The 70,000-nt window shown below is 44.8% G+C and overlaps 1 protein-coding gene and 1 long non-coding RNA gene across 2 annotated transcripts; both read left to right on the top strand.

The window, feature by feature from the left end:
• Nucleotides 1-12,298: 12,298 nt before the first annotated feature.
• LOC127924709 (uncharacterized) lies at nucleotides 12,299-13,892 on the top strand. The gene is made up of 3 exons (XR_008118678.1): nucleotides 12,299-12,495; nucleotides 13,218-13,364; nucleotides 13,509-13,892. It is a non-coding gene; the product is annotated as an uncharacterized LOC127924709 (long non-coding RNA).
• A 27,450-nt stretch (nucleotides 13,893-41,342) lies between these two features.
• LOC127924704 (mothers against decapentaplegic homolog 3-like) lies at nucleotides 41,343-67,769 on the top strand (the record flags this gene model as incomplete). Its single annotated transcript, XM_052509409.1, has 2 exons — nucleotides 41,343-41,772; nucleotides 67,537-67,769. Coding segments are annotated over exons 1-2 (436 nt in total), but the record flags the coding sequence as incomplete, so codon positions are not given.
• Nucleotides 67,770-70,000: the final 2,231 nt, after the last annotated feature.

Below are 70,000 nucleotides of genomic sequence, written 5' to 3'. Positions count from 1 at the left end.
TGCTGCCTTGGCAGGAACTAATGGGGATCCATAATAAACACCAGGAAGAGTAGCTGCTGCCTTGGCAGGAACTAATGGGGATCCATAATAAACACCAGGAAGAGTAGCTGCTGCCTTGGCAGGAACTAATGGGGATCTATAATAAACCCCAGGAACAGTAGCTGCGGCCTTGGCAGGAACTAATGGGGATCCATAATAAACACCAGGAAGAGTAGCTGCTGCCTTGGCAGGAACTAATGGGGACCCATAATAAACACCAGGAAGAGTAGCTGCTGCCTTGGCAGGAACTAATGAGGATCCATAATAAACTCCAGGAAGAGTAGTTGCTGCCTTGGCAGGAACTAATTGGGATCCATAATAAACTCCAGGAAAAGTAGCTGCTGCCTTGGCAGGAACTAATGCGAATCCATAATAAACTCCAGGAAGAGTAGCTGCTGCCTTGGCAGGAACTAATGGGGATCCATAATAAACTCCAGGCAGAGTAGATGCTGCCTTGGCAGGAACTAATGGGGATCCATAATAAACTCCAGGAAGAGTAGCTGCTGCCTTGGCAGGAACTAATGGGGATCCATAATAAACTCCAGGAAGAGTAGCTGCTGCCTTGGCAGGAACTAATGGGGATCCATAATAAACTCCAGGAAGAGTAGCTGCTGCCTTGGCAGGAACTAATGGGGATCCATAATAAACTCCAGGAAGAGTAGCTGCTGCCTTGGCAGGAACTAATGGGGATCCATAATAAACTCCAGGAAGAGTAGCTGCTGCCTTGGCAGGAACTAATGGGGATCCATAATGAACTCCAGGAAGAGTAGCTGCTGCCTTGGCAGGAACTAATGGGGATCCATAATAAACTCCAGGAAGAGTAGCTGCTGCCTTGGCAGGAACTAATGGGGATCCATAATGAACTCCAGGAAGAGTAGCTGCTGCCTTGGCAGGAACTAATGGGGATCCATAATGAACTCCAGGAAGAGTAGCTGCTGCCTTGGCAGGAACCAATGGGGATCCATAATGAACTCCAGGAAGAGTAGCTGCTGCCTTGGCAGGAACTAATGGGGATCCATAATAAACTCCAGGAAGAGTAGCTGCTGCCTTGGCAGGAACCAATGGGGATCCATAATGAACTCCAGGAAGAGAAGTTGCTGCCTTGGCAGGAACCAATGGGGATCCATAATAAACACCAGGAAGAGTAGCTGCTGCCTTGGCAGGAACCAATGGGGATCCATAATAAACTCCAGGAAGAGTAGTTGCTGCCTTGGCAGGAACTAATGGGGATCCATTTTAAACACCAGGAAGAGTAGCTGCTGCCTTGGCAGGAACTAATGGGGATCCATAATAAACTCCAGGAAGAGTAGCTGCTGCCTTGGCAGGAACCAATGGGGATCCATAATGAACTCCAGGAAGAGTAGCTGCTGCCTTGGCAGGAACCAATGGGGATCCATAATGAACTCCAGGAAGAGTAGCTGCTGCCTTGGCAGGAACCAATGGGGATCCATAATAAATACAAATAACATGCGGCCAACAAGTGCTGTATTTATGTAATGTTTCACATTGCATGTCAGATAGTAGTGAAATTGTGTCTAAAACAACGTTGCTAGGTTGTGTATTTGTAACAATATCCAAGTAGACACGATTGTCTGTTGACAGGGTATTGAAAGAATCTGTGGAATTTCTGTGGAATCTCAACGGAATGTTGTGACACTGATATAAAAGAGTAGTGTGTTCCTCCTGTGTTTCTCCTTGTGTCCCCCGGTTTCCAGTATATACTACCTCTGTGGTCTAGCCATTGGTAGGCCTAGTTATTATACAGGTCACTATTGCATAGAAATCACATGGTAAATTGGTAAATTTCATAATAATAATTCATCCACTGAATAAACACCCATTGATCTTTGGACAATAAAGTAAAATGCTCATAGATGTTACAGTCACCTACTTTGGAGCTTAAACGGATAGTTTGAGATTTGATCAATTAAACCCTTTTCTACTTCCCCAAAGTCAGATGAACCCATGGTTACCATTTGTGTGTCTCTGCATCCAGTATGTAGGAAGTTAGAGGTAGTTTTGGGAGCCACAGTTAACTAGCGTTAGCACACTGACTGTAGAAAAACAGCTTAATTTCCAGAATTTCAGACTGTCCCTTTAAGTGACGGACTCAGATTGATCTTGAAAACATGAAGCAATTTTGACTGTGACAAATGTCTGGGACTAATTGGTTTCTTATGAGTGAGTTATCATTTGTTTGTCTCTGTAAATTCACCCACGTGCTTCTGTTTGTCACGTATCAAACAGGAAAGAAGCTCACACATACACACACACACAGACTGACACACACACACTGACACAGATACTGATACACACACACACACACACACACACACACACACACACACACACACACACACACACACACACACACACACACACACACACACACACACTGACACACACACACTGACACACACACTGACACTGACACACTGACACACACACACTGACACACACACACTGACACAGATACTGACACAGATACTGACACAGATACTGACACAGATACTGACACAGATACTGACACCGATACTGACACAGATACTGACACAGATACTGACACCGATACTGACATACACACACACACACACACTGACACACACACACTGACACAGATACTGACACAGATACTGACACAGATACTGACACAGATACTGACACAGATACTGACACCGATACTGACACAGATACTGACACAGATACTGACACCGATACTGACATACACACACACACACACTGACACACACACACTGACACAGATACTGACACAGATACTGACACAGATATTGATACAGATACTGACACAGATACTGGCACAGATACTGACACAGATACTGACACAGATACTGACACAGATACTGACATACACACTGACACAGATACTGACACAGATACTGACATACACACTGACACAGATACTGACACAGATACTGACACAGATACTGACACACACACTGACATACACACTGACACAGATACTGACACAGATACTGACACAGATACTGACACAGATACTGACACAGATACTGATACAGATACTGATACACACTGACACAGATACTGACACAGATACTGACACAGATACTGACATACACACTGACACAGACACTGACACAGATACTGACACAGATACTGACATACACACTGACACAGACACTGACACAGATACTGACATACACACTGACACAGATACTGACACAGATACTGACACAGATACTGACACAGATACTGACATACACACTGACACAGATACTGACACAGATACTGACACAGATACTGGCACAGATACTGACACAGATACTGACACAGATACTGACATACACACTGACACAGATACTGACACAGATACTGACATACACACTGACACAGATACTGATAGACACACTGACACAGATACTGACACAGATACTGACATACACACTGACACAGATACTGACACAGATACTGACACAGATACTGATACAGATACTGACATACACACTGACACAGATACTGACACAGATACTGACATACACACTGACACAGATACTGACATACACACTGACACAGATACTGACACAGATACTGACATACACACTGACACAGATACTGACACAGATACTGACACAGATACTGACATACACACTGACACAGATACTGACACAGATACTGACGCAGATACTGATACAGATACTGACATACACACTGACACAGATACTGACACAGATACTGACATACACACTGACACAGATACTGACACAGATACTGACGCAGATACTGACACAGATACTGACATACACACTGACACAGATACTGACACAGATACTGACGCAGATACTGACACAGATACTGACATACACACTGACACAGATACTGACACAGATACTGACACAGATACTGATACAGATACTGACACAGATACTGATACAGATACTGACATACACACTGACACAGATACTGACACAGATACTGACATACACACTGACACAGATACTGACACAGATACTGACACAGATACTGATACAGATACTGACACAGATACTGACACAGATACTGATACAGATACTGATACAGATACTGACACCGATACTGACACAGATACTGACACAGATACTGACACCGATACTGACACAGATACTGACACCGATACTGACACAGATACTGACACAGATACTGACACCGATACTGACACAGATACTGACACAGATACTGACACCGATACTGACACAGATACTGACACAGATACTGACACAGATACTGACACAGATACTGACACCGATACTGACACAGATACTGACACAGATACTGACACCGATACTGACACAGATACTGACACAGATACTGACACAGATACTGACACAGATACTGACACAGATACTGACACAGATACTGACACCGATACTGACACAGATACTGACACCGATACTGACACAGATACTGACACAGATACTGACACCGATACTGACACAGATACTGACACAGATACTGACACAGATACTGACACAGATACTGACACCGATACTGATACAGATACTGACACAGATACTGACACAGATACTGACACCGATACTGACACAGATACTGACACCGATACTGATACAGATACTGACACAGATACTGACACCGATACTGACACAGATACTGACACAGATACTGACACCGATACTGACACAGATACTGACACCGATACTGATACAGATACTGGCACAGATACTGACACCGATACTGACACAGATACTGATACAGATACTGACACCGATACTGACACAGATACTGACACCGATACTGATACAGATACTGACACAGACACTGACACCGATACTGACACAGATACTGACACCGATACTGACACAGATACTGACACAGATACTGACACAGATACTGACACAGATACTGACACAGATACTGACACCGATACTGACACAGATACTGACACAGATACTGACACCGATACTGACACAGATACTGACACCGATACTGATACAGATACTGACACAGATACTGACACCGATACTGACACAGATACTGATACAGACACTGACACAGATACTGACACCGATACTGACACAGATACTGACACAGATACTGATACAGATACTTACACAGACACTGACACAGATACTGACACCGATACTGACACAGATACTGATACAGACACTGACACAGATACTGACACCGATACTGACACAGATACTGACACAGATACTGATACAGATACTGACACAGACACTGACACAGATACTGACACCGATACTGACACAGATACTGATACAGACACTGACACAGATACTGACACATACACTGATACAGATACTGACACAGATACTGATACAGATACTGACACTGATACTGATACAGACACTGACACAGATACTGACACAGATACTGATACAGACACTGACACAGATACTGACACAGATACTGACACCGATACTGACACAGATACTGATACAGACACTGACACAGATACTGACACAGACACTGACACAGATACTGACACCGATACTGACACAGATACTGACACCGATACTGATACAGATACTGACACAGATACTGACACCGATACTGACACAGATACTGACACAGATACTGACACCGATACTGACACAGATACTGACACAGATACTGACACAGATACTGACACAGATACTGACACCGATACTGACACAGATACTGACACAGATACTGACACAGATACTGACACCGATACTGACACAGATACTGACACAGATACTGACACAGATACTGACACAGATACTGACACCGATACTGACACAGATACTGACACAGATACTGACACAGATACTGACACCGATACTGACACAGATACTGACACCGATACTGACACAGATACTGACACAGATACTGACACCGATACTGACACAGATACTGACACAGATACTGACACCGATACTGACACAGATACTGACACCGATACTGATACAGATACTGACACAGATACTGACACAGATACTGACACCGATACTGACACAGATACTGACACCGATACTGACACAGATACTGACACAGATACTGACACCGATACTGACACAGATACTGACACAGATACTGACACCGATACTGACACAGATACTGACACCGATACTGATACAGATACTGGCACAGATACTGACACCGATACTGACACAGATACTGATACAGACACTGACACAGATACTGACACCGATACTGACACAGATACTGACACAGATACTGATACAGATACTGACACAGACACTGACACCGATACTGACACAGATACTGACACCGATACTGACACAGATACTGACACAGATACTGACACCGATACTGACACAGATACTGACACAGATACTGACACCGATACTGACACAGATACTGATACACACTGACACAGATACTGACACAGATACTGACACCGATACTGATACAGATACTGACACAGATACTGACACCGATACTGACACAGATACTGATACACACTGACACAGATACTGACACCGATACTGACACAGATACTGACACAGATACTGATACAGATACTTACACAGACACTGACACAGATACTGACACCGATACTGACACAGATACTGATACAGACACTGACACAGATACTGACACCGATACTGACACAGATACTGACACAGATACTGATACAGATACTGACACAGACACTGACACAGATACTGACACCGATACTGACACAGATACTGATACAGACACTGACACAGATACTGACACATACACTGATACAGATACTGACACAGATACTGATACAGATACTGACACAGATACTGATACAGACACTGACACAGATACTGACACAGATACTGATACAGACACTGACACAGATACTGACACAGATACTGACACCGATACTGACACAGATACTGATACAGACACTGACACAGATACTGACACAGACACTGACACAGATACTGACACAGATACTGACACAGATACTGACACAGATACTGACACAGATACTGACACAGATACTGATACAGACACTGACACAGATACTGATACAGACACTGACACAGATACTGACACAGATACTGACACAGATACTGATACACACACTGATACAGATACTGATACAGACACTGACACAGATACTGATACAGACACTGACACAGATACTGATACAGACACTGACACAGATACTGACACAGATACTGACACAGATACTGACACAGATACTGACACAGATACTGACACACATACTGACACAGATACTGATACAGATACTGACATACTGACACTGACACAGATACTGACACAAACACTGATACAGATACTGATACAGACACTGACACAGATACTGATACAGACACTGACACAGATACTGATACAGACACTGACACAGATACTGACACAGATACTGACACAGATACTGACACAGACACTGACACAGATACACAGATGACACAGATACTGACACAGATACTGACACAGATACTGACACCGATACTGACACAGATACTGACACAAACACCGTCCTTGAGGATAAAAACATAGAGACAGAAAACCTGCAGGAAAAGAAGGAACAGCACATCAGAAATCAGCTCAATGTAATTGAAGAATCCATAGACTCTAACCACTTCTGGGGAAATTGGAAAACACTAAACAAACAATAACACAAATAATGACCTATCCAAAATGGAGATGTATGGGTAAACCACTTCTCCAATCTTTTTGGCTCTATAATAAAAAACTAACAGCAAAAACATATACATGATCAAATACAAAATCTTAGAATCAACTATTAAAGACTCCCAGAACCCACTGGATTCTCCAATTACCTTGAATGAACTACAGGACAAAATAAAAACCCTCCAACCCAAAAAGGCCTGGGGGTTGATGGTATCCTCAATGAAATGATCAAATATACAGACAACAAATTCCAATTGGCTACACATAAACTCTTTAACATCCTCAGCTCTGGCATCTTCCCCGATATTTACAACTGAGGACTGATCACCCCAATCCACAAAACTGGAGACAAATTTGACCCCAATAACTACCGTGGGATATGCGTCAACAGTAACCTTGGAGAAATCCTCTGCATTTTCATTAACAGCAGACTCGTACATTTCCTCAGTGAAAACATTGTACTGAGCAAATGTCATATTGGCTTTTTACCAAATTATTGTATGACAGACCACGTATTCACCCTGCACACCCTAATTGACAAACAAACAAAACAAAACAAAAGCAAAGTCTTCTCGGACTTTGTTAACTTCAAAAACCCCTTCAACTCAATTTGGCAAGAGGGTCTGCTATACAAATAGTTGGAAAGTGGTGTTGGGGGTAAAACATACGACATTATAAAATCCATGTACACAAACAACAATTGTGCAGTTAAAATAGGTAAAAACACACACACTTTTCTTCCCACAGGGCTGTGGGGTGAGACATGGATGCAGCTTAAGCCCCACCCTCTTCAACATCAACGAATTGGCGCGGGCACTAGAAAAGTCTGCAGCACCCGGCCTCCCCCCACTAGAATCTGATGTCAAATGTCTACTGTTTTCTGATGATCTGGTGCTTCTGTCAACAACCAACGGGGGCCTACAGCAGCACCTAGATCTTCTGCACAGATTCTGCCATTCACACCATAATTTGCAAATAAATTCATTAAAAATCCTACAATGTGATTTTCTGGATTGTTTTTCCTAATTTTGTCTGTCATAGTTGAAGTGTACCTATGATGAAAATTACAGGCCTCTCTCATCTTTTTAAGTGGGAGAACTTGCACAATTGGTGGCTGACTAAATATTTTTTTGCCCCACTGTACATATTTCCCTCAGATTACACAGATCCACAAAAAAATTGAAAACAAACCCAATTTTGATCAACTCCCATATCTACTGGGTGAAATACCACAGTGTGTCATCACAGCAGCAAGATGTGTGACCTGTCACAAGAAAAGGGTAATCAGTGAAGAACAAACACCATTGTAAATACAATCCATATTTATTTTCCCTTGTGTACCCTTAACCATTTGTACATCGTTACAACACTGTGTATATACATAACATGACATTTGTAATGTCTTTATTCTTTTGGAACTTCTGTGAGTGTAATGTTTACTGTTCATTTTTATTGTTTATTCCACTTTTGTACATTATCTACTTCACTTGCTTTTGCAAGTGAGAGAGAGAGAGAGAGAGAGAGAGAGACAGACAGACAGACAGACAGACAGACAGACACAGAGAGACAGAGACAGAGATAAGGTGCAGTGCGCCCCTCCCCCTCTCTCTCTCCCTCTCTCCTTTCCTCCCTCTCTACTTTTCCCTCCCTCCCTCTCTCTCTTTCCCTCCCTCACTCTCTTCCTCTCTCCCTCCCTCTCTCTCTTTCCCTCCCTCATTCTCTCTCTTTCCCTCTCCCTCCTCTCCTCCCCTAGGGGATGGGATGTTCTCAGCAGTTGTAAAGCAGGCTGGCGACTAGCAGACGGTCTGGCTCCTCTGGCTGGCTGGGCATAGACACACAGCCAGACATTCTGTCATGGGCTTCACTTTCACTGGGCTCAGCTAAACAAGCTCCCCCAGCACCATACACACACACACACACACGCCTATACACACAGGCAGGCAGACAGGGAGGCATGAACACACAGACACACACACACAAACGCAAACACACAAACGCCTATACACACAGGCAGGAAGACAGTGAGGCATGAACACACAGAGACACACACACACGCACAAAAACACACACACACATACAAACACTTCCTTCCCTGATGCCTGAACATGATACTGAACACAGGAGCTGTTTACTCTGTCCTACTTGTCCAAACACACATTGATTTACGAGGAGAGAGACACAGATAGGGCCTGACGGATGACAATGTATTTACTGTCAGAGCCTACAGCAGATGTGTGTATTCTGACAGATGCTCATGCTGTGAGACTGCTTGGTGTGTATTACAGTAGCCTCCTTCCCTGCCTCCTTCCCTGCCTCCTATCCTTGTCACCTATCCTTGCCTCCTATCCTTGCCTCCTATCCTTGCCTCCTATCCTTGCCTCCTTCCCTGCCTCCTTCCCTGCCTCCTATCCTTGTCACCTATCCCTGCCTCCTATCCTTGCCTCCTATCCCTGCCTCCTATCCTTGCCTCCTATCCTTGCCTCCAATCCCTGCCTCCTTCCCTGCCTCCTATCCTTGCCTCCTATCCTTGCCTCCTATCCTTGCCTCCAATCCCTGCCTCCTTCCCTGCCTCCTATCCTTGCCTCCTATCCTTGCCTCCTATCCCTGCCTCCTTCCCTGCCTCCTATCCTTGCCTCCTATCCTTGCCTCCTATCCTTGCCTCCTATCCCTGCCTCCTTCCCTGCCTCCTATCCTTGCCTCCTATCCTTGCCTCCTATCCTTGCCTCCTATCCTTGCCTCCTATCCTTGCCTCCTATCCTTGCCTCCTATCCCTGCCTCCTTCCCTGCCTCCTATCCTTGCCTCCTATCTTTGCCTCCTATCCTTGCCTCCTATCTTTGCCTCCTATCCTTGCCTCCTATCCTTGCCTCCTATCCCTGCCTCCTTCCCTGCCTCCTATCCTTGCCTCCTATCCTTGCCTCCTATCCTTGCCTCCTATCCCTGCCTCCTTCCCTGCCTCCTATCCTAGCCTCCTATCCTTGCCTCCTATCCCTGCCTCCTATCCTTGCCTCCTATCTTTGCCTCCTATCCTTGCCTCCTATCTTTGCCTCCTATCCTTGCCTCCTATCCCTGCCTCCTTCCCTGCCTCCTATCCTTGCCTCCTATCTTTGCCTCCTATCCTTGCCTCCTGTCTTTGCCTCCTATCCTTGCCTCCTATCCTTGCCTCCTATCCCTGCCTCCTTCCCTGCCTCCTATCCTTGCCTCCTATCCTTGCCTCCTATCCTTGCCTCCTATCCTTGCCTCCTATCCTTGCCTCCTATCCTTGCCTCCTATCCTGCCTCCTATCCTTGCCTCCTATCCTTGCCTCCTATCCTTGCCTCCTATCCTTGCCTCCTATCCTTGCCTCCTATCCTTGCCTCCTATCCTTGCCTCCAATCCTTGCCTCCTATCCTTGCCTCCTATCCTTGCCTCCAATCCTTGCCTCCTATCCTTGCCTCCTATCCTTGCCTCCTATCCTTGCCTCCTATCCTTGCCTCCAATCCTTGCCTCCTATCCTTGCCTCCAATCCTTGCCTCCTATCCTTGCCTCCAATCCTTGCCTCCTATCCTTGCCTCCAATCCTTGCCTCCTATCCTTGCCTCCTATCCTTGCCTCCTATCCTTGCCTCCTATCCCTGCCTCCTATCCTTGCCTCCTATCCTTGCCTCCAATCCTTGCAATAGACACCTGAGACCAAACACACAAACACACTATGCCATATTGTTTCAATTCCCACAGAGCGATTCGTCTTTTTCTGGAAATAAGTCTTAGAAGATATACAGGTCTGTAATATAGTTAAGATGAATCAATCGATGGATCAATATAGATACAGTGGTGTCATTGATTTCTCTCTCTTTCTTACTCTCTTTCTCTCTCTCTCTCTTTCTCTTCTCACTCTCTTTCTCACTCTCTCTCTCTCTTTCTCACTCTCTTTCTCTTCTCACTCTCTTTCTCTTTCTCACTCTCTCTCTCTCTTTCTCTCTCTCTTCTCTCTCTCTCTCTCTCTCTCTTTCTCCCTCTCTCATCCTCTCTTCCCCTGTCACTGCTTGTAACTCTTCCTTCCCCTCAGCTCTCTCTCTCTCTTCTCTCTCTCTCTCTCTCTCTCTCTCTCTCTCTCTCTCTCTCTCTCTCTCTCCCCCTCTCTCTCATCTCCCCCTCTCTTTCTCCCTCTCTCATCCTGGTCTCTCCCCTGTCACTGCTATAGACAGTGGGGTGGTGTAACAGGAGAATGTGGCATTCCTTCCCTAAACAGCTCCCTCTCCATCTTCAGTTCTCCCTCACTAGGTAGAATTAGGTTAGTACCACTAGTTCAACCCTGTCATTCTCCCATGACCATGATGGGTAGCTGTAGAAGTAGGTACAGGATATCTGGTTCTCAGCTCTTCTACAGACAGTTTACTGTGATAACCACTCACCACCACAGTATTACAATATACTAGAAGTCAATACAGGATATGTCTGTAGGGCTTGTGGTACCGAATGTATATCTGTCTGCCTAGTTTATATCCATGGTTCTATAGACAGAGCTACCGGGTGGTGCAGGACTTTGTTTCATTAGACAGAGCTACCAGGGTGGTGCAGGACTTTGTTTCATCCATGGTTCTATAGACAGAGCTACCGGGTGGTGCAGGTTTGTTTCATCCATGGTTCTATAGACAGAGCTACCGGGTGGTGCAGGACTTTGTTTCATCCATGGTTCTATAGACAGAGCTACCGGGTGGTGCAGGACTTTGTTTCATCCATGGTTCTATAGACAGAGCTACCGGGTGGTGCAGGACTTTGTTTCATCCATGGTTCTATAGACAGAGCTACCGGGTGGTGCAGGACTTTGTTTCATCCATGGTTCTATAGACAGAGCTACCGGGTGGTGCAGGACTTTGTTTCATCCATGGTTCTATAGACAGAGCTATCCATGGTTCTATGACAGTGCAGGACTTTGTTTCATCCATGGTTCTATAGACAGAGCTACCGGGTGGTGCAGGACTTTGTTTCATCCATGGTTCTATAGACAGAGCTACCGGATGCAGGACTTTGTTTCATCCATGGTTCTATAGACAGAGCTTGGTGCAGGACTTTGTTTCATCCATGGTTCTATAGACAGAGCTACCGGGTGGTGCAGGACTTTGTTTCATCCATGGTTCTATAGACAGAGCTACCGGTGGTGCAGGACTTTGTTTCATCCATGGTTCTATAGACAGAGCTACCGGGGTGGTGTTTCATCCATGGTTCTATACAGAGCTTTGTTTGTTTCATCCATGGTTCTATAGACAGAGCTACCGGGTGGTGCAGGACTTTGTTTCATCCATGGTTCTATAGACAGAGCTACCTGGTGGTGCAGGACTTTGTTTCATCCATGGTTCTATAGACAGAGCTACCTGGTGGTGCAGGACTTTGTTTCATCCATGGTTCTATAGACAGAGCTACCTGGTGGTGCAGGTTCTATACTTTGTTTCATCCATGGTTCTATAGACAGAGCTACCGGGTGGTGCAGGACTTTGTTTCATCCATGGTTCTATAGACAGAGCTACCTGGTGGTGCAGGTTCTGTACTTTGTTTCATCCATGGTTCTATAGACAGAGCTACCAGGTGGTGCAGGACTTTGTTTCATCCATGGTTCTATAGACAGAGCTACCGGGTGGTGCAGGACTTTGTTTCATCCATGGTTCTATAGACAGAGCTACCGGGTGGTGCAGGACTTTGTTTCATCCATGGTTCTATAGACAGAGCTACCGGGTGGTGCAGGACTTTGTTTCATCCATGGTTCTATAGACAGAGCTACCGGTGGTGCAGGACTTTGTTTCATCCATGGTTCTATAGACAGAGCTACCGGGTGGTGCAGGACTTTGTTTCATCCATGGTTCTAGACAGAGCTACCAGGTGGTGCAGGACTTTGTTTCATCCATGGTTCTATAGACAGAGCTACCGGGTGGTGCAGGACTTTGTTTCATCCATGGTTCTATAGACAGAGCTACCGGGTGGTGCAGGACTTTGTTTCATCCATGGTTCTATAGACAGAGCTACCGGGTGGTGCAGGACTTTGTTTCATCCATGGTTCTATAGACAGAGCTACCGGGTGGTGCAGGACTTTGTTTCATCCATGGTTCTATAGACAGAGCTACCGGGTGGTGCAGGACTTTGTTTCATCCATGGTTCTATAGACAGAGCTACCGGGTGGTGCAGGACTTTGTTTCATCCATGGTTCTGTAGACAGAGCTACCGGGTGGTGCAGGACTTTGTTTCATCCATGGTTCTATAGACAGAGCTACCATCCATGGGTGGTGCAGGACTTTGTTTCATCCATGGTTCTATAGACAGAGCTACCGGTTCTATAGTGGTGCAGGACTTTGTTTCATCCATGGTTCTCCATAGACAGAGCTACCGGGTGGTGCAGGACTTTGTTTCATCCATGGTTCTATAGACAGAGCTACCAGGTGGTGCAGGACTTTGATTCAGCCCAACACTACCACTCCTTTGAATTAGTTGAAGGTTAATCTAGCAGGTTCAGGACACCCATAACCCCTAATACAATATGGATTTACAATTGAAAATGTCAGAAAAGGACCACTGTAGTCCAGACCAAGATATGGAACCTAGGCCGGGATTCACTCCGATCCACGTTAGATCTGCGTTACAGCGCTAAACAAGTAAAGGTCATTTCCGATTGAGCCGACTGTACAGAGCGCTGCGCCGTGAGCTGGTCATGGGTGCACCTCAGCCACGCTCAAGGTCCTAAACGACATCATAACCGCCATCTATAAGAGACATTACTATGCAGCCGTATTCATCGACCTGGCAAAGGATTTCGACTCTGTCAATCACCACATTCTTATTGGCAGACTCGACAGCCTTGGTTTCTCAAATGACTGCCTCACCTGGTTCACCAATTACTTATGTGATTGAGTTCAGTGTGACAAATCGGAAGGCCTGTTGTCCGGACCTCTGGCAGTCTCTATGGGGGTGCCACAGGGTTCAGTACTCGGGCCGACTCTCTTCTCTGTATACATCAATGATGTTGTTCTTGCTGCTGGTGATTCTCTGATCCACCTCTATGCAGACGACACCATTCTGTATACTTCTGGCCCTTCTTTGGACACTGTGTTAACGAACCTCAAGACGAACTTCAATGCCCTACAACTCTCCTTCCGGGGCCCCCAACTGCCCTTATATGCAAGTAAAACTAAATGCATGCTTTTCACCCGATCACTGCCCGCACCTGCCTGCCCGTCCAGCATCACTACTCTGGACGGTTCTGACTTAGAATACGTGGACAACTACAAATACCTAGGTGTCTGGTTAGACTGTAAACTCTCCTTCCAGACTCACATTAAACATCTCCAAACCAAAATGAAATCTACAATCGGCTTCCTATATCGCAAACAAAGCCTCCTTCACTCATGCTGCCAATCATACCCTCGTAAAATTTACCATCCTACCGATCCTCGACTTCGGTGATGTCATCTATAAAATAGCATCCAACACTCTACTCAACAAATTGGATGCAGTCTATCACAGCGGCATTCATTTTATCACCAAAGCCCCATATATCACCCACCACTGCGACCTGTACGCTCTCGTTGGTTGGCCCTCTCGTCATACTCGTCGCCAAACCCACTGGCTACAGGTCATCTACAAGTCTCTGCTAGGTAAAGCCCTGCCTTATCTCAGCTCACTGGTCACCATAGCATCACCCACTCGTAGCACGCGCTCCAGCAGGTATATCTCACTGGTCACCCCCAAAGCCAATTCGCCTTTCCTTCCAGTTCTCTGCTGCCAATGACTGGAACGAACTGCAAAAATCACTGAAGCTGGAGACTCATATCTCCCTCACCAACTTTAAGCACCAGCTGTCAGAGCAGCTCACAGATCACTGCACCTGTACATAGCCCATCTGTAAACAGCCCATCCAACTACCTCATCCCCATACTGTATTTATTTATCTTGCTCCTTTGCACCCCAGTATCTCTACTTGCACATTAATCTTCTGCACATCTACCATTCCAGTGTTTAATTGCCATATTGTAATTACTTCGCCAACATGGCCTATTTATTGCCTTAACTCCCTTATCTTACCTCATTTGCACTCACTGTATGTAGACTTTCTGTTTTATTTTGTTTTACTGTATTATTGACTGTATGTTTTGTTTATTCCATGTGTAACTCTGTGTTGTTGTATGTGTCGAACTGCTATGCTTTATCTTGGCCAGGTCGCAGTTGCAAATGACAACTTGTTCTCAACTAGCCTACCTGGTTAAATAAAGGTGAAATCATTTATTTATTTATTATTAATTTAATCCAGGTCCTGTTTTCAGGGCAACTATCACTCCCTGCTGCCATCTTGTGGTTGAAGCAATGAACTACATTATTGCCTCGATTTGTCTCATGGCGCATTTGCTCCGATTTCCTTCTCTGCCGTGCATTTTCTATCTACAATAGACTGCGTATTTTCCATTTGCAATAAACGATGGAGAGAAATGACGCATGGTAGAGAGTGATGCTGCATGACCAAGTATAACACATGGATACAGAGACGTAAGTATCCTATGGCTAGCCTGATAAATCCAGGCTATGAGTGACAGGCCTTCCATACTTCTTACTGGGCGTTGTCGGGCACACATGTATCCAAACAGTGATTTTAGGCGTTGTCAGGCACACATGTAACTACTCAGTGATCCCGTGGCTGGCTTTGATGGAGAGTACCCCACTGAGATTATTTCAGAGCCCTAAGGACATGATGACATGGGGGTGCCACACACACACGCGTGCGGCCCGGGGCAGGAAGGGGGAGATAAATGAGACGAAGTGGCTTAGCCAAACAGAACAGCCTCGGGGTAGATCTTCAACTCCAGGCTAACATTAGCATGTTTATAGAGGTTGAATGTGTTTGTTTACATTCCACTGCCCCTGGAATCACCTTTTGATGAAACCTATTAAGAACAAAGGACCTTGGAAGAAGTCAATGCTCTGTGATGAAGTCGAGCATATGAATGCTAACGTTGTGCTCACATCGTTGTGTACCAAACAACCCTGGCTTTACAACCCATAGATGATCTGAAGACATTGTTAGTCATTTCATGTTGTTGTTGGGGACACCTCAGTGTCAGAAAGCCTGTGTTTCTAACATTTGTTTGACAACGACCCAACACAACAAGGACCAAACACCGGTTTACCAAAATTATTTTCTAAATGACATCTGCATTTGCTCAACTCTGGCAATATAATAAGGTCTCATATCTAAGAACAAAATTCTATGTTGCAGAAAAACAAGATATTCCATTATATGACAATATGTGTGTAGGCTTGTCGAATTTACTGAGAATACAAACAATAACAATGTTCTCTGTCATTTTTCACAACCGCTGAAATTACAACGGGTAGCCCAGGGACGTTATTAGCATAGTGTAGAGGGTGTGTGAATAGGAGAAATTATACAAAGCACAGAGAGAATCAATGGGATGTGGCCAGATGTTGTGTCATCTATGCATGTAATATCTCAGAGGGACCAACGGCTTTAGATCATAGAAATACAGATGTTGTGTCATCTATGGATGTAATATCTCAGAGGGACCAAAGGCTTTAGATCATAGAAATACAGATGTTGTGTCATCTATGCATGAGGTGTCATCTATGGATGTAATATCTCAGAGGGACCAACGGCTTTAGATCATAGAAATACAGATGTTGTGTCATCTATGGATGTAATATCTCAGAGGGACCAAAGGCTTTAGATCATAGAAATACAGATGTTGTGTCATCTATGGATGTAATATCTCAGAGGGACCAAAGGCTTTAGATCATAGAAATACAGATGTTGTGTCATCTATGGATGTAATATCTCAGAGGGACCAAAGGCTTTAGATCATAGAAATACAGATGTGGGATTATTATTATTATTTTACATGATATGACGTTCAATTATGTTTATGGTGCAGAGAGGGACTTTTACAGAAGGTGAGGAGCCTGGAACTGCTACTCAAACTGTCTTGTTTTCGTGTTGGCTGAATGTACCTTGGCCTAGTTAGAGTCTAAAGACCATTAATGTAGAACCAAAAAGTGCTAATGGTTCAAAATGGTAAATATTTCCTTACTGCAGCGTTTCCCTGATCCGGGGACCCGAGAGGTGCAGCATTTTGTTTTTGCCTTTGCACTTAGTTCTAATACAGCGGTAATGTCTGTTTTTAGACAAATACATACATTTTAACAATTGCAGCAATGAATGAATGACTTGTGCTGGGGACTTTAAGGAAGCTAAACAATAGTTTTAAACCTGTAAACAAACTGTCTTATCTATAACCTACTGAGACTACATGACAGAGGAAAATGTATTTTTAAACAGCAACCTTTCAAGAACGCATGTTGAGAGCTGCAGTATCCAACTTTAGCCACTGGGAGGCGCTAGAGGACCTCTTTTTGACACCACTGCAACTCCAGAGGACATAAACACAAAGCAAACTGAACGAGAAAAGGCATGTGTTGTTAAAAAATAAAATGTCTCTCCCACTTAACTGTTTGATTATTGATGATATCAGCTATCACAAAATTGAGGAATTGGAAAATACAGTTTTGATCAATACAGATTGGAGCAATTCATTTCTAACATATTATAATCATATATTTACACCAGATTATAACCTAGGCCTATTCATTATAAAACGATGTCTCTTCCTCGTGTGTTCTGACTGAGAAAACTATGTTTATTAAAAAAATGATGAGGAATATCTAATGGTGTTTTTACACAGTATAAATTGCTTATTTAAACTAGGAGATTGAAAAATCATTGGACTATACAAAAATAAGTACAACTTAACAGTGATACATTCAACTCTGGCTTCCTGGTTTTATTTGAGTGACAGTGAAATGCAACATGAAAACCATAAACAGCAGCCATATAGGATAAGTCTCTGTGTTGGAGGCGTGGCCCCATTAAAATACCAAACATATGACTGCTGCAGTTGTTGCGCAACAGAACAACACTTTTTTTTTCTGTCAATCATTTATCTAGGCAGGTCAGTTAAGAACACATTCGTATTTTCAATGACAGCCTACCAGGGAACAGTGGGTTAACTGCCTTGCTCAGGGGCAAAACAACACATTTTTATCTTGTCAACTCCGGGATTTGATCCAGCTACCCAATGCTCTAAACACAAGGCTACCTGCCACCCCAAATAGATAAAAGGTGACAACATCTCTTTCCTGACCACTATCAGTAACAGTGCTCTATCCTACTCTATCCTAAACAACAGGAAATGATCCCGCCACTCTGTCCTCGCCCGTATTGACCGACAGTCATGTTGGACATGAGTCATGTTATAGTTGGGAGTGCGTGGTCAGCAGGACCATATATGGGGCTCTGTAGGACTCTGTAGGACTCTGTAGGACTCTGTAGATCTCTGTAAGGCTCTGTAGGACTCTGTAGATCTCTGTAGGACTCTGTAGGGATATGTAGGACTCTGTAGTGATATGTAGGGCTCTGTAGGACTCTGTAGATCTCTGTAGGACTCTGTAGGGATATGTAGGGCTCTGTAGGACTCTGTAGATCTCTGTAGGGATATGTAGAGCTCTGTAGGACTCTGTAGGGATATGTAAGGTTCTGTAGGGCTCTGTGGGGATATGTAGGGCTCTGTAGGACTCTGTAGATCTCTGTAGGGATATGTAGAGCTCTGTAGGACTCTGTAGATCTCTGTAAGGTTCTGTGGGGCTCTGTGGGGATATGTAGGGCTCTGTAGGATCTGTAGGGCTCTGTAGGGCTCTGTAGATCTCTGTAGGTCTCTGTAGGGCTCTGTAGGACTCTGTAGATCTCTGTAAGGCTTTGTAGGGCTCTGTGGGACTCTGTAGATCTCTGTAAGGCTCTGTAGGGCTCTGTAAGGCTCTGTAGATCTCTGTAGATCTCTGTAAGGCTCTGTAGGGCTCTGTAGATCTCTGTAAGGCTTTGTAGGGCTCTGTGGGACTCTGTAGATCTCTGTAAGGCTCTGTAGGGCTCTGTAGGATCTCTGTAGAGGCTCTGTAGGGCTCTGTAGATCTCTGTAAGGCTTTGTAGGGCTCTGTAGATCTCTGTAAGGCTCTGTAGGGCTCTGTGGGACTCTGTAGATCTCTGTAAGGCTTTGTAGGGCTCTGTAGGACTCTGTAGATCTCTGTAAGGCTCTGTAGGGCTCTGTAGATCTCTGTAAGGCTCTGTAGGGCTCTTCTGTAGGGCTCTGTGGGACTCTGTAGATCTCTGTAAGGCTTCTGTGTGGGCTCTGTGGGACTCTGTAGATCTCTGTAAGGCTCTGTGGGACTCTGTAGATCTCTGTAGGGCTCTGTAGGACTCTGTAGATCTCTGTAAGGCTTTGTAGGGCTCTGTGGGACTCTGTAGATCTCTGTAAGGCTCTGTGGGGCTCTGTAGGGATCTGTAGGCTCTGTAGGACTCTGTAGATCTCTGTAAGGCTCTGTAGGACTCTGTAGATCTCTGTAAGGCTCTGTAGACTCTGTAGGCTTCTGTAAGGCTCTGTGGGACTCTGTAGATCTCTGTAAGGCTCTGTGGGACTCTGTAGATCTCTGTAAGGCTCTGTAGGGCTCTGTAGATCTCTGTAAGGCTCTGTGGGACTCTGTAGATCTCTGTAAGGCTCTTTCTGTAGGGGCTCTGTGGGACTCTGTAGATCTCTGTAAGGCTTCTGTAGGACTCTGTAGATCTCTGTAAGGCTCTGTAGGGCTCTGTAGATCTCTGTAAGGCTCTGTGGGACTCTGTAGATCTCTGTAAGGCTCTGTAGGGCTCTGTAGATCTCTGTAAGGCTCTGTAGGGCTCTGTAGATCTCTGTAAAGCTCTGTGGGGCTCTGTAGGGCTCTGTGGGCTCTGTAGATCTCTGTAGGATATGTGGCTCTGTAGGACTCTGTAGATCTCTGTAAGGCTTTGTGGGACTCTGTAGATCTCTGTGCTATGTGGGACTCTGTAGACTACAGGGCTCTGTAAGGCTCTGTCAGGGACTCTGTAGATCTCTGTAAGGCTTTGTAGGGCTCTGTCAGCAGACTCTGTAGATCTCTGTAAGGTTCTGTAGGGCTCTGTAGGGCTCTGGGACTCTAGGACTACAGGGCTCTGTAGGCTCTGTAGATCTCTATAAGGCTTGTGGGGCTCTGTAGGGCTCTGTGGGACTCTGTAGGACTACAGGGCTCTGTAGGGCTCTGTAGATCTCTATAAGGCTTTGTAGGGCTCTGTATGGCTATGTGGGACTCTGTAGGGCTCTGTAAGACTCTGTCACTCTGTAGGACCTCTGTGGGACTCTGTAGAAGCTTTTCTGCAAGTTTCTGTAGGGTCTGTGTGGCTCTGTAGGCTGCTGTGGGCTCTGTGGGACGTCCATGCTGTGCGTGCGTGTGTGTGTGTGCGTGTGTGCGTGCGTGCGTGTGTTGTGCGTGCGTGTGGTGCGTGCGTGCGTGCGTGTGCCCTGTGTGTGTGTGCGTGCGTGCGTGTAAGTGCGTGCGTGTGTTTGTTAGTCAAGAAGTATAAATGTGAATTGCGTTGCGTGTGTGTGTGGATCAACTTGTCTGTCTGACTCAGGTGAACTTCACCAGACCCACAACAGATACAGTACTCCCAGAATGGTCCTGTCAGCAGACTGAGATGAGCTCTGAGGGGACAGATGAGACATCCTGGTCTAAAACAACACTGTGTTGCTGTGTGTGTATTACAGTACATAGTATGTGGATGTTGTGTACAGTCTAACAACTAAAAGGTTAGGACACTGTTTACCTGGCAAGATGATGATTGAACTAGGTAACTGATCGTTGATGATTGATTATTTTACCTACGTATAATAACCTTAATGTTCCCATTCTTACTGCATACTTTCTTATATTAATAGGTCAATATCACATGATATAGGACCAACCACCAAACCAATAGAAGCAATACATTTTCTGGAAGTTTCAAACACTTTTCGTTCTGCAAACTGCTCAAGGCTTTAACAGGCCCATTAGAGTACATTTACCCCCAACAATTTTATATGGTTATTCATAGCCCTACACCCAAATTGCGCAACACTGTAAGTTTACAAAGATTTGTTAGTCAAGAAGTATAAATGAAGAATTGCTTCCTGTACTGGAATGGATCAAGTGGTGTAAACGATGAGTCAGTCACACCATCCTCATTATGCAGAGGTAAAGTGCCTCCTTACTGAAATAAACAGAGAGAGAGGAGGGAGTAACGACCCTGAGGCCCAGGAGAAAGAAGTGGGTGTTACACCATGTGCTGCCTCAACACGTGGAGCATGTCAGAATCTATGTCGAGAGATGGATGGCTTTTGAGAGGGAGAAAAAATCATGTCATAGTTAAAACTGTTCAATGAATTTGTGAAGACACTGCTTAACAGCTCTCAACTATTTCGCCCTGAGCCCCAAAATGTTCACAGAAACGGACTGGAAACACAAAATCTGTTGTCTCATTAAAACTGTTCAGAAACTTCATGAACACTGAGATAACATCTCTAAAAACATTTCACACATTAAAACACACATGAAACTTCCTGAACACTGAGATAACACACAAAATCTATTTCACCCTACATACAAACACAGTTCACACAAACCTTCCTGAACACTGAGATAACATGCTCTAAAATCTATTTCACCCACATTAAAACTGTTCACTCAACAACACTGAGATCCTCAAAATGATCAAATGTTGGCAGATAACCTAATAAAACTGATCACTGATGTTAACATCTAAAATTATTTCACCCTACATTAAAACTGTTCACTATGAACCTTCCTGAACACTGAGATAACATCTCTAAAATCTATTTCACCCTACATTAAAACTGTTCACTATGAACCTTCCTGAACACTGAGATAACATCTCTAAAATCTATTTCACCCTACATTAAAACTGTTCACTATGAAACTTCCTGAACACTGAGATAACATCTCTAAAATCTATTTCACCCTACATTAAAACTGTTCACTATGAACCTTCCTGAACACTGAGATAACATCTCTAAAATCTATTTCACCCTACATTAAAACTGTTCACTATGAAACTTCCTGAACACTGAGATAACATCTCTAAAATCTATTTCACCCTACATTAAAACTGTTCACTATGAACCTTCCTGAACACTGAGATAACATCTCTAAAATCTATTTCACCCTACATTAAAACTGTTCACTATGAACCTTCCTGAACACTGAGATAACATCTCTAAAATCTATTTCACATCTATAAAATCTATTTCCCTATGAAACATTAAAACTGTTCACTATGAAACTTCCTGAACACTGAGATAACATCTCTAAAATCTATTTCACCCTACATTAAAACTGTTCACTATGAACCTTCCTGAACACTGAGATAACATCTCTAAAATCTATTTCACCCTACATTAAAACTGTTCACTATGAAACCTTCCTGAACACTGAGATAACATCTCTAAAATCTATTTCACCCTACATTAAAACTGTTCACTATGAAACTTCCTGAACACTGAGATAACATCTTAAAACTGTTATTTCACCCTTAAAACTGTTCATTATCTCTTTTTAAAATCTAAAATTTATTTCACCCTACATTAAAACTGTTCACTATGAACCTTCCTGAACACTGAGATAACATCTCTAAAATCTATTTCACCCTACATTAAAACTGTTCACTATGAACCTTCCTGAACACTGAGATAACATCTCTAAAATCTATTTCACCCTACATTGTTTAGTTACATGACGACAAAAGCGCTCTGGTTGTTGGAAACCGGTTTTGGGCCTTTAGGGCCTTTGATTCTGCTGAAGGCTTCAGTGTTTTATATGACAAGTAATGAAAGTTTTACTATATTTTGTCATTTGAAATGGAATAATGATGAAGTTAAGTACTATACTTTTAGTTTAGTTGTTTGCAGCACAAACTTGATGTGATGTGTAAGCAAGCGATGTACACCAGAACAAAGTGGGTTTATCAGGTTCGCTCCAGTGTTTTCATCTTATCAGAGCAGCAGCACAGACCCAGCTTCCTTTTATTCTGCCGTCTCATCCTGCTCTGGGACACCAGCTGACATAACACACACACACACACACCCGCCCCATCCTCATCCCCAAGTGTCCCCAGAGTCCAGTCCACCACAATGCCATTATCGTCCATCGGATTGTACATGGTCATTACCCATTCAGCTCTGCCGACGTGCCTTTTGTGCTGGGTAATTCTTCACAGCATCCCCCTACCCTGCTCCCACCCCATCCCGCTCCCGTCTACTGCAGCCCATCTGTTTAGCCCATCCCCCATATCCATCCCCATCCACCCCACACTCCAAACCCAAGCAGCTGTCTTGGCCGTCCCAGTCCCGGAGGGCATGAACAGGTGCCAGGCCTAGTGTGGGACGGCTACATGAGACACACGGTAGAGCAGTCTCTCTCTCTCTCTCTCTCTCTCTCTTTCTTCAGTCTGTCAATATAACACATTACACAGTGAGTGCTGGGAGAAAGTAGGTGCTCTTATTATTGTCTATGCTGTCTCTAGCTGCAGGCAGCTTGGTTGTAACCACAGACTCGGAGGTGTTGCTGCTTCACTGCAAAACAAAGAGGGCCTGCAACTGACTCCTGTGGGATACCCTTAAACACTTACTACAGATAAAAACACGTTTCTGGATGGTATGAGTTGTCGCTTATTTATTTCAGACATGATCCATGTAATCAGGATAACTGATAACACAAAGATAATATTAAACAGATGTTATACTTAAAGGTGCAATCTGCAGTTCAAACAATAACAAAGTGGCACACCCCACCACTGATTTGGTAAAGAGCTGAGGGATGAGTCTGGAGAAATGGAATCACTCTCAAATTCATAGACAAAGTTATCGACTGACCTTCCATGAGATCCTAATGACAGTTTCAACCATGTTTTAAGACTGTAGAGTGTTTGTTTACAATTACATTATTTACCAACAAAGAAGTACAAAATAAGCTTATATTCTGATGGGCTAGACAATTCATCTAGGCTCATAAGGCATTTATACATTCTAATCTTCAAGAATCAATGGACGTATATCATGAATTTAAAAGTCCAAAAAAGGATGTAGCAATTGCAGATTTCCCCTTTAAGAAGAAGAAGTCCAAACAGACTTACTGTGGAACTGGCTGTTATGTTGATAGAATTGTATTTATTAAAGGTTGGGAGGATCTTTTGACCGCAGGTTTTGAAGGAAGAGGAGGACGCGACATTACCGTCTCATGGAAATAGATCCAAGGGAAAGAGGCTGTCGTGCTGAGCTTTAAGGGAGCTGTGTTTTTACAACAGGCTGTTAAGGGAGGAAGACAAGTTGTGCTGAGCTTTAAGGGAGCTGTGTTTTTACAACAGGCTGTGCAGTGTGTTAAGGGAGGAAGACAAGTTGTGCTGAGCTTTAAGGGAGCTGTGTTTTACAACAGGCTGTTAAGGGAGGAAGACAACAGCTTTAAGTGCTGTGTTTTTACAACAGGCTGTTATGAGGAAGACAAGCTGAGCTTTATGTACAACAGGCTGTTAAGGGAGGAAGACAAGTTGTGCTGAGCTTTAAGCTGACAACAGGCTTTAAGGGAGCTTGTGCTGAGCTTTTTTACAACAGGCTGTTAAGGGAGGAAGACAAGTTGTGCTGAGCTTTAAGGGAGCTGTGTTTTTACAACAGGCTGTTAAGGGAGGAAGACAAGTTGTGCTGAGCTTTAAGGGAGCTGTGTTTTTACAACAGGCTGTTAAGGGAGGAAGACAAGTTGTGCTGAGCTTTAAGGGAGCTGTGTTTTTACAACAGGCTGTGCAGTGTGTTAAGGGAGGAAGACAAGTTGTGCTGAGCTTTAAGGGAGCTGTGTTTTTACAACAGGCTGTTAAGGGAGGAAGACAGTGAGCTTTAAGGGAGCTGTGTTTTTACAACAGGCTGTGCAGTGTGTTAAGAGGAAGACAAGTTGGACGCTGGTCAATGCGCCAGTACACACACAGGCTAAAAGACAAGTAGCAACAGTGGGTCAGGCTGTGCAACAACAGGCTGTGCAGTGTGTTAAGGGACAAGTTGTGCTGAGCTGTTACTATTCTCGGAAGAATTGCTGGAAGGGAGGAAGACAAGTTGATCTGTGTTTTTTAACGGTTGGAGCTTGGAGGAGATTCATCTGCACACGGACAGTTCTTTCTTTTTCTGATTCTAAGGCAAAAGTACAGACGACTGGTACAGTGATGAAGCTAATAGATATGACTACAGAAAATGACCGTGGGCAGAATATAGCAAACCATTTGAAACACTTCCACCTTGAGAAATCACTAATCCTCTCAGCAGTGCTGCTACTTACAGACTGAACCAGTCAAAAGGTTGGACCCACCTCCACATTCAAGGGTTTTTCTTTACTATTTTCTTGTAGAATAATAACACATATGGAATCATGTAGTAACCAGAAAAGTGTTAAACACATCAAAATATATTTTATATTTGAGATTCTTCAAAGTAGCCACCCTTTGCCTTAATAACAGCTTTGCACACTCTTGGCATTCTCTCAACCAGCTTCATGAGGTAGTCACTTGGAATGCATTTCAATTAACAGGTGTGCCTTGTTAAGTTAATTTGTGGAATGTCTTTCCTTCTTAATGCATTTGAGCCAATCAATTGTGTTGTGACAAGGTAGGGGTGGTGTACAGAAGGTAGCCCTATTTGGTAAAATACCAAGTCCATAGTATGGAAAGAACAGCTCAAATAAGCAAAGAGAAACAACAGACCATCATTACTTTCAGACATGAAGGTCAGTCAATACAGAACATTTCAAGAACATTGAAAGTTTCTTCAAGTGCAGTCGCAAAAACCATCAAGCGCTATGATGAAACTGGCTCTCATGAGGACCGCCACAGGAAAGGAAGAACCTGAGTTACATCTCAAATCAAATCAAATTGTATTTCTCACATGCGCCGAATACAACCGGGAACCGGTGTCGAGGTAATTTGGGTAATTGTGTACATGTAGGTAGAGTTATTAAAGTGACTATGCGTAGATAATAACAGAGAGTAGCAGCAGTGAGGTGGGGGTGGGGGGTGTTCAGGAGTCTTATGGCTTGGGGGTGGAAGCTGTTTAGAAGCCTCTTGGACCTAGACTTGGTGCTCTGGTATCGCTTGTCGTGCGGTAGCAGAGAGAACAGTCTATGACTAGGGTGGCTGGAGTCTGACAATTTTTAGGGCCTTCCTCTGACACCGCATGGTATAGAGGTCCTGGATGGCAGGAAGCTTGGCCCAGGTGATGTACTGGGCCGTACGCACTTCCGTCTGTAGTACCTTGTGGTCGGAGGCCGAGCAGTTGCCATACCAGGCGGTGATGCAACCCGTCAGGATGCTCTCGATGGTGCAGCTGTAAAACCTTTTGAGGATCTGAGGACCCATGCCAAATCTCCTGAGGGCGAATAGGTTTTGTTGTGCCCTCTTCATGACTGTCTTGGTGTGTTTGGACCATGTTAGTTTGTTGGTGATGTGGACACCAAGGAATTTGAAGCTCTCAACCTGCCTCACTACAGCCCCGTCGATGAGAATGGGGGCGTGCTCGGACCTCCTTTTCCTGTAGTCTACAATCATCTTCTTTGTCTTGATCACATTGAGGGAGAGGTTGTTGTCGTGGCACCACACGACCAGGTCTCTGACCTCCACCCTATAGGCTGTCTCATCGTTGTCGGTGATGAGGCCTACCACTGTTGTGTCATCAGCAAACTTAATGATTGTGTTATAGCTGTGCAGTAATGAGTGAACAGGGAGTACAGGAGGGGACTGAGCACGCATCCCTGAGGGGCCCCGTGTTGAGGATCAGCGTGGCGGGTGTGTTGTTACCTACCCTCACCACCTGGGGGCGTCTCGTCAGGAAGTCCAGGATCCAGTTACAGAGGGAGGTGTTTAGACCCAAGGTCCTTAGTTTAGTGATGAGCTTTGTGGACACTATGGTGTTGAACGCTGAGCTGTAGTCAATGAACAGCATTCTCATGTAGGTGTTCCTTTAGTCCAGGTGGAAAAGGGCAGTGTGGAGTGCAATAGAGATGACATCATCTCTGGATCTGTTGGGGCGGTATGCAAATTGGAGTGGATCTAGGGTTTCTGGGATAATGTTGTTGTTGTGAACCATGACCAGCCTTTCAAAGCATTTCATGGCTACAGATGTGAGTGCTACGGGTCGGTAGTCATTTAGGCAGGTTACCTTAGTGTTCTTGGGCACAGGGACTATGGTAGTCTGCTTGAAACATGTTGGTATTACAGACTCAGACAGGAGAGGTTGAAAATGTATGTGAAGACACTTGCCAGTTGGTCAGCGCATGCTCGGAGTACACGTCCTGGTAATCCGTCTGGCCCAGAGGCCTTGTGAATGTTGACCTGTTTAATGGTCTTACTCACATTAACTGTGGAGATGGTGGTCACACAGTCGTACAGAACAGCTGATGCTCTCATGCTTGTTTCAGTGTTACTTGCCTCGAAGCGAGCATAGAAGTTATTTAGCTCGACAAGTAGGCTTGTGTCACTGGGCAGCTCTCGGCTGTGCTTCCCTTTGTAGTCTGTAATAGTTTCCAAGCCTTGCCACATCCGACGAGCATCGGAGCCAGTGTAGTACGATTCGATCTTAGTCCTGCATTCACACTCTGCCTGTTTGATGGTTCGTTGGCTGGCATAGCGGGATTTCTTATAAGCTTCCGGGTGAGAGTCCCGCTCCAGAAGATAAGTTCAGAGGATAAGTTCATCAGAGTTACCAGCCTCAGAAATTGCAGCCCAAATAAATGCTTCACAGAGTTCAAGTAACAGACCCATCTCAAAATCAACTATTCAAAGGAGACTGCGTGAATCAGACCTTCATGGACAAATTGCTGCAAAGAAACCACTACTAAAGGACACCAATAAGAAGAAGAGACTTGCTTGGACCAAGAAACACGAGCCATGGACATTAGACCGGTGGAAATCTGTTGTTTGGTCTGAAGAGCCCAAATTTGCGAGTTTTGGTTCCGTCTTTGTGAGACGCAGAGTAGGGGATTTCCACATGTGTGGTTCCCACCGTGAAGCATGGAGGAGGAGGTGTGATGGTGTGGGGGTGCTTTGCTGGTGACAGTGTCAGTGATTTATTTAGAATTCAAGTCACAGTTAACCAGCATGGCTACCACAGCCATCCCATCTGGTTTGCGCTTAGTGGGACTATCATTTGTTTTTCAACAGGACAATGACCCAACACACCTCCATGCTGTGTAAGGGCTATTCTTCAAGAAGAAGAGTGATGGAGTGCTGCATCAGATGACCAGGTCTCCACAATCACTCGACCTCAACCCAATTGAGATGGTTTGGGATGAGTTGGAGCGCAGAGTGAAGGAAAAGCAGCCAACAAGTGCTCAGCATATGTGGGAACTCCTTCAATACTGTTGGAAAAGCATTCCTCATGAAGCTTGTTGAGATAATGCCAAGAGTGTGCAAAGCTGTCATCAAGGCAAAGGGTGGCCACTTTGAAGAATCTAAAATATGAAATATAATTTAATTAGCTTACTTTATGATTCCATATGTGTTATTTCATTTATTCTACAATGTAGAAAATAGTAGAAATAAAAATAAATGAGTAGGTGTGTCCAATGTTTTGGCTGGCACTGTGTATATCTGTATACAGTTGAAGTCGGAAGTTTACATACACTTAGGTTGGAGACATTCAAACTTGTTTTTCAACCACTCCCCAAATTTCTTGTTAACAAACAGTTGTTTTGGCAAGTCAGGTTGGACATCTACTTTGTGCATGACACAAGTAATTTTTCCAACAATTGTTTACAGGCAGATTATTTCACTTATAATTCCCTGTATCATAATTCCAGTGGGTCAGAAGTTTACATACACTAAGTTGACTGTGCCTTTAAACAGCTTGGAATATTCCAGAAAATTATGTCATGGCTTTAGAAGCTTCTGATAGGCTAATTTACATCATTTGAGTCAATTGGAGTGGTACCTGTGGATGTATTTCAAGAGCTACCTTCACACTCAGTGCCTCTTTGCTTGACATTATGGGAAAACCAAATGAAATCAGCCAAGACCTCAGAAAAAAACATTGTAGACCTCCACAAGTCTGGTTCATCCTTGGGAGCAATTTCCAAATGCCTGAAGGTACCACATTCATCTGTACAAACAATAGTATGCAAGTATTAACACCATGGGACCACGCAGTTGTCGGACCACGCAGCTGTCATACCGCTCAGGAAGGAGATGCGATCTTTAAGTGCAAATCAATCCCAGAACAACAGCAAAGGACCTTGTGAAGATGCTGGGGGAAACAGGTACAAAAGTATCTATATCCACAATAAAAACAAGTCCTATATCGACATAACCTGAAAGGCCGCTCAGCAAGGAAGAAGCCATTGCTGCAAAACCGGCATAAAAAAGCTAGACCACGGGGAACAAAGATCATACTTTTGGAGAAATGTCCTCTGGTCTGATGAAACAAAAATAGAACTGTTTGGCCATAATGACCATCATTATCTTTGGAGGAAAAGGGGAGGCTTGCAAGCCGAAGAACACCATCCTAACCATGAAGCACGGGGTGGCAGCATCATGTTGTGGGGGTGTTTTGTTGCAGGAGGGACTGGTGCACTTCACAAAATACATGGCATCATGAGGAAGGAAAATGGTGTGGATATATTGAAGCAACATCTTAATTAAGACATCAGTCAGGAAGTTAAAGCTTGGTCGCAAATGGGTCTTCCAAATGGACAATGAACAGGGCTCCGGGCAGCCGAGCGGAAATGGAGGAAAACTCGCCTCCCTGCGGACCTGGCATCCTTTCACTCCCTCCTCTCTACATTTTCCTCCTCTGTCTCTGCTGCTAAAGCCACTTTCTACCACTCTAAATTCCAAGCATCTGCCTCTAACCCTAGGAAGCTCTTTGCCACCTTCTCCTCCATCCTGAATCCTCCTCCCCCTCCCCCCTCCTCCCCTCTCTGCAGATGACTTCGTCAACCATTTTGAAAAGAAGGTCGACGACATCCGATCCTCGCTTGCTAAGTCAAACGACACCGCTGGTTCTGCTCACACTGCCCTACCCTGTGCTCTGACCTCTTTCTCCCTCTCTCTCAGATGAAATCTCGCGTCTTGTGACGGCCGGCCGCCCAACAACCTGCCCGCTTGACCCTATCCCCTCCTCTCTTCTCCAGACCATTTCCGGAGACCTTCTCCCTTACCTCACCTCGCTCATCAACTCATCCCTGACCGCTGGCTACGTCCCTTCCGTCTTCAAGAGAGCGAGAGTTGCACCCCTTCTGAAAAAAACCTACACTCGATCCCTCCGATGTCAACAACTACAGACCAGTATCCCTTCTTTCTTTTCTCTCCAAAACTCTTGAACGTGCCGTCCTTGGCCAGCTCTCCCGCTATCTCTCTCAGAATGACCTTCTTGATCCAAATCAGTCAGGTTTCAAGACTAGTCATTCAACTGAGACTGCTCTTCTCTGTATCACGGAGGCGCTCCACACTGCTAAAGCTAACTCTCTCTCCTCTGCTCTCATCCTTCTAGACCTATCGGCTGCCTTCGATACTGTGAACCATCAGATCCTCCTCTCCACCCTCTCCGAGTTGGGCATCTCCGGCGCGGCCCACGCTTGGATTGCGTCCTACCTGATAGGTCGCTCCTACCAGGTGGCGTGGTGAGAATCTGTCTCCTCACCACGCGCTCTCACCACTGGTGTCCCCCAGGGCTCTGTTCTAGGCCCTCTCCTATTCTCGCTATACACCAAGTCACTTGGCTCTGTCATAACCTCACATGGTCTCTCCTATCATTGCTATGCAGGCGACACACAATTAATCTTCTCCTTTCCCCCTTCTGATGACCAGGTGGCGAATCGCATCTCTGCATGTCTGGCAGACATATCAGTGTGGATGACGGATCACCACCTCAAGCTGAACCTCGGCAAGACGGAGCTGCTCTTCCTCCCGGGAAGGACTGCCCGTTCCATGATCTCGCCATCACGGTTGACAACTCCATTGTGTCCTCCTCCCAGAGCGCTAAGAACCTTGGCGTGATCCTGGACAACACCCTGTCGTTCTCAACTAACATCAAGGCGGTGGCCCGTTCCTGTAGGTTCATGCTCTACAACATCCGCAGAGTACGACCCTGCCTCACACAGGAAGCGGCGCAGGTCCTAATCCAGGCACTTGTCATCTCCCGTCTGGATTACTGCAACTCGCTGTTGGCTGGGCTCCCTGCCTGTGCCATTAAACCCCTACAACTCATCCAGAACGCCGCAGCCCGTCTGGTGTTCAACCTTCCCAAGTTCTCTCACGTCACCCCGCTCCTCCGCTCTCTCCACTGGCTTCCAGTTGAAGCTCGCATCCGCTACAAGACCATGGTGCTTGCCTACGGAGCTGTGAGGGGAACGGCACCTCAGTACCTCCAGGCTCTGATCAGGCCCTACACCCAAACAAGGGCACTGCGTTCATCCACCTCTGGCCTGCTCGCCTCCCTACCACTGAGGAAGTACAGTTCCCGCTCAGCCCAGTCAAAACTGTTCGCTGCTCTGGCCCCCAATGGTGGAACAAACTCCTCACGACGCCAGGACAGCGGAGTCAATCACCACCTTCCGGAGACACCTGAAACCCCACCTCTTTAAGGAATACCTAGGATAGGATAAAGTAATCCTTCTCACCCCCCTTAAAAGATTTAGATGCACTATTGTAAAGTGGCTGTTCCACTGGATGTCATAAGGTGAATGCACCAATTTGTAAGTCGCTCTGGATAAGAGCGTCTGCTAAATGACTTAAATGTAAATGTAAATGCAATGACCCCAAGCATACTTCCAAAGTTGTGGCAAAATGACAAAAGGACAACAAAGTCAAGGTATTGGAGTGGCCTGACCTCAATCCTATAGAACATTTGTGGGCAGAATTTAAAAAGAGTGTGCGAGCAAGGAGGCCTACAAGCCTGACTCAGTTACACCAGCTCTGTCAGGAGGAATGGGCCAAAATTCACACAACTTATTTTAGGAAGCTTGTGGAAGGCTACCTGAAACGTTTGATCCAAGTTAAACAATTTAAGGGCAATGCTACCAAATACTAATTGAGTGTATGTAAACTTCTGACCCACTGGGAATGTGATGAAAGAAATAAAAGCTGAAATAAATCATTCTCTCTACTATTATTCTGACATTTCACATTCTTAAAATAAAGTGGTGATCTTAACTGACCTAAGACAGGGAATTTTTACTAGGATTAAATGTCAGGAATTGTGAAAACTGAGTTTAAATGTTATTTGGCTAAGGTGTATGTAAACTTCTGACTTCAACTGTGTATCTGAACCTCGCGACCCCGCTCTCTGACTATTCTACACCCTTCACATGTGCGGGTGTTTGTGCTTGTACGTGCGTGTGTGCGTGTGTGTGCATATGTGTGTGCATGTGTGTGTGTGCGTGTGTGAGTACTGCCCATTAAATGTTAAATGTATCTTGCTTGAGCTAGGGTTATGTTAGCCTGGCCTCGACAAGCTGGGGCAGGTTGTGTGCATGCCTGCCTTCACCATACTAAAAGGAGAGAAACAACTGCAGGAGGCTGGGAGAAAGGAGAGAAACTACTGCTGGAGGCTGGGAGAAAGGAGAGATACTACTACTGGAGGCTGGCAGAAAGGAGAGAAACTACTGCTGGAGGCTGGGAGAAAGGAGAGATACTACTGCTGGAGGCTGGCAGAAAGGAGAGATACTACTGCTGGAGGCTGGGAGAAAGGAGAGATACTACTGCTGGAGGCTGGGAGAAAGGAGAGAAACTACTGCTGGAGGCTGGGAGAAAGGAGAGATACTACTACTGGAGGCTGGGAGAAAGGAGAGAAACTACTGCTGGAGGCTGGGAGAAAGGAGAGATACTACTACTGGAGGCTGGTAGAAAGGGGAGATACTACTACTGCTGGAGGCTGGTAGAAGGCTGAGAGAAACTACTACTGGAGGCTGGCAGAAAGGAGAGAAACTACTACTGGAGGCTGGGAGAAAGGAGAGATACTACTACTGGAGGCTGGGAGAAAGGAGAGAAACTACTGCTGGAGGCTGGGAGAAAGGAGAGATACTACTACGGGAGGCTGGGAGAAAGGAGAGATACTACTACTGGAGGCTGGGAGAAAGGAGAGAAACTACTGCTGGAGGCTGGGAGAAAGGAGAGATACTACTACTGGAGGGTAGGAGAAAGAAGAGATACTACTACTGGAGGCTGGTAGAAAGGAGAGAAACTACTGCTGGAGGCTGGGAGAAAGGAGAGATACTACTACTACTGGAGGCTGGGAGAAGGAGAGATACTACTACTGCTGGAGGCTGGGAGAAAGGAGAGAAACTACTGATGGAGGCTGGTGGAGGCTGCTGGAGGCTGAGAAAGGAGAGAAACTACTGCTGGTACTACTACTGAGGCTGGGAGAAGGAGAGAAACTACTACTGGAGGCTGGGAGAAAGGAGAGATACTACTACTGGAGGCTGGGAGAAAGGAGAGATACTACTACTGGAGGCTGGGAGAAGGAGAGAAACTACTGCTGGAGGCTGGGAGAAAGGAGAGATACTACTACTGGAGGCTGGGAGAAAGGAGAGAAACTACTGCTGGAGGCTGGTAGAAAGGAGAGATACTACTACTGCTGGAGGCTGGGAGAAAGGAGAGAAACTACTGATGGAGGCTGGTAGAAAGGAGAGATACTACTGCTGGAGGCTGGTAGAAAGGAGAGATACTACTACTGGAGGCTGGGAGAAAGGAGAGATACTACTACTGCTGGAGGCTGGTAGAGAAGGAGAGATACTACTACTGCTGGAGGCTGGGAGAAGGAGAGATAACTACTGCTGGAGGCTGGTAGAAAGGAGAGATACTACTACTGCTGGAGACTGGGAGAAAGGAGATAAACTACTACTGGAGGCTGGTAGAAAGGAGAGATACTACTACTGGAGGCTGGGAGAAGGAGAGATACTACTACTGCTGGAGGCTGGTAGAAAGGAGAGATACTACTACTGCTGGAGGCTGGGAGAAGGGAGAGAAACTACTGCTGGAGGCTTGGAGAAAGGAGAGATACTACTACTGCTGGAGGCTGGGAGAAAGGAGAGATACTACTACTGGGGGCTGGGAGAAAAGAGAGATACTACTACTGGAGGCTGGGAGAAAGGAGAGATACTACTACTGGAGGCTGGGAGAAGGAGAGATACTACTGCAGGAGGCTGGGAGAAAGGAGAGATACTACTGCTGGAGGCTGGGAGAAAGGAGAGATAATACTACTGCTGGAGGCTGGGAGAAAGGTGAAATACTACTACTGCTGGAGGCTGGGAGAAAGGAGAGATACTACTGCTGGAGGCTGGTTGAAAGGAGAGATACTAATGCTGGAGCCTGGGAGAAAGGAGAGAAACTACTACAGGAGGCTGGTAGAAAGGAGAGAAACTAATGCTGGAGGCTGGGAGAAAGGAGAGAAACTACTACTGGAGGCTGGGAGAAAGGAGAGATACTACTGCTGGAGGCTGGGTGAAAGGAGAGATACTACTGCTGGAGGCTGGGAGAAAGGAGAGATACTATTGTAAAGTCCATACCAGTGTGATGCATTACATGCTCAGTCTACACTGGTAAATCCCCGTCTCTACCCCTCCCCCCATTATCCTAAACACAATAACAACACTATACTACAGACCAACTCTCCTATCTCTCTCTACACCCCCCCCCCACAATATCAACACTATACTATAGACCTTATACTCTCCTCTCTCTACACCCCCCCCCCCCCCACAATATCAACACTATACTATAGACCTACTCTCTCTCTATCAACACTATACTATAGACCTTACCCCTCTACACCCCCCACAATATCCCACAATATCACTATACTATAGACCTACCCTCTTCTCTCTACACCCCCCGCCCCCCACAATATCAACACTATACTCTCCTCCTCTCTACACCCCCCCCCCCCCACACACACACAATACCAACACTATAGTGTTCTCTCTCTTAGAGCGTTGGACTAATAACCAGACAGTCAACACACTGTTCCTAGGTCGTCATTGAAAATAAGAATTTGTTCTTAACTGACTTGCCTGGTTAAATAAAGGTAAAATAAATCAAATAAATATACAGTATCTACCCTGACTATTTACAATTGACCCTCTTTTATTTGCACTGACTCAATGCAACACACACTGGGCTATACCCACACACTCACACATACTACACTGACTCAATGCAACTCACACATACTACACGGACAATACAACACTCACTGGGCTATACCCACACACTCACACATACTACACTGACAATACACACACACTGGGCTATACCCACACACTTACACATACTACACTGACAATACACACACACTGGGCTATACCCACACACTCACACATACTACACTGACAATACACACACACACACTCACACATACTACACTGACAATACACACACACTCACACGTACTACACTGACAATACACACACACTTACACATACTACACTGACAATACACACACACTGGGCTATACCCACACACTCACACATACTACACTGACAATACAACACTCACTGGGCTATACCCACACACTCACACATACTACACTGACAATACACACTAGGCTATACCCACACACTCACACATACTAGACTGACAATACACACACACTGGGCTATACCCGCATCGAATAGCCCCCGTGATATGCAACTGTTCAGGGAAGTCAGGAACCAATACACGCAGTCAGTCAGGAAAGCTAAGGCCAGCTTCTTCAGGCAGAAGTTTGCATCCTGTAGCTCCAACTCCAAAAAGTTCTGGGACACTGTGAAGTCCATGGAGAACAAGAGCACCTCCTCCCAGCTGCCCACTGCACTGAGGCTAGGTAACACGGTCTCCACCGATAAATCCATGATTATCGAAAACGTCAATAAGCACTTCTCAACGGCTGGCCATGCCTTCCGCCTGGCTACTCCAACCTCGGCCAACAGCTCCGCCCCCCCCGCAGCTCCTCGCCCAAGCCTCTCCAGGTTCTCCTTTACCCAAATCCAGATAGCAGATGTTCTGAAAGAGCTGCAAAACCTGGACCCGTACAAATCAGCTGGGCTTGACAATCTGGACCCTCTATTTCTGAAACTATCTGCCGCCATTGTCGCAACCCCTATTACCAGCCTGTTCAACCTCTCTTTCATATCGTCTGAGATCCCCAAGGATTGGAAAGCTACCGCAGTCATCCCCCTCTTCAAAGGGGGAGACACCCTGGACCCAAACTGTTATAGACCTATATCCATCCTGCCCTGCCTATCTAAGGTCTTCGAAAGCCAAGTCAACAAACAGGTCACTGACCATCTCGAATCCCACCGTACCTTCTCCGCTGTGCAATCTGGTTTCCGAGCCGGTCACGGGTGCACCTCAGCCACACTCAAGGTACTAAACGATATCATAACCGCCATCGATAAAAGACAGTACTGTGCAGCCGTCTTCATCGACCTCGCCAAGGCTTTCGACTCTGTCAATCACCATATTCTTATCGGCAGACTCAATAGCCTCGGTTTTTCGGATGACTGCCTTGCCTGGTTCACCAATTACTTTGCAGACAGAGTTCAGTGTGTCAAATCGGAGGGCATGCTGTCCGGTCCTCTGGCAGTCTCTATGGGGTGCCACAGGGTTCAATTCTCGGGCCGACTCTTTTCTCTGTATATATCAATGATGTTGCTCTTGCTGCGGGCGATTCCCTGATCCACCTCTACGCAGACGACACCATTCTATATACTTTCGGCCCGTCATTGGACACTGTGCTATCTAACCTCCAAACGAGCTTCAATGCCATACAGCACTCCTTCCGTGGCCTCCAACTGCTCTTAAACGCGAGTAAAACCAAATGCATGCTTTTCAACCGATCGCTGCCTGCACCCGCATGCCTGACTAGCATCACCACCCTGGATGGTTCCGACCTTGAATATGTGGACATCTATAAGTACCTAGGTGTCTGGCTAGACTGCAAACTCTCCTTCCAGACTCACATCAAACATCTCCAATCGAAAATCAAATCAAGAGTCGACTTTCTATTCCGCAACAAAGCCTCCTTCACTCACGCCGCCAAGCTTACCCTAGTAAAACTGACTATCCTACCGATCCTCGACTTCGGCGATGTCATCTACAAAATGGCTTCCAACACTCTACTCAGCAAACTGGATGCAGTCTATCACAGTGCCATCCGTTTTGTCACTAAAGCACCTTATACCACCCACCACTGCGACTTGTATGCTCTAGTCGGCTGGCCCTCACTACATATTCGTCGCCAGACCTACTGGCTCCAGGTCATCTACAAGTCCATGCTAGGTAAAGCTCCGCCTTATCTCAGTTCACTGGTCACGATGGCAACACCCATCCGTAGCATGCGCTCCAGCAGGTGTATCTCACTGATCATCCCTAAAGCCAACACCTCATTTGGCCGCCTTTCGTTCCAGTACTCTGCTGCCTGTGACTGGAACGAACTGCAAAATCGCTGAAGTTGGAGACTTTTATCTCCCTCACCAACTTCAAACATCAGCTATCCGAGCAGCTAACCGATCGCTGCAGCTGTACATAGTCTATTGGTAAATAGCCCACCCATTTTCACCTACCTCATTCCCATACTGTTTTTATACTGTTTTTTATTTATTTACTTTTCTGCTCTTTTGCACACCAATATCTCTACCTGTACATGACCATCTGATCATTTACCACTCCAGTGTTAATCTGCAAAATTGTAATTATTCGCCTACCTCCTCATGCCTTTTGCACACATTGTATATAGACTGCCCATTTTTTCTATTTTTTTTCTACTGTGTTATTGACTTGTTAATTGTTTACTCCATGTGTAACTCTGTGTTGTCTGTTCACACTGCTATGCTTTATCTTGGCCAGGTCGCAGTTGCAAATGAGAACTTGTTCTCAACTAGCCTACCTGGTTAAATAAAGGTGAAATAAAATTAAAATAAAATACCCACACACTCACACATACTACACTGACAATACACACACACTGGGCTATACCCACACACTCACACACACTACTACACTGACAATACACACACACTGGGCTATACCCACACATTCACACATACTACACTGACAATACACACACACTGGGCTATACCCACACACTCACAGATACTACACTGACAATGCAACACACACCGCTGTTTATACTGATTGCCAAGTCACTTTTACCCCACCTACATGTACTCTACATATTACCTCAATCCCCTCCACTACCCTCCACATTGACTCAGTACTGGTACCCCTGCACATTGGTACTCCTTGTATATAGCCTCATTATTACCTTAACTACCTCGTACCCCTGCACATTAACTCAGCGCTGGTACTCCTTGTATATAGCCTCGTTATTACCTCAACGACCTCATACCCCTGCACATTGACACAGTGCTGGTTGGTACTCCTTGTATATAGCCTCCTTATTACCTCGACTACCTCGTACCCCTGCACATTGACTGGGTACGGGTACTCCTTGTGTATATAGCCTCGTTATTACCTCAACTACCTCGTACCTCTGCACATTGACTCAGTACTGGTACTCCTTGTATATAGCCTCGTTATAACCTCAACTACCCCGTACCCCTGCACATTGACTCAGTACTGGTACTCCTTGTATATAGCCTTGTTATTACCTCAACTACCTCGTACCCCTGCACATTGACTGGGTACGGGTTCTCCTTGTATATAGCCTCGTTATTACCTCAACTACCTCGTACCCCTGCACATTGACTCTGTACTGGTACTCCTTGTATATAGCCTCGTTATTACCTCAACTACCTCGTACCCCTGCACATTGACTCAGTACTGGTACTCCTTGTATATAGCCTCGTTATTACCTCAACTACCTCGTACCTCTGCACATTGACTGGGTACGGGTTCTCCTTGTATATAGCCTCGTTATTACCTCAACTACCTCGTACCCCTGCACATTGACTCAGTACTGGTACTCCTTGTATATAGCCTCGTTATTACCTCAACTACCTCGTACCTCTGTACATTGACTGGGTACGGGTTCTCCTTGTATATAGCCTCGTTATTACCTCAACTACCTCGTACCCCTGCGCATTGACTCAGTACTGGTACTCCTTGTATATAGCCTCGTTATAACCTCAACTACCTCGTACTCCTGCACATTGACTCAGTACTGGTACTCCTTGTATATAGCCTCGTTATTACCTCAACTACCTCGTACCTCTGCACATTGACTGGAGTACGGGTTCTCCTTGTATATAGCCTCGTTATTACCTCAACTACCTCGTACCCCTGCACATTGACTCAGTACTGGTACTCCTTGTATATAGCCTCGTTATTACCTCAACTACCTCGTACCTCTGCACATTGACTGGGTACGGGTTCTCCTTGTATATAGCCTCGTTATTACCTCAACTACCTCGTACCCTGCACATTGACTCAGTACTGGTACTCCTTGTATATAGCCTCGTTATTACCTCAACTACCTCGTACCTCTGCACATTGACTGGGTGCGGGTACTCCTTGTATATAGCCTCGTTATTACCTCAACTACCTCGTACCTCTGCACATTGACTGGGTACGGGTTCTCCTTGATATAGCCTCGTTATTACCTCAACTACCTCGTGTGCACATTGACTGGGTACTCCTTGTATATAGCCTCCTTATTACCTTAACTACCTCGTACCTCTGCACATTGACTTGGTACGGTTTGTCCTTTTTATAGCCTCCTTATTACCTAACTACCTTTCTGCACATTGACTGTGTACGGGTTCTCCTTGTATATAGTGTCATTACTGTTATTTTATTGTGTTCCTATTTCCTTTTTTTTTGCAAATATTTCTTAGTGTTTACACTAAGGGCTTGTAAGTAGGCATCTCACTGTAACAGTCTACACCTTTGTTAATCGGCATGTGTGACAAATACAATTTGATTTGACTGCCACAGTCTTGTAGCAATCACAGTTTTAGGATTGTGTTCTACGAAGAGGAAAGTATGACAGGTACTTTAGTGGTGTGTTGTGTGGATTCTGTCCAATAATCTGGAACACATTGGCAGTGGACCCCTTCAAAAAGTTTCCCAAATGGTTAGACAAGAGCACAGCCTCTCCTGAGTTCTGGAATCAAATATGGTTTATGTTATTTTTTCTAATAATGAGCAGAGATTACACACTTTATGCAATATGCACAAGGTTGCTGTGTACAAAGTCAGTTCTCATTGATGAAAGGAACCTTGTGATCTTCTATAGGCCTCTATGTTTTATTAAGTGTTGGTGCTGCATGCATTGTGGAATGTTACATAATGTGTCAGACTTGAGCGTTATGTGGAGTTTTTATCACAACTCTTGGCAATTGGTATGGGTTGGGACCAGGGACTGGGACCGAGCCGGTGGGGCAGGGCCGGTGGGGCAGGCCCGGGCGAAAGCAGGGCCCGTGCAATGCAGATGCAGCACATTTTGGTCAGCTGCAGCCTACGGGCTTTCACAGATCTACTTTGCAGTCTGAATGGGGAGTCTACGGAGGGTAGTCGTCCTGCGTTTACATTTGAAGCAGATTTTTTAGACTTCAGACGGAGCCTACGACGGCGGATGACTATGAACTTGGCCAAACTTCGTTGATAATCACACGTATACCAACGCGTGTAGGAGAGGAGGCCATATTACATATATATTTTTTCATTCAAAATCCTTAGTCCAAAATGACGAATGTTCTTTGGTTTTCACCTACGGCTTTAATTTAGGCGAGGATGAAGAATGCATTTCGAATCGACTAGAGCGAACTACGTTTCGCCGCGGGAGTGTTACTGATTTGAATCGTGTGCAACAGTGTAGTGGTGGAGTGGTGCGGTAATCGCTGAGCCAGTCTGTGCGCTAAAATTGGTAGCTACAAATGAACTTTGTTTGTGCAGCATATGTGTACATTTAACAAAGTCGTTGTTCAAGCGCCCACTTCATTTTGTCCTTTGGATAGTTTTACAAAATATTTACATTTGTATTTTGCGAAACCAAGGACCACAGTACTGGAAGGACTTTACTGACCTCAAGATGTCAATTCTGCCTTTTACTCCCCCCATTGTGAAAAGGCTTTTGGGTTGGAAAAAAGGCGAACAGAACGGACAAGAGGAGAAATGGTGTGAAAAAGCTGTGAAAAGCCTGGTGAAGAAGTTGAAGAAAACAGGGCAACTGGATGAATTGGAAAAAGCCATCACGACACAGAATATCAACACGAAATGTATTACTATACCAAGGTAGGCGACTAGAAACATACATTGCAATGTTTGCGCAAGAAATGGAATCGATTGAATGTGACAGTTTTCAAACACAAATCTGTCTAGGTAGTTAGGTTGGACTTTCCAGTTGTAGCTTTCTCTTCCTCGCAAACAATTTGATATTGTAGCCATTGAATATTTCTCATTCAATAATAGTTTGGCTTTTGGGCATCCTGCACAAACCATGGGTAGGTAACTAGCCAGCTAGCTAACTGAGCAAAGTTATACAGTGAGCTGCCTCTTGTCTGCATCAGCAATCACAGTACAGTAAACATAGCTAGGTAGCAACTGTAGCTAGCTAGCGAGTGTTGAATGTTTTGAGGGTTGCCCGTGTTTTCTTTTCAACAATAATCATTGCATGCCACTTTTGTTGCACAACGAATTCTAGTTCACTGTCCTGGCTGGCAAACTACCCACTACCCTCGGTAGATATATTTATGATGCAGGAAACGAGGCGAATCTGCATAGTGGAATAGACAGCTGTTCAATTCTAAACACAAATGGGTGACGAAGTTATATAATTTGGCCTTAATCTGGGGCGCTTTCTACTAGGATGGTGCGTAGGCGAGGCTGAATCATCGTTTTCGCCATGCAGTGCAATACATCCACTGCTGTCTTGACAGATTTCAATCATTACACAGTAATAACCGAACGTACTCTCCTTAAAAAACACATCAATTAGGCCTAGCCTAGTTCTCCAGCTGCATCCTTGTAAGCTTGTCATGTCACTGTAATGCTGAAAAGCTAGCTTCTACTTACACCTCCTTATCAGCTCAGTCAATGTGTTGTTTGTAAACTCATCTGTGTTTATTGTACAAGAGAGCTTTCATATCCTTCAGTATACGGTATCGATGTTTGGTTTATTTGCAGCCACACTAGTATGTAATGCTTACGTTTGGGTAACTTCTGTGACCCTACTGCTGTCACTGTTGGTGTTTCAGAACCTCACAACAAAGCAGACCTGTGATTGGCTGAAACGTTCATGTTGTTCCATAAATTCCAGCAGTTAATCAATGGATCAGCCTTCAAAATCTCATCTCCACTTTTGTCTGACATGGACTGTTGGTTAGCAAGCTGCTGGGGCGGTGGTGTGGGCTGAAGTTGGATATATTTAGATAATCAGACACTCCCACATTCTTGTTTGACCACCACAAGTGTTGTGCATTCTTCAGTCAATTGAATATCCTCTTAGCCAGGCTTGTAGCACTGAAGATATCCGGCCCGGAAGTATAATACGCTAATATCTCCCTAATACCCTGGCTGTAGTGCAAAAGCCCTTGTCACAGACCAGTGTCATATAGTCAATGCTGGGACTGGAATGGGGAAATCTGATCCAGGAGCAGTGCTTAGGGGGGACTTCCTGCCCCTGAATAACGGGCCCACATTGCCCGGGAGGTCTGTTCCTATTTATTCCCCATGTGGTGGAGCTGACAGCAGCTGCTTGCTCAGGCCTGTCGAGGTGGTCATGGGGGAGCTCTCTGACTAACACATGAATTCCCCAGCGCCTCATCATTACTATCCTCACAGCTGATGAGCTAGCTAAGCTACAGTAACTCACCAGACTCTCTGCACTGTGCTCTGGATTTCACTGAGTCACAGCTGGCTTGATAGAGCTGATGGTGGTGGACTTGTATGGAACGGTAACACGTGTAGCCTATAGGACAGGTGTTTGTGGGGAGACCCGAGTTGACAAATGATAATTAAAAAATGTCTGTAAAATGTTGTCATATTGTTACATTCAATTGAGAATTGAACTCCCACTAAATAGGCATACTTTGAATAATTGACTGTGAACAATAACAATGGTTATTACCCATTTAGGATTTCTGTTTTTAGAGTAGGGCAGTTCATGCCAGATTGGCCAAGAATCAATATATTTATGATGTTTTGGATCCTTCTGATATGAAATCCATAGATAGGTCCATTAAGGGAAGTCTATACATGGGATTCCCCAGTAACACATCAGATCAAGGTACTCACTGATCTCGACCCCAAATCCTAAACCTGAGGAAATTGAGCAACCGACCTACCAGATCGAGACCCCAAATCCTAAACCTGAGGAAGTTGCGCAACCGACCTACCAGATCGAGACCCCAAATCCTAAACCTGAGGAAGTTGAGCAACTGACCTGATCTAAATGAAGCACAATTATTTCATATTGAAACAGGAGCTGTGTTAAACACTAAAGCCTCAGTGCCCGGTGTGGATTTAGAGGCCCTGAGTTGTTAGATAACATTTCAAATGGGTTTAACAGCAGCAATCTCCTCTAAGAAGCTGTGTAATCAGAGAGAATTCTAGCCTATAGCTGGCCTAACAGCAGCAATCTCCTCTAAGAAGCTATGTAATCAGAGAGAATTCTAGCCTATAGCTGGCCTAACAGCAGCAATCTCCTCTAAGAAGCTATGTAATCAGAGAGAATTCTAGCCTATAGCTGGCTAACAGCAGCAATCTCCTCTAAGAAGCTGTGTAATCAGAGAGAATTCTAGCCTATAGCTGGCCTAACAGCAGCAATCTCCTCTAAGAAGCTGTGTAATCAGAGAATTCTAGCCTATAGCTGGCCTAACAGCAGCAATCTCCTCTAAGAAGCTGTGTAATCAGAGAATTCTAGCCTATAGCTGGCCTAACAGCAGCAATCTCCTCTAAGAAGCTGTGTAATCAGAGAGAATTCTAGCCTATAGCTGGCCTAACAGCAGCAATCTCCTCTAAGAAGCTGTGTAATCAGAGAGAATTCTAGCCTATAGCTGGCCTAACAGCAGCAATCTCCTCTAAGAAGCTATGTAATCAGAGAGAATTCTAGCCTATAGCTGGCCTAACAGCAGCAATCTCCTCTAAGAAGCTGTGTAATCAGAGAATTCTAGCCTATAGCTGCCTAACAGCAGCAATCACCTCTCCTTCTAGCCTATAGCTGGCCTAACAGCAGCAATCTCCTCTAAGAAGCTGTGTAATCAGAGAGAATTCTAGCCTATAGCTGGCCTAACAGCAGCAATCTCCTAAGAAGCTAGTAATCAGAGAGAATTCTAGCCTATAGCTGGCTCAGCAGCAATCTCCTCTAAGAAGCTGTGTAATCAGAGAATTCTAGCCTATAGCTACCTGGCAATAACAGCAGCAATCTCCTCTCCTCTAAGAAGCTGTGTAATCAGAGAGAATTCTAGCCTATAGCTGGCCTAGTGGGTCATGGCGGGTCATAGAGGTTTTAGGCCTCATTATTATTTTTTCCCTCCTGATTGTCTGAATACAAAACCATCGAAATAATGATTTGTTTGTTTGGAAACCAGTCGTCTTATTTCCTGTTACATTTTCTTTTTCTAAAATGTTGCGCAACAAATGGCAGTTTCTACCCAGAGTTTGTCTTATTTTGTGGTGCAAAGCTATTGCTCGGCATGCTTCTCGGCGCCTCTACACTTTTGTGGTTTTGGACAGTCACTTTTTTTTTTTTTTTTTTAAATAATGGGTAGTTCTGAGAAACTAAGGCTCTGGGCCAAATTCATGTCTTAGTCATTCTGCAGTGTGTACTTATGGCTTTGTGATGGCTCACACTCTCTCGCCTGAGCAATGCTGATGGCACTGGCAGGAACTTCGGTATGTGAGGCCTGCTTAGAGGCCCACTTCCGCCTAAAACAAACATTCTCACATCTGTCAAGTCATTTTAGAGTGACTTTCTCAGAGCCAGTGGAGGCGGCTGTTAAGTGACGGAGCCTGCTCTGTTTGAGTGGGGAGAAGACTAGTGTTCTCTCCCTGTCCTTTTAAATGTGCTTTAGTGAACTGTAGGCTAGGTGTGGCCTTCCTCAAGCAAAATGGGACAACACTATCGTTTTCATGGGAGTCTCCCCTTTCCGTAGTGGGGTCATATTAGTTTGTATCTGTTTATTGTTTACTCCATGTGTAACTCTGTGTTGTCTGTTCACACTGCAATGCTTTATCTTGGCCAGGTCGCAGTTGTAAATGAGAACTTGTTCTCAACTAGCCTACCTGGTTAAATAAAGGTGTTCTCAACTAGCCTACCTGGTTAAATAAAGGTGAATAAATCTCAAACGGTCCAGACGCTACAGACAGAGGTTGGCACATCGACGGTACCGACCTCAGATGAGTCCGTAGCTTGTGGGGGTCTAAGAGCAAACGGAGCACACCATGGTGTTGGTGAGAGCTCGCCGTAGTGATCATATCAGTAATTAGGTCAAACTTTACGCTCGCTACAAACGTTTCGTGAGAAGTCCCAATTTTTTTAGGACTATCCCCTGGTCTGACAAACGGCACTGCAGCTTTGCCAGTTTCCACCACAGATGTGGAAGGCTGAGGATGCAGCCCATTGTATTGAGATGCAGCCCATTGTATTGAGATGCAGCCCATTGTATTGAGATGCAGCCCATTGTATTGAGATGCAGCCCATTGTATTGAGATGCAGCCCATTGTATTGAGATGCAGCCCATTGTATTGAGATGCAGCCCGTTGTATTGAGATGCAGCCCGTTGTATTGAGATGCAGCCCGTTGTATTGAGATGCAGCCCATTGTATTGAGATGCAGCCCATTGTATTGAGATGCAGCCCATTGTATTGAGATGCAGCCCATTGTATTGAGATGCAGCCCATTGTATTGAGATGCAGCCCATTGTATTGAGATGCAGCCCATTGTATTGAGATGCAGCCCATTGAAAACAAACAGCCATCCTTAGTTTAAACTGCCTGATTTGGATGTTTTTATTATGTTCGATTTTTGCATCAACAATTACGAGTCGGCAGGTAGCCTAGTGGTTAGAGAATGGGCCAGTGTACCAGCAGGTAGCCCAGTGGTTAGAGCATTGGGCCAGTAACCAGCAGGTAGCCTATTGGTTAGAGATTGGGCCAGTAACCAGCAGGTAGCCTAGTGGTTAGAGCATTGGGCCAGTAACCAGCAGGTAGCCCAGTGGTTAGAGCATTGGGCCAGTAACAGCCATAGCCTTAGTGGTTAGAGCATTGGGCCAGTAACCAGATGTAGCCTATTGGTTAGATTTTTGCATTGGGCCAGTAACCGGCAGGTAGCCTAGTGGTTAGAGCATTGGGCCAGTAACCGGCAGGTAGCCTAGTGGTTAGAGCGTTGGGCCAGTAACCGGCAGGTAGCCTAGTGGTTAGAGCATTGGGCCAGTAACCGGCAGGTAGCCTAGTGGTTAGAGCATTGGGCCAGTAACCGGCAGGTAGCCTAGTGGTTAGAGCAATGGGCCAGTAACCGGCAGGTAGCCTAGTGGTTAGAGCATTGGGCCAGTAACCAGCAGGTAGCCTCGTGGTTCGAGCATTGGGCCAGTAACCAGCAGGTAGCCTCGTGGTTAGAGCGTTGGGCCAGTAACCAGCAGGTAGCCTAGTGGTTAGAGCATTGGGCCAGTAACCAGCAGGTAAGGTAGCCTGTGGTTAGAGCGTTGGGCCAGTAACCAGCAGGTAAGCCTAGTGGTTAGAGCGTTGGGCCAGTAACCAGCAGGTAAGGTAGCCTAGTGGTTAGAGCGTTGGGCCAGTAACCAGCAGGTAGCCTAGTGGTTAGAGCGTTGGGCCAGTATCCAGCAGGTAGTAGCCTAGTGGTTAGAGCATTGGGCCAGTAACCAGCAGGTAGGTAGCCTAGTGGTTAGAGCATTGGGCCAGTAACCGGCAGGTAAGGTAGCCTAGTGGTTAGAGCGTTGGGCCAGTAACCAGCAGGTAAGGTAGCCTAGTGGTTAGAGCGTTGGGCCTGTAACCAGCAGGTAAGGTAGCCTAGTGGTTAGAGCGTTGGGCCGGTAACGAGCAGGTAGCCTAGTGGTTAGAACGTTGGGCCAGTAACCAGCAGGTAAGGTAGCCTAGTGGTTAGAGCGTTGGGCCAGTAACCAGCAGGTAGCCTAATGGTTAGAGCATTGGGCCAGTAACCAGCAGGTAGCCTAGTGGTTAGAGCGTTGGGCCAGTAACCAGCAGGTAGCCTAGTGGTTAGAGCGTTGGGCCAGTAACCAGCAGGTAGCCTAGTGGTTAGAGCGTTGGGCCAGTAACCAGCAGGTAGCCTAGTGGTTAGAGCATTGGGCCAGTAACCGGCAGGTAGCCTAGTGGTTAGAGCATTGGGCCAGTAACCAGCAGGTAGCCTAGTGGTTAGAGCATTGGGCCAGTAACCAGCAGGTAGCCTAGTGGTTAGAGCATTGGGCCAGTAACCAGCAGGTAGCCTAGTGGTTAGAGCATTGGGCCAGTAACCAGCAGGTAGCCTAGTGGTTAGAGCGTTGGGCCAGTAACCAGCAGGTAAGGTAGCCTAGTGGTTAGAGCGTTGGGCCAGTAACCAGCAGGTAAGGTAGCCTAGTGGTTAGAGCGTTGGGCCAGTAACCAGCAGGTAAGGTAGCCTAGTGGTTAGAGCGTTGGGCCAGTAACCAGCAGGTAAGGTAGCCTAGTGGTTAGAGCGTTGGGCCTGTAACCAGCAGGTAAGGTAGCCTAGTGGTTAGAGCGTTGGGCCAGTAACCAGCAGGTAGCCTAGTGGTTAGAGCATTGGGCCAGTAACCAGCAGGTAGCCTAGTGGTTAGAGCGTTGGGCCAGTAACCAGCAGGTAGCCTCGTGGTTAGAGTGTTGGGCCTGTAACCAGCAGGTAGCCTAGTGGTTAGAGCGTTGGGCCTGTAACCAGCAGGTAGCCTAGTGGTTAGAGCATTGGGCCAGTAACCAGCAGGTAGCCTAGTGGTTAGAGCGTTGGGCCAGTAACCAGCAGGTAAGGTAGCCTCGTGGTTAGAGCGTAGTAACCAGCAGGTAAGGTAGCCTAGTGGTTAGAGCATTGGGCCAGTAACCAGCAGGTAGGGTAGCCTAGTGGTTAGAGCATTGGGCCAGTATCCAGCAGGTAGGTAGCCTAGTGGTTAGAGCATTGGGCCAGTAACCAGCAGGTAAGGTAGCCTAGTGGTTAGAGCGTTGGGCCAGTAACCAGCAGGTAAGCCTAGTGGTTAGAGCGTTGGGCCAGTAACCAGCAGGTAAGGTAGCCTAGTGGTTAGAGCATTGGGCCAGTAACCAGCAGGTAAGGTAGCCTAGTGGTTAGAGCGTTGGGCCAGTAACCAGCAGGTAAGGTAGCCTAGTGGTAAGAGCGTTGGGCCAGTAACCAGCAGGTAGGGTGGCCTAGTGGTTAGAGCGTTGTGCCAGTAACCAGCAGGTAGCCTAGTGGTTAGAGCGTTGGGCCTGTAACCAGCAGGTAGCCTAGTGGTTAGAGCGTTGAGCCAGTAACCAGCAGGTAGCCTAGTGGTTAGAGCGTTGGGCCTGTAACCAGCAGGTAGCCTAGTGGTTAGAGCGTTGGGCCAGTAACCAGCAGGTAGCCTAGTGGTTAGAACGTTGGGCCAGTAACCAGCAGGTAAGGTAGCCTAGTGGTTAGAGCGTTGGGCCGGTAACCAGCAGGTAAGGTAGCCTAGTGGTTAGAACGTTGGGCGTAACCAGCAGGTAAGGTAGCCTAGTGGTTAGAGCGTTGGGCCAGTAACCAGCAGGTAGCCTAGTGGTTAGAGCGTTGGGCCTGTAACCAGCAGGTAGCCTAGTGGTTAGAGCATTGGGTCAGTAACCAAAGTAGCCTTGGTTAGAGCGTTGGGCCAGTAACCAGCAGGTAGCCCCTCGACAAGGTAAAAATCTGTCATTCTGCCCCTGAACAAGGCAGTTAACCCACTGTTCCCTGCTAGGTCGTCATTGTAAATAAGAATTTGTTCTTAACTGAATTGCCTATTTAAAGAAAGGTTAAATAAAAAATAAATAAAATCAACAGTTTGAAGGATTAGGAGGAAGACACTTGCAGAGTCAATTCCATCTCAGCGGCTGTCAATACATTAAAATAGAATGGAATGGACAATCCTATTTGAAAATTAGGAGCAATTGTCAATTAGTTTAATGAGTTGACTGTATTTTAACTGGTCTTCCCTCTTGACCCGTCCCAAACTGAAGGCCTTTACTGTGGAGCAGAGCTGAGAGAGCAGAACTGTAACAGACGGCACAGAATTGTCTCTCTCACTCTTGGTTCGGGGCCAGGGCCCGGGAGCAGCAGTCTGTCTTGTACACACACGTCCCTTTGACTGCAGGGCTGCAGGCTGGTGCCACCGACTCACACGGCAGCATGTTTGAGCAGGAGAAAGACAGTCCCTCAGTTTGTGTCTGGATTAAGGGCCATTCTGTGGCTAATATGCCTAATTTATTTACTGTGGTATTGTTCTGGTAAAGAGTGTTGAGTATTGTTTCTTAACCTGGTATGGAAGTCAAAATTCTGGTATTGTGACAACACTAAGGGAGAGGAAGTGGGGAGAGAGAAACGGAAGCAGGAAGCAGGAAGAACAGAGGGAGGAACTTGAGCTGATAACAAAATAATTAACAGATTGGTGTCCCCCACCACAAGTGGTCTATAGTGCTGTTGTACAGCAATAGAAGCGTGGGTGATGGTGTCTATTAGATAAAGCATGTCATGATGAAATAAACTGGCCTAGTTGCGATTTAGAAAATATTTGAGAATGCATTATACCACCGAAGTGACCTACAGTGAAATCTCAACTATGTACACACACTAGAGGTCGACCGATTATGATTTTTCAATACCGATTATTGGAGGACCATAAAAGCCGATACTGATTAATCGGCCGATTTTTATTTATTTATTTGTAATAATGACAATTACAACAATACTGAATGAACACTTATTTTAACATAATATAATACATCAATAAAATCAATTTAGCCTCAAGTAAATAATGAAACCTGTTCAATTTGGTTTAAATAATGCAAAAACAAAGTGTTGGAGAAGAAAGTAAAAGTGCAATATTTTCCACGTAAAATATGTGCCATGTAAGAAAGCTAACGTTTCAGTTCCTTGCTCAGAACATGAGAACATATGAAAGCTGGTGGTTCATTTTAACATGAGTCTTCAATATTCCCAGGTAAGAAGTTTTAGGTTGTAGTTATTATAGGAATTATAGGACTATTTCCCTCTATACCATTTGTATTTCATATACCTTTGACTATTGGATGTTCTTATAGGCACTTTAGTACTGCCAGTGTAACAGTATAGCCTCCGTCCCTCTCCTCGCTCCTCCCTGGGCTCGAACCAGTAACACAACGACAATTAGCGCGCGCTAACTAGCTAGCCATTTCACTTCGGTTACACCAGCCTCATCTCGGGAGTTGATAGGCTTGAAGTCATAAACAGCGCAATGCTTGATGCACAACAAAGAGCTGCTGGCAAAACGCACAAAAGTGCTGTTTGAATTCATGTTTTCACGCCTGCTTCTGCCTACCACCGCTCAGTCAGATACTTGTATGCTCAGTATGCTCAATATCATCAACCATGTGTAGTTAACTAGTGATTATGATTGATTGTTTTTTATAAGATAAGTTTAATGCTAGCTAGCAACTTACCTTGGCTTTACTGCATTCACATAACAGGCAGCCTCCTTGTGGAGTGCAACGAGAAAGAGGCAGGTCGTTATTGCGTTGGACTCGTTAAGGTTGCAAGATTGGATCCCCCGAGCTGACAAGGTGAAAATCTGTCGTTCTGCCCCTGAACAAGGCAGTTAACCCACTGTTCCCAGGCCGTCATTGAAAATAAGAATGTGTTCTTAACTGACTTGCTTAGTTAAATAAAGATTAAATAAAGGTGTAAAAAAAATCGGCAAATCGGCGCCTAAAAATACCGATTTCCGGCTGTTATGGAAACTTGAAATTGGCCATTCCGGGACTCTGAACGCTAAAGGTCCCAAAGTTTCTGCTCATGTGCGGTACTCTACTTAACACCGTCTCTCCTCGTAGAGAACAGGCTGCTCTGGTGAATGGTGCTCCTTTAATGATGTGAGATCAATGTCTGCCAGGTCCCATAGTGATAGTATTCTTCATAACAGAAATGAATAAAAATGGTACTATTTGTGGGTTATATTTGTCCTGTTACACACAAGTGTGTTTTGGAGATGTGTTTCTGGCATATCCCAACTCCCCCTGAGAAACACCCACAGGGAATGGGGTCACGGTCACCATATCCCAACTCCCCCTGAGAAACACCCACAGGGAATGGGGTCACGGTCACCATATCCCAACTCCCCTGAGAAACACCCACAGGGAATGGGGTCACGGTCACCATATCCCAACTCCCCCTGAGAAACACCCACAGGGAATGGGGTCACGGTCACCATATCCCAACTCCCCTGAGAAACACCCACAGGGAATGGGATCACGGTCACCATATCCCAACTCCCCTGAGAAACACCCACAGGGAATGGGGTCACGGTCACCATATCCCAACTCCCCTGAGAAACACCCACAGGGAATGGGGTCACGGTCACCATATCCCAACTCCCCTGAGAAACACCCACAGGGAATGGGGTCACGGTCACCATATCCCAACTCCCCTGAGAAACACCCACAGGGAATGGGGTCACGGTCACCATATCCCAACTCCCCTGAGAAACACCCACAGGGAATGGGGTCACGGTCACCATATCCCAACTCCCTCTGAAAAAACCCACAGGGAATGGGGTCACGGTCACCATATCCCAACTCCCCCTGAGAAACACCCATAGGGAATGGGGTCACGGTCACCATATCCCAACTCCCCCTGAAAAAACCCACAGGGAATGGGGTCACGGCCTGGGTCAACGTTGTACAGCACCCTCGGAGCAATTAGGATTCATTACCTGGCTCAAGGGCACAGCGACAGATTTTTCACCTTGTTGGCTCCGGTGTTCGAACCAGTGACTTTTCGGTTACTGGCCCAACGCTACCTGCCACCCCTGCCAAATATAACTGCATAGTATAAAGTTACTGTAAGACAAACACCACCTCATTTCTTATATTTCAGGATGTGGCCAAAACTCAAGTGTGCCACTAGGCAAAATATGTGCTTTGATTGAAACTTAAACTGCAGCAAAGCCTACCTGTTTTTAACACAAGCTGCTCCAAAATGTGCTCACTGTACCTCATTCAAAAAGACACTGTATAGCTCAAGTTGATCTGAATGAATATTCCCATGAAAGTGATTGAGATCACATGGTTAATATGCAGATGCTGCGTGGACATTTCACCGGTAAAAGTTGAAGAATTATCCTTCACGGTTTGACAGTGAGAAATGTGAAGGGAGAGTGACCACAGCAATGTGGGCATAATGTTGACGTAAATAAACCCAGGGTCTTCTGCTCTGGGGGACACGGGATCCGCAGCCTCTGAGACAAGTTGAAAAGCATTGGATTGTCGTCAGCATGGGCGTCAGTTTCACTCCACTATATAAGTCACATTGAGCTTGGCGTTATCATTTGAACTGCCCGCCCTCATTGCAAGAAGGGACATCCTCCAAAATCACTATACAACACATGTCTCCTAGCCTCCCAGCATGCTTTCTGTCCCTAACACTAAATAATATAAAATATTTAAAAACCAAACTAAAGCAAATCAGGTCTAAAAACTAACCGATTTACGAATTAAAATCTAAAAATGAACAGTAATCTTGGCGCACACATGTAAAGTACTGATAAATATATATAAACACATGTAAAGTACTGATAAATATATATAAACACAACATGTAAAGTACTGATGAATATATATAAACACAACATGTAAAGTACTGATGAATATATATAAACACAACATGTAAAGTACTGATGAATATATATAAACACAACATGTAAAGTACTGATGAATATATATAAACACAACATGTAAAGTACTGATGAATATATATAAACACAACATGGAAAGTACTGATGAATATATATAAACACAACATGGAAAGTACTGATGAATATATATAAACACAACATGGAAAGTACTGATGAATATATATAAACACAACATGGAAAGTACTGATGAATATATATATAAACACAACATGTAAAGTACTGATGAATATATATATATAAAACACAACATGTAAAGTACTGATGAATATATATATATATATAAACACAACATGTAAAGTACTGATGAATATATATATATATACTGAAAATTATTTCTATAAATTCACAACATGTAAAGTACTGATGAATATATATATATATAAAACACAACATGTAAAGTACTGATGAATATATATATATATAAACACAACATGTAAAGTACTGTGAATATATATACTGAAAGACTGATGAATATATATATATATAAACACAACATGTAAAGTACTGATGAATATATATATAAAAACACAACATGGAAAGTACTGATGAATATATATAAACACAACATGTAAAGTGTTGGTTTTATGAGCTGAAATAAAATATCCCAGAAATTCACCATACGCTCAAAAAGCTTATTTCTCTCAGATTCTGTACACATTTGTTTTACATCCGTGTTAGTGAGCATTTCTTCTTTGCCAAGATAATCCATCCATAATCCATCCACCTGACAGATGTGGCCTATCAGGATCCATCATCTACCTGACAGATGTGGCCTATCAGGATCCATCATCCACCTGACAGATGTGGCCTATCAGGATCCATCATCCACCTGACAGATGTGGCCTATCAGGATCCATCATCCACCTGACAGATGTGGCCTATCAGGATCCATCATCCACCTGACAGATGTGGCCTATCAGGATCCATCATCCACCTGACAGATGTGGCCTATCAGGATCCATCATCCACCTGACAGATGTGGCCTATCAGGATCCATCATCCACCTGACAGATGTGGCCTATCAGGATCCATCATCCACCTGACAGATGTGGCCTATCAGGATCCATCATCCACCTGACAGATGTGGCCTATCAGGATCCATCATCCACCTGACAGATGTGGCCTATCAGGATCCATCATCCACCTGACAGATGTGGCCTATCAGGATCCATCATCCACCTGACAGATGTGGCCTATCAGGATCCATCATCCACCTGACAGATGTGGCCTATCAGGATCCATCATCCACCCTGACAGATGTGGCCTATCAGGATCCATCATCCACCTGACAGATGTGGCCTATCAGGATCCATCATCCACCTGACAGATGTGGCCTATGAGGATCCATCATCCACCCGGACAGCTGATGAAACTGAGGAGTATTTCTGTCTGTAATAAAAAAAAACTCATTCTGATTATCTGGGCATGTCTCCCCAGTGGGTGGGCCTATGGCTGTGCCCCTGCCCAGTCATGTGGGCGGTAGGTAGCCTAGTGGTTAGAGTATTGGGCCAGTAACCAAAAGGTTGCTAGATCGAATCCCCGAGCTGACAAGGTAAAAATCTGTCGTTCTGCCCCTGAACAAGGCAGTTAATCCACTGTTCCCTGGTAGGCCGTCATTGAAAATAAGAATTTGTTCTTAACTGACTTTAAATAAAGATATATATATATATATATATATATTTTTAAATGTGACATACAGATCAATGTATTTAAAGTGACTGATTTCCTTATATGAACGCTAATTCAGTAAAATGGTTGAAATGATTGAGTTTAATATTTTTGTTCAGTATGGTGGTAGTCGTGGTTGTAGTTGTGGTGGAAGTCGTGGTTATAGTCGTGGCCAATAGGACACAAAGCAGGCTTGTTGTCTGTGTGAAGAGTTAGTGTTCCTCTCCCCCACAGACAGATAGTGGTCAGGCCAAGGCAAAGCAGAGTAGAGCTTTCTCTCACTAATACAACCTAACTCCTGCCGCCTCCACACAGAGCAGCAGTTGCTAACCAAACAGCAGCCCACACCCTCCCCAAGGCCCCAGCAACCAGCCGCAGCACATTCCTCTGGGCTGACTAACCATGCCTCACACACACTCACACACACACACACACTATAAGCCCCGCACACACTCAGCGCATGGAGGGAGCGTGGAGACCACGATTGGGGCACTCACACTTAATACCATGACCAGACCTGACACACACGTGCGCGCACAATACCCGTGATGCCCTCTGCTTGGTCACACAGAAGCAGTCAACAAGCCAAAAATGCAGATGACCCGGTGCCCACATCCACTGGGGAATTGTCACACAAAACCCTCCAGCTTCTGGATGAGGTACGGTGATGATACACGCTGGAGCTACCAGGCAGAGCAGACAGGCAACACTGTGTCCTTCTGTACCCATCTGCCAAGACTACACACACACACACCGAAGGAACAGAAAGAGATGTCTCAGACAGGTACGGTGATTGTACACGCTGGAGCTACCAGGCAGAGCAGACAGGCAACACTGTGTCCTTCTGTACCCATCTGCCAAGACTATACACACACACACACGGAGACACACACACACACACGGAGACACACACCGAAGGAACAGAAAGAGATGTCTCAGACAGGTACGGTGATTGTACACGCTGGAGCTACCAGGCAGAGCAGACAGGCAACACTGTGTCCTTCTGTACCCATCTGCCAAGACTATACACACACACACACACACGGAGACACACACACACGGAGACACACACACGGAGACACACACACCGAAGGAACAGAAAGAGATGTCTCAGACAGGTACGGTGATTGTACACGCTGGAGCTACCAGGCAGAGCAGACAGGCAACACTGTGTCCTTCTGTACCCATCTGCCAAGACTATACACACACACACACACACGGAGACACACACACACACACACACACACACACACACACACACACACACACACACACACACACACACACACCGAAGGAACAGAAAGAGATGTCTCAGACAGGTACGGTGATTGTACACGCTGGAGCTACCAGGCAGAGCAGACAGGCAACACTGTGTCCTTCTGTACCCATCTGCCAAGACTATACACACACACACACACACGGAGACACACACGGAGACACACACCGAAGGAACAGAAAGAGATGTCTCAGACAGGTACGGTGATTGTACACGCTGGAGCTACCAGGCAGAGCAGACAGGCAACACTGTGTCCTTCTGTACCCATCTGCCAAGACTACACACACACACACACACACACACACACACACACACACACACACACACACACAGACGGAGACACACGCCGAAGGAACAGAAAGAGAGATGTCTCAGACAGCAGTATCCACTTTCTGTCAGACAAATCAAACAATAGGGTTGAGCAGCCAGTGGTAATTACAACACAGACAGACAAACTCTCAGTGAACCAGTGTGTATCACATCACTAGAGAACAATACAGTCTGGACTGTGACTCAGGTACCTGCTTTAAAATGTGTGGGTGTGGGTGAGGAGGAGACATTGTGATGGCTCTGAGGGGTCTGTCCCAGACAGATTGAGATTAAACGCCTTTGTTGAGCGAGTAAACCAGAAAGTGTGTGTCTGTTTTAGTTAGTTTTTTAGTTGCAGTGCTCAGGCTAGTCTGTTTGTTTTTAGTTGCAGTGCTCAGGCTAGTCTGTTTGTTTTAGTTGCAGTGCTCAGGCTTGTGTCCCTGTCTGTTTGTTTTAGTTGCAGTGCTCAGGCTAGTCTGTCTGTTTTGTTTGTTTTAGTTGCAGTGCTCAGGCTTGTGTCCCTGTCTGTTTGTTTTAGTTGCAGTGCTCAGGCTAGTCTGTTTGTTTTTAGTTGCAGTGCTCAGGCTAGTCTGTTTGTTTTAGTTGCAGTGCTCAGGCTTGTGTCCCTGTCTGTTTGTTTTAGTTGCAGTGCTCAGGCTTGTGTCCCTGTCTGTTTGTTTTAGTTGCAGTGCTCAGGCTTGTGTCCCTGTCTGTTTGTTTTAGTTGCAGTGCTCAGGCTAGTCTGTTTGTTTTGTTTGTTTTAGTTGCAGTGCTCAGGCTAGTCTGTTTGTTTTTACTTGCAGTGCTCAGGCTAGTCTGTTTGTTTTAGTTGCAGTGCTCAGGCTAGTCTGTTTTAGTTGCAGTGCTCAGGCTAGTCTGTTTGTTTTTAGTTGCAGTAGTGCTCAGGCTTGTGTCCCTGTCTGTTTGTTTTAGTTGCAGTGCTCAGGCTTGTGTCCCTGTCTGTTTGTTTTAGTTCCAGTGCTCAGGCTAGTCTGTTTGTTTTTAGTTGCAGTGCTCAGGCTTGTGTCCCTGTCTGTTTGTTTTAGTTGCAGTGCTCAGGCTAGTCTGTTTGTTTTGTTTGTTTTAGTTGCAGTGCTCAGGCTAGTCTGTTTGTTTTTACTTGCAGTGCTCAGGCTAGTCTGTTTGTTTTAGTTGCAGTGCTCAGGCTAGTCTGTTTGTTTTTAGTTGCAGTGCTCAGGCTTGTCTCTCCTTTGTCTGTTTGTTTTTAGTTGCTGTGCTCAGGCTAGTGTTTCCTTGGCAATATTAGGTTAAGCATTAAGCAAAGGCCCTAAAGCAACATCCAGGGTGGTCTGCAATACCTTTTATCAGTTGAAATCAAATGAAGCATAACGTATTTTGGTCCAGGCTAGATCCTCCCTGCCTATCTAATGGTTGAACCTATTTAACTTTCAGTTAGTATTTCATCTTGGCTGAACGAACAGTAGCCTTTTCCCCGTGTGTTTGATGTTGGTGTTGAGACCACCCCAGACGCAGGCAGGCACACACACATTGTCTCTACTCCAGCTGTGCTCACTGAAACAGGATGTGTTTGCCTGCTGTTTTGAGCTGAGGGGAAGAGAGGAAATATCTAACTAGCTAGCAGGTGAATGACTGGCAGGGCAGGTGCACACACCCTTAGGATTTCCCCCAGACATGGAAGCTGTAAAGGTAGAGTTCAGGAAGTGTGTGGTATCATTTAGGCCCCTCCCCCATGTTTTGCTTGCTGATGCAGTGTCATTTACCAGGTTACCACTGACTGCTTCCAGTCAGATTGGACACTTTGGCCACAAGCTTTTATGATGGGGCACACAATGCTTGGAGGGTGGAGAGGAGGAGAGGGGAAGTAGTCGGGCCAGGGGACAGACGGAGGGGGGCAGCAGACACTCTGAGCCGCCCTGATCTATTGAGACAGTCTGTCATTCTTTACCCCCCTTTTGTCCTGCTCTCTCCTCTCCCTTCTCTCTCTCTGCTCTCTCCCCTGCTCTCTCCCCTGCTCTCTCTCTCTCCTCTCTCCTCTTCCTTCTCTCTCTCTGCTCTCTCCCCTGCTCTCTCCCCTGCTCTCTCCCTTCTCTCTCTGCTCTCTCCCTTCTCTCTCCCTTCTCTCTCCTCTGCTCTCTCCCCCTGCTCTCTCCCCTGCTCTCCCGCTCATATTTCTGTATGAGGACATGGCCATCCTGTTATTGTAGATCAGTCTCTGTAGTTTATGGACATTAGAGACAGGCAAGGTAGTCTTTGTTGTGTTGCTCGACTGTAGTTAGTCATTATGAGGGAGCAGAAATAGAATGTTTAGTCTAACTAGATTCTATATCAAAGCATAGCCTATAGGCTAAACCAACCAGGATTAGGATTATTAGTGAATAAACTGTCATTCATTTAAATATCTTAAATAAGTACAACGATGTAGCCTGGTGGATGTTTTTCTACCAGTCCAACTTCCTTTGACTCACTGTAGCAGTGTGCTGAGTGAGCTGAAGAATTCCGTGGCCAAAGTTTTGGCCTTGGTCCACGTGTGTGTGTGTGTGTGTGTGTGTGTGTGTGTGTGTGTGTGTGTGTGTTGTGTGTGTCAGAGGCGCTTGGAGCACAGAACCGTAGCCAGTGTGTGACTGTTCGTGCTTCAAAGTGTTTGTTTTGCCCCCTCAGATTAGTGCAGCTCAGCCTGGGCCAGTCGGAATCTCTGATCTGAGGCACACACACACACCCACCCTTCACACACACTCCACCAACCCCTTAAATCTGAGAACCCCCACTCACACAACCCCTAACCCCTCCACCCCAGCAGCAGCAGCTGTACTAACCCACAAATCTGGGCCCTTTCTTCTCCATACTACACAAACATAGACAACACACACAACAGCAGGCGATGTGGGTGAGGCAGGGGGGATTTAGGGTGCAGGTCTCCCATCTCCTCCAGGGTTGTGAGGGGGCTCCGGGTCAGTCTCTGTTGGAGAGCCACAGTACCCTCCACCCAGTTCCCCCAAAGCAAATTCAACTTCTAACCTTTTCCACATCAGTTCAACACCTACATTTAAATGTCCACATTGTTAACAGATTTCCCTTTGTCACGCTTTATTCAAATACCTGAATGCATTCTGCAAACGGTGGAACAGGCTACATCTGATAACACAACAACTTAATGGCAGTGGCCAACTACTGTAGCTGTCTAGCCAGCTGACCTCTGTAACTAGCCAGCAAGCAAAGCTGAAGGGATTGCAAACCGGTTAGAGTAACTCTAGGCAATGCAACTTTTGTTGGCCTAAAGACCCATCTTTTCAATGCTGTCTTCGTATTCTGATAGCTGAAGTTGCATGTAAGTGGAATCTGAGTGTATACCGAGCTATACTGTAAATGGAATCGCTAAACATAAGCCTAGCTGAATGGAATCAGGACTGGGGATAAACATGAGTAACCATGCTCCATTAGCTAGGTCTAGCTGAATGGAATCAGGACTGGGGATAAACATGAGTAACCATGCTCCATTAGCTAGGTCTAGCTGAATGGAATCAGGACTGGGGATAAACATGAGTAACCATGCTCCATTAGCTAGGTCTAGCTGAATGGAATCAGGACTGGGGATAAACATGAGTAACCATGCTCCATTAGCTAGGTCTAGTGACTCACCGCTTCTCACTACTTTTCCCCCCAGATACACTCTAGAAGGTCATGTACTTGTTTACCCAGTTTCTGTCACTGAAATGATATTATTTTTGTATATGGCCTGTCCAATGCGGGATTGCTGAGAGTGTCATTCAGTGTAACTTGCCACAGTCACACAGCCATAGCTAGGGCCTGGCTGTTCTGCTGGCCTGGGTCCATGGAGGGCTTGGACTCCGGATCCTTCCTGAACCCATTTGGTGTTTTCCATTCCCCAGCACCCGATCCATCTTTCATGTCTTGTCAGAGTTCTCGCCCACCGGCACCGGAATCCAGGAATGGTGTTTGAGAACCAGGGCATACCGGGTCAAAGCCATTCCTCTACTGCCATCCTGGAACATATTTGAAACACAACGCGCTCCACATACTCATAAAGCATATTTGAAGAGTGCGAGGTCGTCTGGGGCCTGGTATGGCCCCTCCAACAACATGGTAGTCGCTCGGGGACGGTGGCATGTTATGAATGGCTGGGGGTTGTTCTGGGCAACGTTTCACTCACTTCTATCACTTCTATCGCTGTGGTAAATGTCTTGAACAGTGACTCGGTGGCTGTATGTGAAGTTGTTGGCTGTTGTTGGAGTCTGAATCTGTGTGTCTTGTGTTTCCTGGACCTGAGTTGGTCCAGACCAGAAAGCTGTTGCGGGGGTGCAGTGACGAGAGTCGAGAGGGTCCCAGTGAAGGGCTGAGTCAGGGAATGAGAATGGGCAATTCCAAGGTAAAGGAATTACAGAGACTCCGATTTTTCAATTTAAAATGTATGCCAAACAAAAACTATTGATTTTTCAAAGTTTAACAAACCATACAATTCTATGCACAAAGACTACTTTTAACAATTACCATAGTAAATAAAACTAAAAACATTTACTGGAAATTACGGTAAAGTCTCTCTCCTGGTTTATTCTGTTACCAAAGTTGTATCTGCACTGTTCTGCTGTAAATGTGGTTTTGCCACACACCGTAATAGTTTTGGTGAATAGCATGTTTTTGTCTGTTCCATGTTCAGTGTCAACCCCCAGCCTAAACCCCAAAGGAATACACCCACTGTAGAGCATGGGCCTGAGACGCAGTTACATCACCTCAGCCCAGTCTGTACACACACACTAAACAAACCTGGGTTCAAATACTATTCTATTACTTTTCAATACATTTCAAAACAATTATTCAGATAACTAAAGGTTATGTGGTTAGTTTTATGTTTAAAAAAACTAGTAGTTGAATATTGGAATGTATTTGATACACTTTTTGAAAATACTACACTGACTCAAATCCACGCCCAAGCCTAACCTTTAACCCATAACCCTAAAACTATACCGAACTCCTAAACCTACCTGTATCCCATAGCCTTAATTATAACCCTAATTTGAACTGTAAATGTAACCCCTAAGCCTAAAATAGCATTTTTCCTCGTGGACTGGAAAAATGTCCCCACTTACCCAAATGTTTCCTTGTTTTACTATCCTTGTGAGGACTTCTGGTCCCCTCAAGGATAGTTAAACACACACACACAGAACACTAGAGAGTGAGCTGAGCTAACCCAGCCCCCCATTAACCTTAATTCTTTATGATGGCCACAGGACTCACTGATGTGCAAAGCCCCAGGAAATGGCTGCTCGTTTACGGGCTGTGGCAACAGCAACCCACTGACTCCTTTTCAGCCAATTGGGGCTCATAAAAGGGGACCTTGCCCTGTGCCATGCGCTGTGTGAAATAACTTTTTGTTTAATAAGAACCGGAGGATGTGTTTGAGTAGGACCGAGAGCTCGTCAGGATAGAGAACTGAATGCTCTGTGTGACAATGCGACTTCGGGACTGTATGTTATAGATTTTCTGCTGGGACACACACACACACACGTTTTCATGGATTAATTATTTAGTTTGGTTTAAGGCAACATTGTTGAATCCCCCCCCCCCCACCCCCACACACACACACCTGTCCTCTACCACCACACACAGGGGAATTCTGCTAGTAACCCCCCCTTTCTCAAAATGCCAAGACAGTGAAAAGCTGCTATGAAATATTAATGTTTTTCCCTCTGGAGGCACAGTAGTTGGCTGAGACTAACGCACACGCGCTTAGTATGGCTGAGTACCACTGAAGGCTCCTCCAATCACATTACAGCATGGAGCGTTGGTACGGTGAGGTCACTGGTTAGACTCCTGAGACTCTCCTGCAGGCTTCTAAAGAGCTTAGTGGGGGACCAGATTGAACTAACAGGGAAAAAATAGAGGTTGACCGATTTATGATTTTTCCATGCCGATACAGATTATTGGAGAACCAAAAAAAGCTGCTAACTATTAATTGGCATATTTTTATTTATTTATATATATATCATTTTTTTTTTGTAATAATGACCAATGAACACATATTTTAACTTAATATAATGCATAATTAAAATCATTTTAGTCTCCAATAAATAATGAAACATGTTCAATTTGGTTTAAATAATGCAAAAACAAAGTGTTGTAGAAGTAAAATTGCAATATGTGCCATGTAAGAAAGCTCACATTTAAGTTCCTAGCTCAGAACATGAGAACATAGGAAAGCTGGTGGTTCCTTTTTAACATGAGTCTTCAATATTCCCAGGTAAGAAGTTTTAGGTTGTAGTTATTATAAGACTATTTCCCTCTATACGATTTGTATTTCATATCCCTTTGACTATTGGATGTTCTTATAGGCACTTTAGTATTGCCAGTGTAACAGTATAGCTTCCGTCCCTCTCCTCGCTCCTCCCTGGGCTCGAACCAGCAACACAACGACAACAGCCACCACATCGAAGCAGCATTACCCATGCAGAGCAAGGGAAACAACCACCCCAAGGCTCAGAGCGAGTGAAGTTTGAAACGCTATTAGCGTGCTCTAACTAGCCAGCCATTTCACTTCGATCACACCAGCCTCATCTCGGGAGTTTATAGGCTTGAAGTCATAAACAGCGCAATGCTTGACGCACAACGAAGAGCTGCTGGCAAAACGCACGAATGTGCTGTTTGAATGAATGTTTTACACGCCTGCTTCTGCCTACCACCGCTCAGTCAGATACTTAGATACTTGTATGCTCAGTCAGATTATATGCAACGCAGGACAAGCTAGATAATATCTAGTAATATCATCAACCATGTGTAGTTAACTAGTGATTATGATTGATTGTTTTTTATAAGATAAGTTTAATGCTAGCTAGCAACTTACCTTGGCTTACTGCATTTGCGTAACAGGCAGTCAGTCTCCTTGTGGAGTGCAACGAGAGAGAGGCAGGTCGTTATTGCGTTGGACTCGTTAACTGTAAGGTTGCAAGATGGGATCCCCCGAGCTGACAAGGTGAAAATCTCTTTCTGCCCCTGAACGAGGCAGTTAACCCACTGTTCCTATGCCGTCATTGAAAATAAGAATGTGTTCTTAACTGACTTGCCTAGTTAAATAAAGGTGTAAAAAGAAATGTAAAAAAAACTCAAAATCGGCGCCCAAAAATACCGATTTCAGATTGTTATGAAAACTTGAAATCGGCCCTAATTAATCGGCCATTCCGATTAATCGGTCTACCTCTACTCCATACATCTTGTCAAATACAGAGAACTGATAGTGTATACTGGTTGTTGGATTGTCATAGGGTCCTTGAGTGTTTTTTTGGAAAAAAGAAATGGATTCTTCATGTCTTACTCATTTGTAAGAAGTAGTTTGGTCCAAATTGGATGTTGGGTATTATATTTACTGAATAGTATCTAAATCCTATAAATTCAAATGACCAATTTGGTTGCAATCAGTTAGCTGAATTTTTCTGCGATTTTAAAATGTCAACAAAATGTTTCAGGAATGGCATTTTGTTTCTAACTCCAGAAACGATTGATGGTGGGTGTCATGGCTGGCTGAAATGACCTGAAATGACCTGATGACCTCATTACTTTGGACCGTCAGCAGGATGATATCCCTTTACCAAGATGGTAATAATTCACGTCAGGATTTTGACCATGTAATTGTAACCGGAGAATTAATAGTGAAGTTAGAAAAACAAGGTGAAATTCAGTCGTGATGAATCGGCTGCACGTTTCCTAACCCCCCACCACAAGTTCTCCTACTAATAACAAGCTGAAAGCCATGCATAGCTTCTCCTTTTACACCTCCTGTCTCTGAGTTAGTGATATCATTGCCACTTATTATTATTAGACCTAAAAACCCTTATCTGAGCTCTGACCCATGACAATAAGGGGTCATATTAAACCAAACATTCACAAGCTGTGGTGTGACTGCTGTGTAGTTAGATTTTATACGCTGTGAAGACGTCTTTCTGACTGTCTGAAATTCTATAAAGGAACATTTTTAATTCCATTGGTAATGTTTTGAATGTTTCCACGGTTATAGTGGAATCATTTTTGTTCAGTTCAATTCAAGAGTGCAGGCGTTTTCCCCTACATGTACCCTGGCTCAGTGGTCTACATGTTTCATTGACAACAGATGGCCATGGGTAGAAACCCTGTCACTACTGTAACCTAGTAACTGGTGGTCTGTGGCCTAGACAGCCTCCCTCTGCTGCTGGGATCCTAAATCAGGGTGCATCAGAATGAGACAGAGCAACATGAGCATATTTAATACATGTTATATAGTCAGCCCAGAGATGGGCAACTGGTCCACTGTTTGTCCATAATGATCATCGTTATGTTTGGAGGAAAAAGGGGAGGCTTGCAAGTCGAAGAACACCATCCCAACCGTGAAGCATGGGGGTGGCAGCATCATGTTGTGGGGGTGCTATGCTGTAGGAGGGACTGGTGCACTTCACAAAATAGGTGGCATCATGAGGAAGGTAAATTATGTGGATATATTGAAGCAACATCTCAAGACATCAGTTAGGAAGTTAAAGCTTGGTCGCAAATGGGTCTTCCAAATGGACAATGACCCCAAGCATACTTCCAAAGTTGTGGCAAAATGACTTAAGGACAACAAAGTCAAGGTATTGGAGTGGCCATCACAAAGCCCTGACCTCAATTCCATAGAAACATTTTGGGCAGAACTGAAAAAGCATGTGCGAGCAAGGAGGCCTACAAATCTGACTCAGTTACACCAGCTCTGTCAGGAGGAATGGGCCAACATTTTTACCCAACTTATTGTGGGAAGCTTGTGGAAGGCTACCTGAAACGTTTGACCCAGGTTAAACAATTTAAAGGCAATGCTACCAAATACTAATTGAGTATATTTGAGGGAAGCTGTCTAGGCCACAGAAGACCAGTTACTGGGTTACAGTAGTATATAGAGAACTGATAGTGAGTATATTGAGCGTATGTAAACTGATGACCCACTGGGAATGTGATGAAAGAAATAAAAGATGGAAGAAATCATTCTCCTTTCTATTATTCTGACATTTCACATTGTTAAAATGAAGTGTGGATCCTAACTGACCTCAGACAGGGAATTCTTACTGGGATTAAATGTCAGGAATTGTGAAAAACTGAGTTTAAATGTATTTGGCTAAGGTGTGTATAAACTTCTGACTTCAACTGTATGTACTACATTACTAAAAGTATGTGGAAACCTTCTAGTTCAACATCTCATTCCAAAATCATGGGCATTTAATATGGAGTTGTTTTCCCCCTTTGCTGCTGTAACAGCCTCCACTCCTCTAGGAAGGCTTTCCACTAGTTGTTGATACGTTGCTGCAGGGACTTACTTCCATTCAGCCACGAGCGTTAGTGAGGTTCGGGCACTGATATTGGGGGCGATTAGGCCTGGCTCGCAGTCAGCGTTCCAATTCATCCCAAAGGTGTCCGATGGGGTTGAGGTCAGGGCTCTGTGCAGGCCAGTCAAGTTCTTCCAAGCCGATCTCGACAAACCATTTCTGTATGGACCTCACTTTTTGCACGGGGGCTTGCTGAAACAGGAAAGGCCCTTCCACAAAGTTGGAAGCATAGAATCGTCTGGAATATTATTGTATGCTGTAGCATTAAGACTTCCCTTCACTGGAACTAATGGGCCTAGCCCAAATCATTATTCCTCCTCCACCAAACTTTACAGTTGGCACTGCATTCGTGCAGGTAGCGTTCTCCTGGCATCCGCCAAACCCAGATTCGTCTGTCGGGGCTGCCAGATGGTGAAGCGTATTCATCACTCCAGAGAACGTGTTTCCATTGCTTCATTGTCCAATGGCGGTGAGCTATACACCACTCCAGCTGACACTTGGCATTGCTCGCGGTGATCTTAGACTTGTGTGCGGCTGCTCGGCCATGGAAACACATTTCATGTAGTGTATAAAATTGCACACTCTTCTCTCCGGACCAATGTATATAATTGCAGGTGGGTGGGGGTGGGGGGGCTTTAAAGTGTTTTGCTCGCAAGGTGAAATGTTTTTGCTATTACTCAGTGTATGGGGTGTGATCTCTGTACACTCGTAGTCGTGAGATTGTGTTCTTACCTTTTTGGAGTTGGCCTGCTTGGCCATTTTCAAGAACGGCAAACTATTCAAGCAATGTGCCAAAAGGCAAAACAGTTTATGAACTTATAACTCCCAAAGCAGTAACAACAAAACAAACCTCTCTGTCTCTAGGCAAAACAGTTTATGAACTTATAACTCCCAAAGCAGTAACAACAAAACAAACCTCTCTGTCTCTAGGCAAAACAGTTTATGAACTTATAACTCCCAAAGCAGTAACAACAAAACAAACCTCTCTGTCTCTAGGCAAAACAGTTTATGAACTTATAACTCCAAAGCAGTAACAACAAAACAAACCTCTCTGTCTCTAGGCAAAACAGTTTATGAACTTATAACTCCAAAGCAGTAACAACAAAACAAACCTCTCTGTCTCTAGGCAAAACAGTTTATGAACTTATAACTCCCAAAGCAGTAACAACAAAACAAACCTCTCTGTCTCTAGGCAAAACAGTTTATGAACTTATAACTCCAAAGCAGTAACAACAAAACAAACCTCTCTGTCTCCAGGCAAAACAGTTTATGAACTTATAACTCCCAAAGCAGTAACAACAAAACAAACCTCTGTCTCTAGGCAAAACAGTTTATGAACTTATAACTCCAAAGCAGTAACAACAAAACAAACCTCTCTGTCTCCAGGCAAAACAGTTTATGAACTTATAACTCCAAAGCAGTAACAACAAAACAAACCTCTCTGTCTCTAGGCAAAACAGTTTATGAACTTATAACTCCAAAGCAGTAACAACAAAACAAACCTCTCTGTCTCTAGTCTCTAGGCAAAACAAACCTCTCTGTTTATGAACTTATAACTCCAAAGCAGTAACAACAAAACAAACCTCTCTGTCTCTGCCAGGTCTCTGGATGGACGGTTACAGGTGTCCCACAGGAAGGGCCTCCCGCACGTCATCTACTGCCGCCTGTGGCGCTGGCCGGACCTGCAGTCCCACCACGAGCTGCGGGCCGTGGAGCTCTGTGAGTACGCCTTCCACACCAAGAAGGATGAGGTGTGTGTCAACCCCTACCACTACCAGAGGGTGGAGACGCCAGGTACAGACAACAGTCCCCTTTCATTAAAAACCACCAGAGGTTCAATGAGCTTCGCCTCAGTAGCATGTATTGCACATCTTGTAAATGTATTGGCTCTGTGACTACTGGTTTGACAGGTGTGAGAGGCTCCGCCTCAGCGGTCATTTGTGAAAACATAAAAGAGCTATCTATAACTTTTGGTGTGTTAGAGAAACAATGCATTGTATCTGTGCATTTGTGTTCTTTGTGTTTCTGTCTGTCTGTGATACATGTCTAATTGTGTTTCTGTCTGTCTGTGATACATGTCTAATTGTTTCTGTCTGTGATACATGTCTAATTGTGTTTCTGTCTGTGATACATGTCTAATTGTGTTTCTGTCTGTGATACATGTCTAATTGTGTTTCTGTCTGTGATTGTGTGTTCTGTCTGTCTGTGATACATGTCTAATTGTGTTTCTGTCTGTGTACATGTCTAATTGTGTTCTTTGTGTTTCTGTCTGTCTGTGATACATGTCTATGTCTACTTGTGTTCTTTGTGTTTCTGTCTGTGATACATGTCTACTTGTGTTTCTGTCTGTGATACATGTCTACTTGTGTTTCTGTCTGTGATACATGTCTACTTGTGTTTCTGTCTGTGATACATGTCTACTTGTGTTTCTGTCTGTGATACATGTCTAATTGTGTTTCTGTCTGTGATACATGTCTACTTGTGTTTCTGTCTGTCTGTGATACATGTCTAATTGTGTTTCTGTCTGTCTGTGATACATGTCTAATTGTGTTCTTTGTGTTTCTGTCTGTCTGTGATACATGTCTAATTGTGTTCTTTGTGTTTCTGTCTGTGATACATGTCTAATTGTGTTCTTTGTGTTTCTGTCTGTGATACATGTCTACTTGTGTTTCTGTCTGTCTGTGATACATGTCTAATTGTGTTCTTTGTGTTTCTGTCTGTGATACATGTCTAATTGTGTTGTCTGTCTGTGATACATGTCTAATTGTGTTTCTGTCTGTCTGTGATACATGTCTAATTGTGTTTCTGTCTGTGATACATGTCTACTTGTGTTTCTGTCTGTGATACATGTCTAATTGTGTTTCTGTCTGTCTGTGTGTTTCTGTCTGTCTGTGATACATGTCTAATTGTGTTTGTCTGTGATACATGTCTGTGTTTCTGTCTGTGATACATGTCTAATTGTGTTTCTGTCTGTGATACATGTCTAATTGTGTTTCTGTCTGTGATACATGTCTAATTGTGTTTCTGTCTGTGATACATGTCTAATTGTGTTTCTGTCTGTGATACATGTCTATTGTGTTTCTGTCTGTGATACATGTTCTAATTGTGTTTCTGTCTGTGATACATGTCTAATTGTGTTTCTGTCTGTGATACATGTCTAATTGTGTTTCTGTCTGTGATACATGTCTAATTGTGTTTCTGTCTGTGATACATGTCTAATTGTGTTTCTGTCTGTGATACATGTCTACTTGTGTTTCTGTCTGTGATACATGTCTACTTGTGTTTCTGTCTGTGATACATGTCTACTTGTGTTTCTGTCTGTGATACATGTCTAATTGTGTTCTTTGTGTTTCTGTCTGTGATACATGTCTAATTGTGTTCTTTGTGTTTCTGTCTGTGATACATGTCTACTTGTGTTCTTTGTGTTTCTGTCTGTGATACATGTCTACTTGTGTTTCTGTCTGTGATACATGTCTAATTGTGTTTCTGTCTGTGATACATGTCTAATTGTGTTTCTGTCTGTGATACATGTCTAATTGTGTTTCTGTCTGTGATACATGTCTAATTGTGTTTCTGTCTGTGATACATGTCTAATTGTGTTTCTGTCTGTGATACATGTCTAATTGTGTTTCTGTCTGTGATACATGTCTACTTGTGTTTCTCTGATACATGTCTAATTGTGTTTCTGTCTGTGATACATGTCTAATTGTGTTTCTGTCTGTGATACATGTCTACTTGTGTTTCTGTCTGTGATACATGTCTAATTGTGTTTCTGTCTGTGATACATGTCTAATTGTGTTTCTGTCTGTGATACATGTCTAATTGTGTTTCTGTCTGTGATACATGTCTAATTGTGTTTCTGTCTGTGATACATGTCTAATTGTGTTTCTGTCTGTGATACATGTCTAATTGTGTTTCTGTCTGTGATACATGTCTAATTGTGTTTCTGTCTGTGATACATGTCTAATTGTGTTTCTGTCTGTCTGTGATACATGTCTAATTGTGTTCTTTGTGTTTCTGTCTGTGATACATGTCTACTTGTGTTTCTGTCTGTGATACATGTC

Source organism: Oncorhynchus keta, unplaced genomic scaffold, assembly GCF_023373465.1.
Source record: "Oncorhynchus keta strain PuntledgeMale-10-30-2019 unplaced genomic scaffold, Oket_V2 Un_contig_4470_pilon_pilon, whole genome shotgun sequence".
Classification (NCBI taxonomy): Eukaryota; Metazoa; Chordata; class Actinopteri; order Salmoniformes; family Salmonidae; genus Oncorhynchus; species Oncorhynchus keta.
The sequence above is the reverse complement of the archived record's forward strand: the minus strand, read 5'-3'. Positions and strand labels throughout refer to the sequence as shown.